This window comes from Vicugna pacos, unplaced genomic scaffold, assembly GCF_048564905.1.
Source record: "Vicugna pacos unplaced genomic scaffold, VicPac4 scaffold_21, whole genome shotgun sequence".
Lineage (NCBI taxonomy): Eukaryota > Metazoa > Chordata > Mammalia > Artiodactyla > Camelidae > Vicugna > Vicugna pacos.
Window position 1 is genome coordinate 14,147,457 of NW_027328742.1, and position 72,089 is coordinate 14,219,545.

Here is a 72,089-nt window from a genome sequence, read left to right on the forward strand (position 1 = left end):
CCTTAAAGTTTTGACCATGATGTATGTGCTTGTATGTGGAAATGAGTTCATATGCATCACTGGTTTCCCTTAAGGAAAATAAAATCTCAAAAATGGCCAAAGAAGAATGTTTGTTCTCACACTGCCCCGATCTCATTTATATTTACATCTTTGCAGATCAATTTGTGATTACTTAAATGCATCATTTAAATGTGTGATTGAACTTTCAGTAGCTATGTGTTATCTAAATCAAGAGAGCAGATTATTTATTATTCATTTATTTATTTATTTTTATTAGAGGACATAGAAACTTTATGGAAGTTCAAGTTGCAAGGTTATTGCCTCATGCTTATACTTACCTAAATGAGGTGCAAGAGTGAACCAGATTATATTAATATATTATATTAGTACATGTCATTGTTAATGACAGACGCCCTCAATATTTTATTTCTTTCAAATACAAAAGTTATTTTAAAGTATTTAATACCATATCTAAGTCACAAATGTGCCAAGTATTCTGCATGAATATCAATTTAATTTTTTAAGTGAAAACTGTGCTTTCAAAATGAAACATTTAAATCCATTTGCTCACAGATATTAAAATGCTTTAAAACCATATTTTAAACAAGGGCTTTCCAAAATATACAAGCAGCCAGTACAACTCAAAAACAAAAAATCAAACAACCCAATCTAAAAATGAGCAGAAGACCTAAATGAGCATTTCTCCAATGAAAACATATAAATGGCTAAATGGCACATGAAAAAAATGCTCAGTATCGCTAACTATCAAAGAAATGCAAATCAAAACTATAATGAGGTATCACCTCACACCTGTCAGGATGTCTATCATTAAAGAGTCCACAAATGATAAATGCTGGAGTGGTTGTGGAGAGAAGGAAACCTTCCTACACTATTGGTGGAAATGTAGCCTGGTGCACCCATTATGGAAAACAGTATGATAATTCCTTGAAAAACTAAAATTAGACTTACCATATGATCCAGCAATCCCACTTCTCGGTACATATCCAAATGAAACTCTAATTAAAATAGGTGTCTGCTCACCAGTGTGCATAGCAGCACTATATACAATAAATAGCCAAGTGTTGGAAACAATCTGAATGTCCATCAACAGATGACTGAATATAGAAGATATTCACTCTCTGTCTCTCTCTGTCTCCCTCTATATATACACACACACACACACACACACACATATATATATATATATATATCACACATGTACAATAGAATACTACTCAGCTATATAAAAGGATAAAATAATGTCATTTACACCAACATAGATGGACCTGGAGAACATCATAATACATGAAGTAACCTAGAAAGAGAAAGAATACCATATGATATCACTTATATGTGAAATTTTTAAAAATGACACAAATAGATTTATTTAAAAACCAGAAACAGACTCACAGACATAAAAAAACAAACTATGGTTTCCAGGGGGGTGGGAAGGTGAAGAGATGTCGGGAGACCAAAATTTACAGATACTAATTACTATATATAAAATAGATAAACAATAATGTCCTACTGAATAGCACAGGGAACTATATTCAATATTATGTAATAGTCCATAATAAAAAAAATGAAAAGGAATACATATATATATATAAATAGCTGAATCACTATGTCATGCATCAGAAATTAACACATTGTAAACCAGCTCTTCTTCAATAAAAATTTTAAAAAGACATAAAATAGAAAAGAAAAAAATAATACCAGTGACTTATTATGAAATAATAGTCAATTTAAGCATTTAAAAGTAATAACATATATCCTGCATCAATGCCTATTTTAGGTGCAAGAAGGGACCATAATAGTTCCTCTAAAATCAGAATTGAGAGAGTGGGCTTTTAAAATACTGAAAGACCATAAAAAATATTTATAGTTACAAAATAATCTACTATTGTGTGGAAGGAAAAATAATAAATGACATTGTCAGCATGGTTTCATGCGTTATAGAACCAGGGTGTCTTGTTTACAAAGTGCTTCTTTTGTCCTTACACTGTTCTTCCCTATTGAATTGTATAGTAGCTTTGTCTGTTCATTGAAAACAAAAATAACAAATTTCCTCAAAATTATCCAAGAGAAACAGTTAATTTCTTCCTCTTTTACTGAGCCATGGGTCTCATCAGACATTTAAACTTTCTATTTTATTTAGTTAAAAATGTTCTGAAGATCACTTTGCTCATGGCCTCCCTCACATCTTTGTTCCTGAGGCTGTAGATCACGGGATTCAACATGGGAATCACCGTGGTTTAAAACACAGCTATCATTTTCCCCTGCTCTGCGGACTCCTCGGTGGGACGTCTGAAATAGATGAAAATAAGAGTTCCATAAAATATGATGACCACTGTTAAATGGGAGCCACAGGTGGAAAAGGCCTTCCGCCTCCCATCTGCAGAGTGCATTCACAGAATGGCAATGGGAATAAACAGGTAAGATATGATCACTACAGTTAGAGAAAAAGTGAAGTTAACGCCTGCAAGTATGATCATCGAATATTCCTTAACAAAGGTCCCAGCACAGGCCATCTTGGTGAAAGCTGGGTCTGCACAGAAGTGGTTGATCTCAACTTTTCCACAGAAGTACAAGCCATGCGTCAATAATGTGGCTGCCAGACTCATCAGAAAACCATATATGTAAGGGAAAAAAATCAGTCGCATACAGACAAGCCTTGACATTTTGCTGCCATAGAGCAGAGGGTTGCCAATTGCCATGTACTTGTCAAAGGCCATCACAGCGAGAATAAAAATCTCTATGCAGACAAGGGCTATAATGAAGAAACACTGTACAAAGCAACCAGCGTAAGAAATAGTTTTTGTCTCTGATAACAGGTTTTCCAAAATTTTAGGGGTGACATTGGAAGAAAACCACACATCCACAAATGACAGATGACTTAGAAAAAAGTACATGGGGCTGCTGAGCTGTGGACTGACCTTAATTAACACGATCATGCCAATATCACCCACCACAGTGATGATGTAGAGCACCAGGAAAATGATGAGGAAGACGATTTGCCATTCCTGACGACTGGTGAGTCCCAAGAGAATAAATACTGTCACATCGGTGAAATTGAGCATTTTCTCAGTTCTGGGTCAATATTAGCTACAAATCCCTGTGATAACTACAAGGAAATAAATTTCAAAATCACATAGTGACCATGTATTAATTTACATTTTTATCCATGCCTTTTTTCATTTTTTTCTTTATTAAACATCTATGACTGCATTTTGCTACTGTTTTCAGCAAATCATTTCTGAGCACTTGCTAACATAACTTGCTCTCAGAATGCTACCTGGTTGGATAAATACAGAGCCCCACTTACATAACAGGTGTACAAAACTTGATTGAAACACGCTAGTACATGATAGTGAATTTGCCAAATTTCCAAGACCACTTCTTCAACATCCCTTGTTTCCAACACTGGCTTGTTTGCTATTTTCATATTTTGAATCTATTTTGGAGGGCTATAGTTCTCTTTTTATCATCACTCAAAATTACTATTTTATCTCTGTTTCATTATAGGCATATTCTCCATGATTAGAGAAGGAAGTCACTTAATCAAATAATTCACCAGCCCTAAATGTCAGATAAAAATTATTTTTAATCTAACCTCATCCTTGGATTCATTTAAAGAGGGATGAACTGATCACAGCAGTCATCAAAATATAGATGTAAGCCATTTATACACATTTCTACATTGTGCACAGTACCTGGACACAGACTCTTGGCATCTCTAATGTGTAATTGTAATCTACTAGACATCATCCGCTCTTACGTTCTGGAGAGTCAAACAGAAGTAAGACAAGGAGATCAATGTCTATTCAGAGTGGTGTTGGTGTCAATGGTCTTTCTAAAACCATGGTGTACTCTTATAGAGTTATGCTGGAGGCAGAAAATGGGGAATGTTTGCCTTTTCTTTGGTGATCAATGGAGTTCTTCCTGGATATAGGTTGTATCATAGGAACATTTTTCTAGAACAATATTTCCAAAATTATTTTCCTATAGAAACACTATAGGTATTGTGGAGAAAAATCCACAAGGGTTCACTCATCAGATAATGAGAAATTTTTGTATCTTCTGCAAACTCTTAGAGACACATGACTTATCTAGTAAAGGTAAACTTTGAGAAGCTGTGTGGGAAAGAATTCTATTATACTTAGTCTAGCTGGCATTTACCTAGCTTAAAAATGAAGGAAAGGAGAGAGAATAATAAAGCAAAAAGAGAGACACAGAGAGAGAGAGTTCCTCAAATTCAGCAAACATTAAAGTTCTTTGGAACACAGAGAATAATTCTACCAAAAAAGATTCCTGAGAGAACTTTGTAACAGGGCGATGAGTTTGTTGGAGTTAGGACTGTGCCATGCTCTCCAAGGTCTAAATGTCATTTGATTATTCCCAGAACCCTTGTTTTTACCTCCAGGATTATACTTTGTGCAACTACCCTCTGATGCGTATCCAAAGTTATCTTAGAGTTACGACCAAGAAAGATCACAGCAGGTAAGAAGATGACCTCATTGTCAGAGTGAAAATAAATAGACTCTTATTCATAAAAGTAATCCACTGCCTTCTACTCACCCCTTTTGTAAAGAAAAGGTTTTCATGAGGAAGGAGAATGCTATGAACGCAAGTAAATTAGACTGACAAATGACTCCTGGGTCTTAGGCTAATTAGTAAAAAATTGAAGCATTAACTCATGGCTTAAAAATATTAGGAATAATAAGAGTTAAAATTGGAAAAGATAAAACCCTTTGTTTTGTGATGTAAAGAATACCATTCTTTCTGTATAATTTTGGTTTCTTCTCCCCATCCACCCACCTCCCCATCCCAAGGCCTTGTGTCACCTTTATGGAACTCATTCTCCCCTTGAAGAGTTTTTGATGGTCAATTTGACGTGACCATTTGGATTTAAGAATACGTAGTTAGACACAGACACATTAAATCTTAGAGAACACATGTGATCACTTTGGATTATAGTTTGGCATCAATCTATGCCTAAAGCAGAGTTTCATTAAAATTATATTAAAGATTAAATCAAGTGCTTGGTTTGCTATTGCTCAGCTTATGATTCATAGTATGTGTATTAATAAATTTACTAAAATTATTTATCTACCAATTTATCATTCATGTTATAAAACTTATGTTATCTCCTTAAAGGAATATATTTGTGAGTCTTTAGGAAATAAAAGGTGACTTCAAATCACGAGGTGGAAAGTAGTAATATGGAAGTATTTTTTTGTTTTGGGGCATTTTTTTATTCCAAAGTTTCTCAGATATGTTCAGTAACCACGTGTGGACTTATAAAGCTAAAAAACTAATGCAAACAAAATTATAAACCAGTTGCATTACGACAGGCAATTGAGTGAATATGGTGATGGTGTGGTTTGTTCTTGACAGTGTGGAGCAAGTGTGTCACAATCTGCTTCTATATTCATATATATCACCTGTGACAACCCAAATCTTCACATCTTTTTATTTTTTGAACTTCCGTGGAATCATTCTGACATAAAGATAAATTGTTTTTTAACTATTTTGTTAAATATTGATGCCTACTCAAATTAAAACCTTGCTGTTCAACTTTGTTTTTAACCCTCAAAAAACCGTTTTCATAGATTTGAGAAAAAAGAAAAAACAGGTAATACCAAGTAGGAAGACAAGTTGATTAAATATTCTCCCTCTCTGCTGGTTGTACACTTTTCTAGTGTGTTGCTATGTGCTCAGCTTTAGAGCGGAGCCTAGAAAGTCTGGAAAGGAGAGCAAACATATTATGAGTACAGTCAGCCCTCTTGCAGGTTCCACATCCATGGATACAATGAACCTTGAATGGAAAATATACATTTTTTTAATCCAGAAAGTTCCAAAAGCCAAAACTTGAACTTGCCAGGCTATGGCAACTATTTACAAAACATTTGCATCGCATTGGGTGTTAGACATAATCTAGACATGATTTAAAGTATATGAGAGGGTGTGCATCAGTTATATGCAAAAACTACACCTTTCCATAGTAGGGACTTGATCATCTGCAGATTTCGGTAACCTGGGAGGCAGCGGGGGTCCTGGAACGCACCCGTCAGATACTGATGGAGGACTGTATCTGTCCTGAATGTGCTGTAGGATCATATCGAGCTGCCTGTGTACATGTTCAGTCCATGGGAACAGGAACAGGAAAAAAGATCACAGATCTATCTGTAACCTGCCCAAACTATGCTAATTCATTTGTAAAAATGTAAAAAAGAATATATTAACTTTTGAAATAGATGAATTCCCTAAACAAGAAAAAATGGATTTTTTAAGATTCACAGGTTCATAGACAAAGAGAAATTAATGGAAGATCTGCTTAAGACAGCATCACAAAAGACAGGAGAAATACAAAGATGAAGGAGAGAGTCTGTGCCTGGAACAGGGTGACTAGCCTTTCCACAGATCGTGCTGATGCCGAGTCAGCAGTGTGCCTGGGCTGCCCGTGGTTTTCACACTCTTGCATTTATCAAAGATTAGCAATAGAGGAATTCTTGTTTGAAAACCAGATCTAATTACAGGCAACCAAGGGTGCCTGAGAAAAAAAAAGATATAAAAAAGTGGTGTTGTTAGTACTTTGCAAAAATTAAATCCATGTAAACTTGCATGGTGATTAGCCAGGTGATACAGAGTGATGATGAGCTCACAGCAAAGTGGAATGATCAGCTCTGATCTTAGTGGGTGTGAGGTCTGGGGAAGAATGGAGGGTCTGGGGAACTGAGAAGCACTTACAGGATTTTCCTCGCCATCTCCAGGCAAAGGAGATGTACCCAAACAGCCATGTTGCTGCATTTTGTATTTCAAATTAAGTTACACATGAATGTGGATTCTTTCTCCTTCAGGTTCAGGCATGAGAAATTATAAAATATTTCATTCTGTTGCTTTGTCAGACATTGGCTCCATGACTTATTTAAGAACTTGGACAGGATTACTCATGTTTTGTTTATAATTTCACTATACTAATATGATGTAACAATAATAACAGTATTAATTTCTTTGTGTGTTTGTGAATATGAAAAGATTTATTACACACTAACACATAATAAATATTCAAGGCACAATTATTATTAAATATTAAATGCACTCCTGGAAACTGTAGCTTCCATTAATAGTTTGCAATAATCAAATAATGAAATCTGCATAGAAAATTTCTTTCTGTTTCTCTCTCTGAACACACACAAATACAAATCTACACATAGATAACATTTATGAAATAATTAATGTTAATTCATGTTAATGTTAGTGATAAAGAATAAATGTAAATAAAATTCAAGATGCAACCTTCATTTTCCAGTTCCAGATCAATGCATTTGTGTGCCAACCTCAGAATGAAGAGAAGTGTTCCCAGAAAGGATGCAGAATTGAACATTGGAGGCTGTAGAAGAGATGGCAAACAACATGAACCAGGCAAAAGAGAAACTGGAAGGACACAGAAGTTTTCCTTAAATGTTTACATTAGAAAAAAGAAGCAATTAAGAGGCTTTCACCAGAAATGACCCTGGGGAAAGTGCATCTCCAGAGGAACACACACTGATGAGATTTGTGGTTTTTATTTTATTTTATTTTTTTTACAATTTGCACAATTTTATTTTTCCCCAAACTCAAACTCAAGTTATTTTGAAGGTGTCCTGGGATCAAATGACATGATTTGCTTTGAGTTTGTATCACACTAAACCTGGTGATGGTGTCACTTAACTTGCATAAGCCAGTCCTGTGTTCTGTACTTCACGATCTGTGTGACTCCACTTTTCCAGTGAAAGATGAAACAAGTATGAGTCCCTGAAACTAAAATCATGACCTAGCACACAACTGTGTGGCTCCGCTCTAAACCACCTGCAGAGGTTTTTTGCTCAGTTATCATCTCAAAGAAATCTACCTTTATTCCCATGACTAAATTAGAAGCACTCTTTTGCTCCTTTATATCATGATATTTTTTCCAGATTTCACCATAACATATCTAACATACTATATGATTTATTTATATATTATGCTAATTGTTTACATATGTCTCACACCCCTAGACTCATGAGATCAAGAATTTCTTTTTCTGTTTTGCTCATTGATAACAAATAACTAAAACAGTGCCTGGTACATAATAGGCACTCAGCTAATATTTGTTAGATGAATGAGTCATTAATTAATTAAAGAACAGATTAGAATGATGGGGAATGAACTAACAGAAATAGAAACAAGTTGATGTATAATATTACTGGCATTTAAAATTATCAGGGATAAGAAGATTATTAAAAAAACAAGTGGCAATTAATATTTTATGAAAATTAGTATTAGTTTCTTGCTTCAGACCAAATGCAAAAAATAAATTCTAAATCATTTAAATTAAGCATAAGTATGCTAATATATGTATCCATTGCATGAGCTGTTATGTGAATGGTTATACAGTTTATTTATTTATTTAAAACATTTTATTTTTATATTTTATTTATTTGTTATTATATTTTAAATTGTTTTATTCTGGCAGTGAGGGGGTGGTAATTAAGTTTACTTACTTTTTTTTGAGGAGATACTGGGGATTGAACCCAGAACCTCATGCATGCTAAGCACGTGCTCTACCACTTGAGCTATACCCTCCCCCCATATGGTTTGTTTATAATTGTTAAAATAACACAGCTGGCCATAACAACCTTTAAAATCTCTTGGTTTTCAAGTGGACTAAGTTTTACAATCTGTGGTCAGGAGAGAGCTAAGTAGAGAAAGTAGTTCTGTTGTGGGCGAAGTAGGCTGTTTGGTGTTATACACTAAATGTAGTGGGCAGGGAAATAATGTAGTATGACACTGTATATGATACAACATAAAGTGTAATAAATGACATCATTATGTTGGTTAATTCATGTTACTACTAGTCTGATCCTTTGGAAAATCCTAAGTAGCAACTCCTGCAAAGTCCTGATCAGGTTGACTATTCTGAAACACATGCACCCACACAAACACACACACACACGTACAAACAGAAATATCCATACATGTACATGTGGATGGGTGTGTAACAGGTGTATATATATGTATATACACATATACAATGCATGCATGATTTTGCTTTATTTGTGAAAATCCTGCTTTATTTTTTAAATTTCTTGAGAAAATATTGTTAAATAAAAGAAAATAAACAGGACTTCAATCTTGACAAGAAATGTTATAGATTTTGTGCATTTACAATCAAAATCAGCAATTTGTGCCTCAAATTGTTCTCATCTTTTAAGTAAAAGTATTTTGAAACAGAGGCAACAATATTGTTAAAAAAAACCCCACAATTCAGGGCATCTGTTATATTGATGATTTGTTAATTTTAAAAATAGATATAAAATGGATGATGTTACAAATGCATGTGCTAGAACCAATGAGGGTTCAGCTGGTTTCTACTACCACCAAACCCCAAAACACTTCAATAATAAAGGAAAGAAAGAAAAAGTAAATATATATCTACACTTTCCCCAATAGGTTTATGGAAATACAATCCAAAACTAACCAATGAGATTGTGTTACTACCTTCTGATAGTCATTATAAGGTAAGATACAAATAGGATTTAAATACATATGTTTACATATAAATGAGGTTTATTTAATTAATTAGCATATATTTGAAATGGTAATCTCATATAGCATACAGTTAAATTCGTTAGCATTTCTTACATGGAGCTTATAACATATTCTGCAGAAGTTATTCCACTGTCAGTGTTGTTGTCTACAATGACTACTAGTGAAATAATAGTCAATTTCAGTATTTAAAAATAACAACATACATCCTGAACCACCACCTCGTTTAGATGCAAGAAGGGACCATTACAGTTCTTCTAAGAACAGAATTGAAAGAGTGGACTTGTAAAATACTGAAAAGCCATAACAAACACTTCCAGCTACAAAATGACCTGCTGACTCTGACACTGTGTGGGAAAGGATGCTGTTGTCAGCATGCTTTCATATCGTCATGTGTTATAGACCCAGGGAGTCCTGTTTACAATGTGCTGCTTTTATCCTTACACCTTATTCCTTATTCAAATGTACAGTATCTTTGTCTGTTCATTGAAAACAAAAATAACAACTTATCCTCAACGTTATCCAAGAGAAATAGTTAATTCTAACCCTTCTACTGAACCATGGGTTTCATCATATATTTTGTTTCTATTTTATTTCATTAAGTATGTCTTACTGATCGCTTTGCTCATGGCCTCCTTCATATCTTTGTTCCTGAGGCTGTAGATCATGGGATTCAACATGGGAATCACCATGGTATAAAACACAGCCACCATTTTCCCCTGCTCCACGGACTCTTCAGTTGAACTTCTGAGGTACATGAAGAAGAGAGTTCCATAAAATATGGTGACAGCTGTCAAATGAGATCCGCACGTGGAGAAGGCTTTCTTTTTTCCTTCTGTTGAGTGCATTCTTAGGACGGCAATAAGGATAAATATGTAGGAGATGATAATGACTAGCAAAGAGTAAGAGAAGTTGATACCCGCCATTGTGCACATGGTGTATTCTTTAATGAAGGTTCCTGCGCAGGCCATCTTGATGAGGGCTAGGTCTGCACAGTAGAAGTGGTTGATCTCAATGTTCCCACAGAAGTACAAGCCATGGGTCCACAATGTGGAGATGAAACTAATAAAGAAGCCATATACATAAGGGAAAGAGATCAGTCAAATACAGACAATCCTTGACATTCTGCTGCCATAGAGCAGAGGGTTGCCAATTGCCATGTACCTGTCAAAGGCCATCACAGCTAGGATGACTTCTACATGGATGAAGGCAATGAAGAAGAAACACTGCACTGTACAACCAGGGTAGGAAATAGTTTTGGTCTCAGACACCAAATTTTCCAACCTTTTGGGAGTGACATTAGAGGAGAACCACACATCTGCAAAAGACAAGTGACTGAGGAAAAAATACATGGGGCTGTTGAGCTGGGGACTGACCCTGATGGGTACGATCACACCAACGTTCCCAACCAGGGTGACAATGTAGACCAGTAAGAAGACCACAAAGAACAGGAGCTGTAATTCAGGATGACTAGTTAGTCCCAAGAGAATAAATTCTGTCACATCAGTAAAATTGAGCACTTTCTTGAATCTGATCCAGGCAGAGATGCACTTTGTCTAATAAAATAAACAGAAATAAAAAATACATATCTCAAATATAGTCATTCTTCATTTGTATTTTATCTTACCAATCCATTCTCTTTCAATTCCTCTGCAAGTTTTCTTTTTCTCTCTCCTCTCCTTTCCCCCATGTCTTTACTTAGCAGTATTTCTTTCCCTTATGCACATATATATACATAAGTTTTCTTTTACAGAGAAACTGGCAGAATAATATAAAATTATAGAATATAATGACATGACTTATTGCATCTAGTTTTACTTGTTTATAAAGAAAAAGTTTAGAGGAAGAATTTTTGTTCTTGCTCTCTCCTGGAAAGGGAAAGAATTTTTACTAATGGTCCCAACTTTTAGGAAGTGCATACTTTTTTATTCACTAGATTTATAGAGTTAGAAGGTCTATAAAATATGTAAGAAATTTATTCAAAGTCATAAGCAAAGAAATGCTGATCCATAATCAGATAGTTAAATGATACCTCCATTTCTTAACCTTGAAAGCTTGAGATGTTTTTTATTTTAAAAAACGACCTAATAACACTGTATAAAATGGTTTAAAATAAAACAACTATCTTTATTGGAAAAAAAGAAAAGAAAAAAACCTCTTAAAGCATTACATTGATTCGGTGATTTTTTTTCTAATTTGGAAAATCAACATAAGAAAATGAATCCTTGCCAGCCATTGTCCATGTTGCAAAGAAGCCTAAAAGAGATAAATTGAAGCATCACCTCCATTTTTTTAAACTCTTCTCCTCCCTTGTGTCTTGAAGCATTAACACATTCTATTCCAGTCTCTTCCTTTTTTCTTAGAACTTTGAATAAATTAGGAAAAACAGAATACTAAATGAAGGACTGTGTTATTATTCTATAATTATTTACACTTTCATGAAAATTTTTAAATGTACCAGAAAGTGAAGGAAAATTTTTCAGGGTTTAGAGAAGAAGTTTCTTTTTTTTACTTTTTGACTGTATCAGATTAAGATGGCTGATCTGTCTGGATTCTGGTTCCTTCTAGCACATTCTTATATGCTAGTTTAAATATCTTGAGCTCATTTACCAGCAGTAAGATTTTACTTATGGTCCATTTATTTATGAGCCATGGGAGTGCACAGCTGATGGTTCTTCATGAAAATATCCTGTATTTGCCATCAAAGTACAAGTTAGAAAAACATCATCATCACTTTTATATTTACTTATTCATCCATTCATTCATGTAGTTAATTTCCAGAAAAATCACTGGTTCTTCTCTTATCTGTAATAAGCTGTTATGACCAACCTGTTTCTTGCCTATTTCTCTTCCTACCCATTATTAGTTGAGATCTGTCCTTCCTTTTTCATCCCCTAGAATTTGTCCCTATCTTAGCTTCCTTGTTATATCTGTGCCTCCCACTACTCATCTCTTGGTTGAAATTTACATAATAGATATCAGATGGTGATTGAAAAATGAGATAATATTCATCCTCCCCTGGAATGTTGGTAGTGACTAAAGTAAAGTACAAAGACCTGCACTCTAGGCTGCCTCTGCCGAAATGTCAAATATAAAGAGGTGTTACCTCATCTAACCATGAATTGGTAAAGGAGGGGAATAGAGAGTGCTGTCAGATCTATTCAAATATACTTTTTGTGCTGCAGGGAGGTCTGCATGATTCTTTTTGCCTCTTCTTCCAGATAATTAGCCATTTCCCACATATTTAGGTAAGAAATCTGTTTATACTCCCCGCCTCCTCTATACACTCTATACAGGCATTCTAAAGAAACATTTTCTACAACGTCATTGATTTATTTGATGATTAATAAACCTTATATATGTAATGAGAATTTTTTAAACTGTTTTTTCGCTTTCATAGCAAATGTCATCAAGAAACATAAGCAGAAGGAAAACGGTATCAGGCTTTAAGAACTTAGTGAGAAGTGTATCAATGCGTAAGTCAAGCTACATGAGCCAAGTCTTCAGCTCCAAGGAGGCCTTCAATTTTAGCAGCCACTGAATGACAAATCTGCACAGGGGAGCAGAGTGAGATTCAAACACTTTGCCCTGTAATGTAATCTATCTATGTCTGCTACCAGTTCAGTCTGTGGTGGGAGAAATGTGACATAAACAGCTGCCACCCAATTTAGCCAGAAATTTCCTGGTCTAGGAATATTAAGTTTTGACTGAGAGAAACACCTCAGTCCTGGGAAAACCAAGATAATTGGCCACCCTAAGAAATGCTGGGCCCATGAGTTACAACTACCCGAGTCTTACAGGCTTCCTCAGGGAGCTAGTTGTAACAGGGCAGAGAATGCTAGAAGATACAATGCAAGGAGAAGATGTTTCCTCAGGCTACCCCAATGTGAAACCCCAACCACTAGTCTGTAGAAGGTAGAATGAGGAAAAGATGGTCTGGATTTTAAGGAGCACAAGGTCATTTATGAATGTTTTGAGGTCCAGTCTGCTTCTTTATCAAGAACTGTGTTTGAACATATGTTACTCGTATCTTATACATTCTAGTACTATATAAAAGTTTAATTTCATGACTTTATGTTTGTATATGAGGAAGAGAGAGAAGCAGACACAGAAAGACAGAGAGGGAGAGACTGAGACCAACACTTGCGCTGAAGAGAAAATGTCTTTAGCAGAGAAAACAGAAACACAAAGGTTTGATTGTCATGTAGTGACCATTTATGGGGAGAACTCTCATTGTTTGTTAGGTAGTATGGTGTATACTTTTGCCACTGAATGACTGCAATTCTTGGACAAGGGCATCAAACCAGAGCCCCCAACCACATCTGACCACCACTGCCACAGTGAGGCCTTTCTAATTACACCTCCTAACAACCCTTCCAGAACATGCTCTTCCTATGGAGAATTACAAGGGCAACCTAGAAGGCTCACACTCTGGACTGACTTTATGAAAATACACAGACTCTACCTGTGCATGAACCTACCTGTACATGAAGAAAAAATGTTCTTGGGAACATCTCATCTGGTGTCACCACTGCATGATTCAGAAGGTTTGTAAGAGCTGGATTTCCCACTGTGGGGCTTTCTCACTGGAGAATATGGACAGAAAGCTGCAGAGATAATTAAAATGCTACAGATGGCAATACCTGTAATGGAAAACGAAACTCAAGAGCAAAATAACTCTCGGCAGAATTAGAGTTTTTTAAATTAGTTAATTAATTAAAGGGCTAAAAGGACTTGAGGTTTTGCTTTTCATCCTCTTTTTTTACAGTGTTTTCTCTGTATACTGATGACTGTGCTGCATTTGTGGGTGGGAGTGGTTCTTAGTTTCCCATGTGATAATAAACATGTCGATATTGCGTCAGCCACAACATATATTTCAAATAAACTGTACTTAGCACAATTCTTTGTATTAATGAAGAACATTCCTGCCATTTTTCAGTAAGAAAGAATTGTAAGCAATGACAGAATAAAAAAGGATGTCATATACACATGTAATGAGCCTCAGACGAGCTTCCCCTTGTCTGAAAGAATTAATGTACTTCTCTAAAACCCAACTTGATTCTTGCATTAGGGGTGACCGTTTTTTATTGCTGTTGTTTATATTTTGTTCTATTTCCTAACACTGTAAAAAATTCCGCATGCCACCCTGAATGCATCCGATCTTGTCTTAATAAATTATTTTATTTGATAGAAGATGATCTACAATAGCTATCCTCATATCTATAGTTTCTACCCATTTTGGAGAGAAAATAAATTAATGTACTTGAGGAATACAATTTTAATTTTTACTGACTTATAATTGCAAATGCCATGGGTATAATTTTTAGCCCACAGTCTCTATATTGTAAGCTGTGCAGCTTTATTCCTCTAATTGAGCTTAATTCATATTTTAAGGCTCCATTTTCCAAAGTGGAAGAAAGTTAACTTGACTAATTCCTACTCTGCTTTCCACAGGGTTGTTGTATTCTAGAGGGTAAGTCTACCCACAAAGCATTAGAAAACACAGCATTCTTAACCTTGGTGTCATTGTCTTTAGACAGTGACATGCATTTATTTGTTTATTTGTTTATTTGTTTATTTATCTATTTACTATGTGCCTTAAATCCAGGGAAAAAAATAATAAACTACCTGCTCTCATGGACCTCATATTCTAGTTTTATACCGATATTCTTACTGGATGCTTTCTCCATATTAGGAACTCTGCAACCTCTTAATTTTTTAATTTTATGTGCTTTTTATTCCTTTGAGAAACAGTAAACACTTTGGAGTTACCACATTCTGCTGGAGCACAGAAGCCTTTGGGAGACTGAGACCCTCCTCTCCAGCCAGACACATGTGACAATCATTGTTTGGGAGATTTGTTGCTTGTGGTTCAGTGAGAAAAAAAGAACACAGGCAATCCTTGTACTTGAATTCTAAAAATCTAATGGAATAAGTGTGATGCCTACCCTCTATTCCCAAATCTAACACAAAGAAATTGGAGTAAGGTCATAGATGTCTCTGTTTCTCTGGCAGACATAGCCTGAAAACTTCAAGCTCACTTTTTGTCTCTCCCCTTTCTCCAAAGATAAGATACTATTACAGATGTTAAAAACTCAGGTTTCACATTTATTTATTTATTTCTGAGTCCCCTTTACCCTGCCTCCTATGTATATAATATATAATTACATAATATTAGCTAACATTAACTGAATAAGCTTTTAAACAATAATAACTGAGAAGCAAGACTGTTTGGACCACCTATCAGTCAACACATTTTTAATAAATGTTCACAAACCCTGAAGACCACATTCCATTTCCTCATGATCATAACAATCACAGTATTGATAAATTGAGTTTCTATTGGCAAAATTGTTTTTAAGCAAAAGACTCACTTATTGAACTAATGCTTAGATTTTACTAACATTAACTTAAGAAGACAGTGATAATCATTATACATGAAATGCTGCTTAATGCATTCTTGCATATTTTATGAAACAGGTCTAGATGTGAGAGGAAACACCACAGGGCTGCCCAGTACTTAGACTACTGGGCACATCCCTCCACTGGGTTCTCCTTCTCTCACCCCATAGTAATTCAGCCTGTGACCCCAAAAACATATGTTTCTGGATCTAATATTTGAGGTTTTTCAGGCCAGCCAAGTAACCTGATTCTAACTCTTTCTTGTTTCTTGGGTTTCTGTAGGGCAGAGGACTGCAGATGGCCACATAGCAGTTGTACGCCATGATGGCCAGCATGTAGTGCTCTGTAAGGACCACAACCATGACAATACAGCACTGCACCAGACAGCCTGCCTATGAGATAGTCTTCCTCTCTGATGAGAAATTCCCTGACATTTTGGGAGTGACATTTGTGAAGAAACACAGATCTAGAACAGACAAACTTGAGAGGAAGAATTACATGGGCATGTGAAGTTGAGCATTAGTTCTGATTAAGACAATCATGTGCAGGTTTCCTATCACAATGACTATGTAAACCACAAGGAACAAGACAAAGAAAGCAACTCGCAATGGCTTGTCAGACCCAAGAGAATAAATTCTGTCACTTCAGTGTGATTTCTTCTGAACATGTCTTTGTCATATGTGAGGCATTGGTTGATTATCTGAGGAGAGATATAAAAGATTTTTTAAATCACTGAAACTGTGGTTAAAAATTGTGCCATGCTGGAAGTGAGGGGTATAGCTCAGTGGTAGACCTTATCCTGGGTTCAACCCCCAGTACCTCCTTTAAAGGGGAAAAAAATTGTATCAGGAAAATATTGTAAAAATATGCAAAAGATTTTAGTTATGGTATCTCAGTAGTGTTTCCATAATTAGACATCAATACATATGCCATACAGCAAGTCTAAAAGCTTTTCAACAAATGATCTGCATTCAGGTTGTGTTTGCAATTACACTGTGCCAGTAAGCTGGGGACTAAGGACAAAATTAAAAATTTAAGTATCTCAATACTTAGGGAAATAAAAAAAATCTAGATAAGTTATATGTCAAAGAAATATCATAATCTAAATTTGGAAATGCTTGGAATTCTGTCTACATGCTGTCATATATACATATAGATACATAGGTTAGGAAAGACATTGATGATAACACAGGTAAAGTTCATTCTGAACACTGACAAATGGAATCCCACAAAGACAAAGTGAGTTTTTCATCAAACGTTCATCTCATATTTCCCAGTTCAGTCACCTACTGATGCATTATGTCTTCCAACATGTCCAGCTCATTTTCTGGAACCCAACAAGAGATTGTGTTTGTTATTGTGGTTGATGGTGATGACAGTGGTAGTGGCGATGGGTTCGTGGTCATGGTGAAGAAGAGTTCAAAACAGAGAGGATAGAGGTATCTATGTATATATTGGATAACCAACTATTTTTGTTTTTTTTTGTTTTTAAAAATTTTAATTTATTTATATATATTTTGGGGATGGGGAGGTAATTTTGTTTGTTTTAATGGAAGTACTGGGAACTGAACCCAGGACCCCGTGCATGCTAAGCACCTGCTCTACCACTGAGCTATTACCTTCCCCCAGATAACCAACTATTAAGACAACAATAATGAACATATTAAAAGTGGGAACACACTGAAAGTGTTGCTGTAAGGTCAGAGAAATTACTCATCTGAGAATTAAAAGTTGTCAGCAAAAATATGCCTAACACAAAGTTCAATGCTTTTTAATCTTTAGAATACAAGTATGAAAATTTCATCCTCCCTGTAGAGGAGTCTGTGGTATGTAAATAAATAGTAACAGCTGTAGATGATTAATTTCCAGAAGAAAAACACATGGAATGTGACAGGAGAGACTGGTAACTCCCCACGACAATAACAGTGCCTGATAGAAAATAATCAACAAGTATACGTAAATACATGAACGACTAGCTAGCATACTCTAATAACTAAATAACTAATCCCATTCCTGAGGGCTATGCCTTTGATGTAATCACCAGCCAAGTCCCCAGCATCTAGCACTGCCACATTGGAGGTTAGGTTGTAGCATGTGAATGTTGGCGGGACACAAATATTCAGTCTACAGCGTGACTTCCACTCAAGCTGCTGAAGGTAGTGAGCACAGCAGTAGCTCTTTTATTACCACTGCTGCATAGTATCCATTGTATGACTGTACTTCATTTATATATTCTTCTTATTTTTGAGAACTATTTAGAATGCACCCAGATGCAGCTATTACCAAATATATTTTTGCAAATATCTCTGTATGTCCACATTCATGCATTTCTACCTGGTAGAACTCTGGGTAGAGTTGCTGGTTTGCAGGATATGCATATATTGTGCTTAGCTGATACTGAGTTTTACAAACTGAGAAAAGTTTTACTAACTGGTTCTATCAATTATTTTCCGACCAGCACTATGTAAGTAGTCCTGTTGCTCCACAATCTCTCCAGTACTTAATATTGGAGGGGTTTTTTTTAATCTTTTTTTTTCCCTTTGCTGGGTGGTATGTGTAGGTACAGATATCTTGTAGTTTTAATTTGCATTTTCCTGATCACGAGTGAAGTTGAGCACATTGTGACATGTGACTTGGTTCTTTAAATGTGTTTTGTTGACAACTGTTCATAATTTGCTGTGCTTTTTGTCCTGCACTCTTATGGACTGATTCAGTAGTATTATAACATACTACCATAAATTAGAGCTAGATCACATCATAATTTCCAGCTCCACCTGTTACTTCCTGTATAATCTGTGGCAAGTCATTTAATGACTCTGTTTCAGGTTTTCTGAGTTTAATATTGAGACAATAACATCACATGTCTCAGTTGTTCTGATGACTATTGACAAAACATCTGTAAATATCTGGGAAAAAGTCTGTAAAGAGCTTTGAATATCATTCTGCACATAGTCGACACTATAAATGTGTTATCTATTGACCATCTTTCTCCCAAATTATGGCTAGATAGATTCCATGTTTAATCTTTCATTAATAAAATTTGGTAGGTTAACACCCACACTAACCTTAATAAACCTAAAGATACCCAATGTTTTTACTATCTTAAAAATACAAAGATCAAAGGAAAAAAAAAACTTAGCTACCATCACTTCCTCCTTCTTGATAATCTACTGTTTTCCAGGAAGTCAGTTATATCTTTTTGAACCCACAAATTATGTTATTATTGCTCTATGTAGTATGTATTTTTATGTGTGTGTGTGTGTGTGTGTGTGCACGTGCTCGTGTGTGTATGTATAGTCACCTATTTTTTCTCCTTGGAAGCTGGTTTTCCTGACAAACTCAGTTTTTCCTCAATTCTAAGCTGTCAGTTTTCTCTGAAGTTCTGGTTGTACATTGCAATCTATAGTCTCATAGTTTTAAAGTTAACCTTTATTGCTTTCAACTAGTAAGTGTATTTTTGCCATAATTTGCATCAAGTAATGCAAATATTTGAAGTTGAGTGTATCCACCTATGTTTTTTCTTATTTTCCCAAAACTTTGCAAGAACAGGAGCTTTCTCTGTGGAAATTCTTGGAGATCTGAGTGGCTGAGAGGTCACTCCTTTGACGTGTATTTGTGTATGTCTGTGCCAGTCCCATGCAGTGTTTCCTAAACTAGAAGCCCTTCAATTTTTTTTTCGAGCTTAGGACCTGACAGATCATGAAAGCAGTGTAAATCTAAACCTCAACTTGACAAAATAATTCAATTATTGTTTTAAATTTTCAGATGGGATTATTTTTAATGTCTCTATCAGTCAAAGCCTAAACAGACTGATTTGGTTTTGTTGTTCTCACGGACTCTGCTGGTGCAGAGATGGGAGCCCTTCAACAGCCCCAGGACCATGAGGGGTCTCTGTTCTCACTGCTCGCCTTGTGTGCACCTCATCACTGGCTTCTCATCTTCCCTGCAGGTGATTATCCTTAAAGCTCCAAGTCACCTTCAAGGGACCTGTTTGTGTCAGCACCCAGAAAACCCACACCTACAAGACTGGAAGAGCTGGTACTGGATTTGACTCTCTGTGGTCAGCTTGACATTTGAGCTGCAAGGCTTTTGTCTTTACAGGAAAAATAATTTCTGTTCACGTGGTTCCCATCGAAAATAAATATCATCTACTCTTCATATTCTGTGCAATCAAGTGGGGGTAAGGAAAAGGACCATAGAATTTACAAAGTGCTCTGCAAATGTGAGGTGACATTTTATTATAACTATGTTGCACACCTCATGGGTTGATTTACTAGTATTAGACGCATGTTCAGTGCATTATCAAGTAACTGTATCTCTTCATTCAGACTTTTAAGAAATACAATTTGACCAATTAATATTTTTTCTTTGTTTTTCTTCATGAGTTCAAAGAGAATAGGCAGGAATATATCATGGGAAGATAAGCGTGCTTCCTGGGGGACCAAGGCTATGGTGTATTTCAGGCCAGAGTTGGGTTTAATGGAAGGAGAGCCAAGAATTGAGCTGCAGATGGGTTAAATGAGATGAGATTTGTGTTGTAGACTGGATGAGTTTTCTGGGGCTCAGAGAAGGGCACCCCAAGATGAACCACAGGTGCATACTGGTTACTTTGAAATAAAGTTACTTGAGAAATAGTTAGTGAAAAAAATTTTATTTAAAAAAACTCTGACCCTCCTCTTTTCCTCAAATGTTGGAAATAAATCTCCCACATAAAGGTATCCTCCATAGCAGGAGGATAGAGAGCATCTTTATCACCACAGTAAGGAATCCAGGTCTCAGAAAGCTGTCTAACAAACCTCGTGACTTCTTCATTACTTCAGTACCCTAGCACAAGTGCCTTGGTCTAGTTAAATCTTCACAAATAATGGTGTCTTATCTAAAAATGATATGTAAACAGCTTGCTTTGGTCACTTTGAGTGTCTCTTTTTTTATGACAACTCTTTGCATATGAATTAAATTGTTTCATTATGTTTATCTTTCTTGTGTCCATTTAATTATTAGACCAGTCAAAAGAACTCAAATGAGGTAGGGGTAAATTTTCCCCACTCTGAAATTTCAAGTGCAATGCTGGTTTTCAGCTGTAAGGAAGGCACGTTTATTTAGTAAAGTTGTACAGAAGTGTTTTTTTTTAAAGTTATTGGCTACATGTTAAAGTGAATAATCCCCATTAAGAGACAGCTAAAACTGTATGATTAAACCTTCTAAAGATAAAATACAATTCTAGCTTTAATTTTTTTTTCCCAAAGGGTGAATTGAATTTCTTACTGGCAATGATCCATCAATGTACAGGGCTTTACTTTTGGGTCTCAACAAGCAAAGTTTTCCCAGAGAATTCAAAATTCTTAACAGTTGATATTGATACTCAGATTCCTTTTAGTTAAATTTTCTCTATGGAAATTTCCCCCAGCCCTTCAAGAAAAGGATATGGATTTGGACAAATTACTTTTGTATTAAGACTTAAGAGAAGGTCATAAGACATATAAAATAAAAGTGTTTAACTAAAATTAGCACCCAAATTTATTTAGAAAGCAGTTTCCTGCTGAACAGTTCTCTTATCAGAGCTTCTTTCACATCCTTGTTTCTCAGACTGTAGATCATGGGATTCAACATGGGGATCACAGTGGTATAAAACACGGCCAACATTTTCCCCTGTGCCACGGATTATTTTGAGGGCGATCTGAGGTACATGAAGAAAAGAGTTGCATAGAATATGGTGACAGCTGTCAGATGAGAGTCACAGGTAGAGAAAGCTGTGTGCCTTCCTTCTGAGGAACGAATCCTCAGGATAGCAGGAAAAATATAAAGGTAGGAAATCAGGATTATGAGGAGAGAAAAGGAAAGGTTACATCCAGCCACAGCAAACATTGATGTTTCTTTGTTGTAGGTGTCAGAACAAGCCAGCTTAATCAGTGGAGGGTCAGCACAGTAGAAGTGATTAATTTCACTGGGGCCACAGAAGATGAGGCTGTAGATCCACACGGTCTCCATCAGGCCAGTGAGTGCCCCATACACATAAGGCACTGTGATGAGGGAGGCGCACATGCTCCTGGACATTTTGCTGCCATAAAGCAGAGGGTTGCAGATGGCCATGTACCGATCCAAGGCCATCACAGCTAGGATATAGATCTCCACATGGACCAGGGCAATAAAGAAGTAACACTGCAACAGACAAGCAGAATAGGAGATGGTTTTCCTCTCTGGTAAGAAAATCTCCAGCATCTTTGGAGTCATGTTGGAAGAGAAGCACAGATCCACGAAGGACAAGTGGCTCAGGAAAAAGTACATGGGCATGTGAAGCCGTGCATGGACCCGGATGAGGACGATCATGCCAAGATTCCCTGCCACCGTGGTCATGTAAATGGCCAGAAACAGCACAAAGAAGAGAATCTGCAATTCCTGGCAACTGGTCAGTCCCAGGAGAAGGAACTCAGTAACTGAAGTGAAGTTTCTTCTCATAATTTTCTTCAATGGGAAATGAGAACTTTGGATCAACACAGGATTTTCTTAAGTGGCAAAAAAATCACAGAATCTTAGAACATTATTTTTTTCTCTGAATTTTTTGCTTTCATTTTCTATGACTTGTCTGTCCTAAGAGACCCCAGACATAGTGTTTTGATTAAAACTAGATCTAATTAACCACTAGCAAGTAAGCTCAAACTGACGCTGGGTGTCTGTCATTCGACTACTTCAATTGTTTTTCTTTGTTAATTTTTCTGTTATTTCTCTCTGTCTATTTATCTTTTTGGCTTTCACACTACATTTCTTACTCATTTCCACTTCTACTCTGTCTGTTCTTCACATTTTACTTAAGCTTACGTCAAATTTCTCATCCCAGATATAGCACTCAGTGCCAATAAACAAATGGACACTCACCACTTATCTAATTGAATTTACCAGATAACTTAATTAGAAGTCAAGAATATTATACCAAAATTTCTTTCTCTGATAACAATTATTTCTTCCAGGTCATGGCAGTTGAAATCATTTATTTTGTTTGTAATAAGGCACTAAGTGATAAATTAAAATATATACCTTAATTCACCTCTGTAAGATGTAAAATCTCAGTATTCCTATTTTACAATGACTAGGTGCTACTTGGGGGAGAAAATAAAAGAAAAGATAAATCTTTGAAAAGCTGAACAGTTGCAAACCTTTTGTCATGAATGGGAACCAATATAATGTACAGAAAAACTTTCAAAAGTCTTCTAACATTTTTCTAGTTAATTCAATAAACCAAAAAAGTTACTTTTTCAGTTGCAGGACCTGAATTAGACCATAGAAATTCCTTAGTCCAGCATGTTGCTTCCATTATGAGAACAGATTGAAGGGTCATGTGACAGGACAGACCCACAGGCTGGGATCTGAGCAGAGTCTAAACTAGAAGCAGTACCTCCCCCGTACCTGTATGAGTTTCAATCCTTGGATCGGTTTTTATGGGGCAGCAGTTAAGAAACAAAGCAAAATCCAAGTAAACAAAGCAGACAACCACAACAACTTCCCTTTTCTTTGGTTATTCTCAAGCTAGATTTGCTACCACCCAAGTAGGTCCCAGACAAGGAAAGGTAGCTAAAGAGAAATGTGCAATTTGCATCTGTCCCTTTATAATGCAGGCTTGCCCTCCTCTTCCACTTGTCTGCCTACCACTGGTTGAGATAGGGATGGAGTGCTAAGCCATCCTGGATCATCCGAATGGGATGGTGGAAAAAGCAGACTGAAGCTCCTAAAATCATGGCAGGCCTGAACTTCAGAATTTCATGTAAATGAGAATTGAACTTCTAACTTGTTTAAGTTATTTTCTTTCACTCTAGTGGGAATTGAAACTATTACACAACTAATGCAATCAGTGCTCAAGACTCCCACAAGGCTGACTGCTATACAAGCTAAATCTACATCAAGTGATAATTGCTAGTTAAAATTTAATTAATCCCTCAGAGTTTACACTCAAGGACCATGTTACGACTCACTTAAAATCTGTGATGACAATGCTTAGGTAGCCCAGAATTTAGCCTCTTGAGATCTTTCAAAATTGCCTTCAACCTCTTTTCTATCCATTCCATGCCATTTAGACATCCAAAATGTACACACACACACACACACACACACAATGCAATTCTATGGAATGCAGGTGAAAGATAATACTTGTTACAAAAAGAATAAAAAAATAAAATTTAAACATTAGACATTTATTCTCTAAATTCCCCTCTGCACCCTAACATGGGATTTTTCCCCTGGATGCTTTATAGTATTTGATTCCATATCTAATCCCAGCTTCATAACACATTTCCAGTTTCTCTTATTTTTCCTCCCTCCTATTTCTTATCTCTCTCTCTTATTCCCTGGAACCACCTCAAGAACTGCCTATTTCCTCTTCATATTATTCTAAGCAGTTCACATTTTGCCCCAGTGTATGTGTGTTGTTTTCCCTGCAGAATATCTCACTGTTTCTCATCTCCCAGCAGAGGACACTGAGACATCACATCGTACCCTCTTGTGTGTTTATACCCTATTCTTCAATCTTGCCTTCTTTACAAATGGTCTCCCAAAGTATCTTGGTGCTTTCCAAAATTTAAAAAATATATATTTTGTAGTGAAATATTTCTGATCACCTTAACACTGATATTCACCTCATAAAATCAACACGTAAGTCTTGGAACTGGCAAGATTTCATCTGAAAAATCACAACTGTGCTGCACATAAGCTCTATAATTGTGCAGACAACTTACCTCTGTAAGTCTCAGTGCTCTCACCTTGGAAATGTTGTCCCAGGGGTCTTCTTTGAGGATTTGAAAAGTTAGAATGTGTGTAAATATCTGACCATGTGTGAGGCAGAAAAAGCCACATGGAATTTTTAGTTTCTACCTTCCCTTTGTTTAGTATTTAGAAGAAATAAAAATTCTCAAATTATGAGCATTAGCACTTCCCATATAATTAACTCTAACCTTTCGATGTAGTTTTTAAACTATCTCTAACCATGGATTTATTCCTAGCAAATAAAAAATTGTATAAATACACTAGTTAAGCTAGTTCCTAACACACACAAAATGGACAGCCCTCCTTATAAAGATGTAAGGAAACCAATGGGCTTTCAAAAATTACAAATGAAGGAAATGGTTGCTTGTATTTATAAGGTTGACTCCTTTTCCCTATGCATTTTGAAAAAAAAGTCAGGATGAAACAATCAATTCTGCCAATTAACAGTTCCTTGAAGATAGCCTTTTTTTTTTTTTTTAACCCTGAGAAGTTAGTGGAACTCAGCTCCTGCTCAGCAGTTTGGGAGACAAGGGTGATTCATGACCATACACTTTAGGACCTTGATAATCAGAAACTGCACAACACTAAATCTGTAAAGAAATGGGGTGCTAAAATGGCAATAAAAGTAAGAACAAATAGATAAGTGAATAATTTATTATTTTTTTCTAATACCAATCCCTCAATGGAAGGAAAAAGCTAGACATCTTGGAGAGAATTAAAAATGGTCTGCGAAGGAGACTGTTATTTGCTAGATTAACAATGGTGGCCATTTATGCAGTCACTGTCTACCTCGGTTAAAAGAAAGCATTGCTCTTCACAGAATTCTTGTCTCTCACGTTGAACATGTTAAAACATGTTGAATAATGAAAAGTTATATGACCCTCATGGCACTACTCAGGTTAGAGATTATTGATGGTTCCTATCTACACCAAATTAAGTCTAACTATGTTGACAAAGCTTCCCTTCACTCCTCATGTGATCCAGCTTACTATTTAGCCTCACCTCTTCTGGATTTTTTTCATTAATTGGTGTCCCAGGCACAATCAAGCTATACTCCTTCCATCAGTTGCCTCTTTCTTTAGAAAATACTTTTGCACCCAACCTCTACCTTTTACAATTCTACACAACTTCCAAAGCCCAGCTCCATCGTCATCTCCTCTGGAAGAACTACCTTACAAGCCTTAACCAGAATTAATTTTTTCTTCCTCTGTATTCACAAAACAATTTTTTAAAATACATTAACTCTTTCTCTTACCTTAGCAAGTCTCATGGTAAAATAGTTGTGAGTTTTTTCAATGAATAAACATCACTCTTCATAGGCAGTATGCATATATTTAATCATTCTTAAAAACTACAGTGTCTTGCTTTTGATAAACATTAATGACTTTGTTTTAAGCTGAGTTAAATTAATATGTGACCACAAGCACATTAGGATATTTCTATTGATTGAGGTGTGAAATAAGAGGAAACTTGTCCCCAATATATTCTTGCCCAGGTGATACCGGCTGCCATTAAGTTCATTAAACAGAGTAAGTCTTCCAGGAAAAAATCCATTTTATTCTAATAGATCTCTCAATCCAAGGCCATCAAAATAAATACAAATTTTAAATATATTGCAATTCCAAAATCAATGGCTACCTTCACATGCATTCTGATTTGCTAAAATCACGAAAATTCATTCAACAATTGAATTACCATTGGACATCTATTTGTAGAATGCAAGACAGATAAGATTTATAAACTGAGGAATTAAGGCTTCAGAACCAAAGATTTGCAGTTAGTCAATAATGTAGCTATAATTCTTGACTCTCATTTGAACATTCTTTGAAAATTCATATGATTTTATTCTGTTATTTAAATAAGGAATCACGTCCTATCAAGAAAGACAAATAAAAACATCATGTTTATAATATTTCATACATAAAAACATGATCAAATATGAACCTTTCAAATTTTTCATATAGTGATTCTTTATGCTTCTGGAAAAAAAAGATCTATGTAGTAATTCAACTTTGGATTTCTTCATATTTTCAAATGTTGCAGTTCTCTTTGTACTTATTTGTCAGTTTTAAATAAGAGTCACAAACATATAAGAAAGATAGTGTTTTAATTTTCCTGTTGATTCTTTCCAGGAGGCATCATTACCTAGCCATGTTTATAAGATTCAAAAGCAGACAGTTTTCTCTGGCCTACAGAGATTTAAAGTATTGAAAATGTGTTTGTAAAAATGCTGATTTGAGGCTCCTGTATACTTCTAGGCATACACTGTAGTTCCAATATGGTCTCTGGTAAATAACAGTTTTATTTGGTCTGAGTAGCTACAAAGTGGCAAGCCACCATAACGATGCCCCACATTGCCAGCTCTGGAGAGAACAACTCTGATGGTAAACAAGTCTATACAGAACCACTTACACAGGCAACGGTGGCCACATCAGTGTGCCACGTTTTGGATTCAAAGCTATAACTACATGAAAAGCAGATGATTATGTGGATTTCATTATCACAGAGAGCAACGGGAACAAAATATTGAGTTAACAGGAATGTGATCATGTCATACAATTCAGGTAAGTTGGAGAAGGAAATGACCTTCTTAAATAAAAAGTTAACCAAGAAGTGTGAGGCTGGCAGCTTGGCAAAGAGACAACATGAGGGTGTGATCTCCAGATTTAGGCTTAACATTTTCATGATAAAGATATTACAAATAAATAGAAACAAGACAAAGATGACAAGCTGCAAAACTGGACAACTGGTCAACCATAGGAAACTAAACTCCTTCACTCTTGTCTGATTTATTCTGAACATTTCCAGATGAATTCTTCTGTTTAAAGAAATAAAAATAGATTTATTATGCATGAATAAAATATACACTTTTAAGATTCCATCAATGTGTTTCAAGTTTTCTAGTTCCCATCACTCTGCAAGACATATCACAATCTCCACTTTGTAAAAGTTGTCTATACTTCTATCTAGCTATCTATCATCTCTCTATTTTTTAGGGAGCACAGACTATTGTACCAGACTAAGCAATAGAGAAATAATTGCTTTCAAACATTACATCTGACCTTACGGCATTTACTACTGCACGGGGAACACAGATTTTTAGTTAAATAACCAAACTTTTAAGAGTATTATATCTTGAAAATGTTAAATGTAACAGTGGAGAAATACAGAAATCTGTGAGAGGAAAATGAGCCTCAAATAGGTGAAGTGATTTTTTAGTTAATAATAACAATGAGTTAGCTTTTACTGAAGGACAACTAAGTAACAGTCACTGTCCTAAGTATTTTAGGTATTAAACCATTTCTTCCACACAGCTTCCCTATACAAATGTATTACAGAGGAGAAAACTGAGGCAGAGAGAGGTTGACTAACCTCCTCAGGAAATCTGATTCCAGAGTTCACGCTTTTAACTATTAATTTAGCTGATAAATGATGGAGTCAGGATCTGATTACAAAGCTCACTTTATTCAACAAGCAGAATTTGCTTATAGATTATAAAATAGGTTTTCTTACAGTGGATTATATCATTCAGGGTGCATGCAGCTAGCAAATACCAGATCAACAGCATTTTTGGAAGACAAAAAAGGATAGTTTTATTCATGACATGGTTTTTCCCTTCAAAAAATACAGTGAAAAAGATGGTATTGTAAGAAAAATAATCAGTAACCTTTGAAACCAGATACATTTGGCTTTCCTTTGTAAGCTATATGATTTTGGGTTAATAATTAACCCGTAGTCTCTGTAGCCTCATTTTTAAAAGAGAAACTATAATATTGAGGTAATACTATTGGTGGCCATGTTAAGTGAGACAACATATATTAAAACAGTGCTTGATCTTTGGGAAGTATTAATTCTTTCTCTCTCCTTCATGTATGCATGTGTGAGTGTGAAATGTAAACATTCTTCAGATGTCCACTATTCAATATAAAATATATGATATATGAATAAAAATGTTAGACTTATAACATTACTATTCCCTGAAATATTCAATTATTTTTTAAATACACATAGATCAGTTTTCATTAGAAAAACTACCAATTAGAGTCATGATCTTTTAGATAGGTGGAAAGAAAAATATAAACTATAATATAACTATTGTTCCTTAGAAAAGTTTAGTAAATATTGTGTTTTTAAATTGTTCCATCATGACATTGCTTAGTTTGTTCAATAAATGCAGAATCCAACAGATTTACCTTTAAAAAGAGAAGAGCAAGGATGTAAGAGATAGTTTTAACATTCTTCATGAAAGACTTTATCATTAATAAGGGAATTTTCTAATTTTGGGGTATAAACCCAGGGTCTACTGAAATAATTCATTAATAGAAAAGGTACTTCATGAGCATATGTGTATTCTATGGCCAGCACAGCATAGTAGGAACTGAAAACCAGACTGTCTAATGCCAGCCACTCAATTCATGAAAGTACTTAGTGAAAAACCTCTTTTACCTGAAACTTGTGTGCGTGTGTGCAAAACCATGGGCTTCATGTTGTTAGTGTCGGTCATAAATACCAGTGACATGGGGCACTTGTATTTCTGAGCAGTACTGCTGGCTTGTAACTAATATGCTTCGAGTCGCTTATTGGTCCATTCAAAAAAAGTTTTCTTATATATGTAAAAATGGAGGCACTTTGTTTACTTTCAAAATGGACATTCATTTATGTTTTTTAACACTACAATAATTAGGGAACCTTTATTTGGTGTCAAGCCAAGCTAGGTGGTAAAGATAGAAACATGGACCTTGAGTTAACATTTCAAATAATTTTACACAACTTTATATGAGTGTGTGCTTAAAAGCAACATATCTCCAGATATTTCTTTAAGTAGAATCTGACAAACTATTAATTGAATGTTAAAAGTTACAAGAATAGCTACCTATTTGTGTTTTAACAGAATTTGAAGACAACCTGACTTTCAAAATAAATTTATTTAAATAATAAGCTCTAGCAGTAGAAAGGTGGAAATAATCATATGAGATAATATAGAATCAATAAATATGAGAATGTTATTCTGCAGGAAATGCTGAGCAAAAATAAGCTCTAAGAGAGAAAAGATGCTTTGAAATACACCTGAGAAAAATATGTCAGTTGGGAGGCATTACAGTTCTGTGTCCTTTCCTTTTCCTTTGAAAGTAACATCTGACACTTGTTTTGGTCAGACCCTGCCTGGTCTGGTATAACATTGTACTGGGAGATATGCGTATGTTGGAGCAGGTGCACAAAAGATGAGCAAATTCTTGCCTTGTACATTCATAAGATGATCTTTAATTTACTCAAAATGAATTGATTCCTCTACGGCATCAGCCCTTTCATTTTCTTATACTCTAACACTTAGCAAATTGTATTGATTTTTATCTTTGCAGTTTCACAAAACTATACAATCCTAGTGCTCCTTGAAGTGTCCTTGGTACTTGGAGCAGAACTTGACTCATTGAAGGTAATTGACAAACATTCATCAACTTTGCCTATACAATGTAGCTTCAAAGTCACCTGAAATGTTAATATCTTAAAAAAATCAACTTGTATGTGCATCCTTTAGCATTAAAATACTTCCAGGTAAGTAATCATAATTAATTCTAAATTTGGACTCATGATAACTAGTTGTGACAAAAAAAAAATTGTGGGTAAAATCTGAACTATGGGATAAATAGCAAATATCCATCACATCCTGGAAAATAGTTTAAAAGTCAGGGTGAAAGAAGGCACGAAAAGCTTAGTCTTTAGGAGACTGGAATGTTATTGATAAACTCTAAAGAAGCCAAAATTCCTTCTGAGGCAAGACCTAAATCTTTGTACCAGCCATTCTCTGCCTGCTTCAAGAGTTAATATCTGAAAAATAAATTATTTGAAGATTCTTGTTTCCTGTTAGGACTTAAGAGGAACACGTCTTATTGAAAATTACTGTCACAGGTAGAGGGAAATAAATGAATGTCAGTCATGGACACAAGGGTGTTACCCTAAGTTCTGTCTCCCAGAGGTGATGGCAGGTCAACAGCAGCTGTGGTCACATCCTCTAAACCATTAAATCAAAGCCCCTGCATAGTAAATGATACAGAATTAAAACCACTAAAAGTTAGCTCATGATAGTCAACATGTGTATTAACAATTTTGTGTATATAAGTATACGTATATGGTCATACCATACATTGATTTGTGGATATACAGAAACTTCCTGGAAATATAAGGAATTCTTAATAGTAATTTTGAGACGTGACAATGGAAGATCAGTGTAAGGCAGAGAAAAGGAAATATTTAACTCTTTCACCGTATATTCTTCTAGAGATTGAATGTTTTACTATGAGAATGTATAAATTTTATAATGTAAAATTAACCTATAAAGTTATAAATACCAAAGTATGTAAAGAAAGAGAAATGATCCCCCATATTGACATGTATAATGCCCAGTCTTTTACACACAATGCACTCACATGTTGCATGTAAAACTATAAGTCTTCTATACCTATGTCTTTACTGTTTTGTTGCTAGAATATAGATTTTCGTCATGGATTTAAAATTGACTTTTCTGTAAATGCAGTTAAAGTTGTAACCAGTTCTCATGAATATCTTTTATTTAATATTTAAAGAAAGATGCCCTGTAATTTTACTTCAAAAGTACATTTCTTCTGATCAATTTCCAGAAAGATTGTTTCACACCCTTGTTCCTCAGACTATAAATGATGGGGTTCAACATAGGGCTTACAAAAGTGCAGAAAACAGCAATGATCTTGGACTGCTCCACTGACTTGTCCGTGGGAGGTCTAACATACATGCAGACATAAAACACAGTCACTGCCACCAGATGGGACCCACAGGTGGAAAAAGCTTTGTGCCTACCTTCAGCAGAATGCATATTCAGGATGGCAATAAGAATGAAGATGTAGGAGATGAGGATTATGAGAAGGGAGTTGGAGAGCTTAAATCCTGCCACCACAAACATGGAGGTCTCGTTAATGAACGTGTCAGAACAGGAGAGCCAGATAAGGGGTGGGTCAGTACAATAAAAATGACTAATGATACTGCAGCCACAGAAGGTCAAGCAGTGTGCCCACATGGTCTCCATCAGGCCACTAAGGAACCCATAGACATATGGACCAGCAATCAGGTGAATACAGACCCCTTTGGACAGCTTGCTGCTATAAAGCGAAGGTTACAGATGGCCATGTACCTATCATAATCCATTACAGCTAACATGTAATACTCAGTAATCACCATGGCAATGAAAAAATAGCACTGGACTTGACAATGAGTATAGGAAATGTTTTTTTTTCTCTAATAAGAAGTTCATCAACATCTTGAGAGTCACATTAGTGAAATAGCACAAATTCAAGCAGGACAGACTAGCAAGAAAGAAGTACATAGGGGTGTGGAGGTGATAATCTATCCTGATCAGGACCAGCATCCCAAGGACCCCCCCAACAGTGATCAAGTAGATCACCAGCAACAGCACAAAAAGGATGGGCTGAAGATCTGGACGATCCATTAATCCCAAGAAAACAAATTCAGTCACTAAGCTGGAATTTCTTCTGACCATTTTCTTAGGTGCCAGCATTGTTCACTTAGATGAATTAAAATCAATTAAGAAGTGAATGAGAAGTCCATCATATGCTTCTTCTCTCTCTCATTCTCTCTCTTTTTCTTCTACTCTCAACTACTGTCACACATAGCAATTATTAGACAGAGTCAGGAGCTGTAGGAAGTAGGACTTTTAAGAAGATCATAGCCTGTAATATCTAGGTGTATAATGTGCGGATGTTTCCCAAAGAGGATGGCTCCTGTGACTCCAACTTGTTGGAGAAGGAGGGAATTATGATCTAAAGTTTATTTAAAGTCAATTGAACCACTAACTGCCACCTATGATTTACTACAAAATTATGGGCTTTATCATTGATCCCAGGAACATTTTGAGACAAAACAGTGACATGTGATAGAAAACCCTTTTGCAGATCTTAACAGTGTGTGCATATTTAGAAGTCTGACCTTTGAGAATCGCACTCGTTACTTGCTGTATTAGAGAGCTCCAAATTATAGAGATTTGAAGAAAATTCTGCAGGAGCTATTTTACTACTATATCCAAAAATACAGGAGATTGTGGTATTCTTATGTGAAAAGACCAAACATAAAGACTCCAGATTTGGAAATAACAAAGTCCTGTATGAATTACTCATGAAGGAATTTTCACTCAGAAGAGTTTGTGTGAATAAAGCAAGAGAAACTTGGATAGAGGAAAAGGGAAGTGGCCAAACTTAGACCACAGTTTTCTTCAGTTATTAATTAATTTATTTGTTTTTCATTTATCCCAGAAAAAGTTTAAGGAGTTTACAGCATACAAAAACAGCTGGCAAATTTGAGCTGTTGGTGGAACACAAATTTGACTCTAAATTTTCTGAGAGCACATACAAATAGTTCAACCATCTTCATTACAGAATTATAATGCCCAGAAGTTATAAAAAGAAACTAATCTGGGGGAGGGTATAGCTCAGGTAGTAGAGCACATGCTTAGTATGCATGAGGTTCTGGGTTCAAGCCCCAGTACTTTCTCTAAGAATAAACACATAAACCTAATTATCTCAACCCACCCCACCCCCAAAAAAAGGAAAAGAAAAGAAACTAATCAAGAGAGAGAATTATCCTTAGTATAAAGTTTAGGTGCCACTAATTATAATGAAAAGATTACACTTTCAGATAAAATTATCATTCCAGATAATATTGATTATAATGAAAGAATAGACTGAGAAATTCTTGTGCCAGGAGTCTGGAGAATAAATTTTCATTATGGATCCTCAGTGGGTTCATGTGTTATTTTATAAGTGATACAATAAATAAGATAAGTAATCACAACTGGAATGCCTAAGGGACCAATTAGAGAATAAGTGTGTGAAGTAGGTTGGGTATAAGAGTGACTGAAGGAAACTAGAGGGCTGTTCCAGACTAAAGAGTCAGCAGACACAAAGGCCAGTTGACTTTTACCTGAATGGTAATGTTGGCCCTGTGTTCCAAGATCTTACACATCCAATTTTAAATAGATATCAGAATTCATTATTATTATTTTTATGTGAAACTTATCAAATATAGTGCTGGCAAATAATTCAAGTTTTAAACCTATCTTTAACCAGAGCATAACAAAAGAAATCTCTAGGCTTGATCCACTGAGATTCAAATAACAATTCATCAATTATATTTGCAGTATCTAAACTGTTCCTAGAGATTGAACCAAGTACCCTCAGAAGTTACCTACTTTGATCTTGTAATATTTTTATGATCTTGTATGAGTTCATCATTACAATAAGATAATCTTTGTACATAAAGAACAGTCAACACTATATGTGTGCAAATCACTTTGCCAGGGAATTAAAAATAACTAGTAACAGTGCTTGACTTGAAACATCAGGTTGGTGCCTTCATGGTGAAGGAGATATATGAAAAGAAAACTAAAGTTAGAAGTAATTAGTTCAATAACAAGATTTGAACACAGTAATTAATTGTGCTCTGGAATCAGGATATGGATCACAGAATGATAACCTTTAACTAGGGCTTGAAGGATAACTAAGACTTTTCTAGAAGGACAAGTGTAAGGAGGACTTTTAGATAGGATGAAGAGTTCATGAGAGGCAGAAAGCTTTCAAGAGAAATTGACAATAACCTGTATCAATGTAGGGTTGGTCTGTTGTGTCAACTAAAACATTTTAAAATGGCAAGTAGCCAAACAAATTGACAGTACCCATAACAGGACAAGAAGTATGACTACTCCTGATAGCTACAAGGAAGCATATTTTTGAATTATTTTGGAATGTATGTGTTTATGTGTGTTACATCCATGTTATGGTGATGCATTTGAACAAAAATTCCCTGTTAATTTGTAAAAGAAGTAATTTGCAGCTTAAATCTACAGCTTTGGCCTTTGGGAGGAAAGTACAATTATTAGGGAGCTGGGATTTATAAATGACAGAAATGCTCTTTCCAGAGCCCTTTCACCAGAATGATGAGTCCATTTGGAAAACATACACTTCGTATATGCAAATCTTCCATTTTAATGGCATAAAGATACTTACCTAATCTTTAAATTTATACAACTATGCCATAAATATTAGCACTTGTTTGGTCATCATATTACATTTAACAACTAATACAGGCAAAAATAAAGATGATAAAATATAAAATAATTTAATCATCCTGTTTCCTATCCTTTCTTATATATAAATTCAGCAACCACACTCTACATTGTAAGAAGAAAAGGCTGTTTTATTATTAGTACTTCCTCTCATTTACATAGGCACTTCAGTTTTACAGCACAATTACGCTACTCTGCTTTATTTTACCTTTAGAAGAATCCTGTAGTTGATATAAAGTAAGTACAATTAGGAATGGGGAAAATGGGTACAAATAAATGTGAAGCTTGCTGTCACCTAAGTTTTTAGATGAGTATTTTCAAAACCATTTAGCAAAACAAATGGACATTAGGCAACAAAATAGGTCTATGTTAAAAAACAAGTTTGGAAAATACTTAGTTTTGGGGAAATAAAGAACAAGGGAGAGAGAAAATTTTTTTTATTGTTGTTGTTGCAGGAAATCTCAGAGCCTTTTATATGTCCATGTAAGTGGGAAATTACAGAGCAGGGTAAGAATATGCAGCCTTTCCCAAGTTTCCTCATTCAACGAGTCTGGAGAATCTTAAGTGTTCTCTTTAGGTTAATAATACCTAATTCTACACTGAGCACCAGACATCATTAGAATTCTTGCACCTCACCAGCTGAGCAAAATACGAGGAAGGTATATTATGTACTATTTGGAAAACCATCTTCATTAGTAATACCACTAGTAGGGAACTAAAGCACTATTGAATATATCGTGGAATTGCACTCTCAAAAAAAATCCTTGGGAAAAAATACAGAACATGGAAGAACCCCACAAATATAGAGGGAATAGAAAGAAACAGGAAAGATCTAAGAACTCTGAGGGAATTAGCACACAGTGTGACATCAGAGCTCTGCACATAAGTCACAGGTAGACACAAAATATTTCTACCCTCAAAAACATAACCTATACAGCTGAATCCCAAGTGCTAGTTCTTCTTTGCTCATCATATTGCATCAAACAAAAATGGTTGTTTCTTAAGTTTCTATTTGGGACAAGGCACATGGTAAATTAACCTAAATGTAGATATGCCCTAAGACAAGCTCTAAATATTTTAAACATTCTCATAAAATTTGCACACATTTTAATCTTTCTGCTTTTAAATTAGTACATATTAAGCTCTTTAAAAAAAAAATATCATGCCTCTCTAAGATTCTCCTCCTCCCCATTTTTTTAGCTCTATCTTGCCATCCATGACCCAGTTCCCAAGACCACTCTAATTGAGTTTCTTGCCTGGTTCACATTTAAAGGCCCAAAGTACCTGGAAAATGTGATTCTCAATATCTCAATAAAAATCTTTGAGATCTGAAATGTGAGTATGAAAAATATAGTTGGCAAATTTTAAATATTTTTGAGAAATTTAAATGATAAATTCAAGCTAGTTACGTTAGAACTAAAGTCTTTTTTTTCCCCCACTGAAAGTAAGTATCTGAATGATTTTAGAATACTTAAAAGAAACTCAACTGAAGATTATGCTGTTGAAGAGTGGGTGCTGCTGGGATGTGTCAGAGTCTCATGTTTAATGGCTGTGGGGATGTCTTTGATAGCTCCCTAATTAATTTTAACTGCACCCAATGTGCCCTTGTAGTTAGAAATATTGTTTATTTATTTGATACTTATGCAGTAAGTATCAAAATTTTATTTCCGTAACTCTTTCATCTTCTAAATCCTTTTCCAGCATACAATACTGAATAATTCATATTAAATTACTGGAGAGATTGCTGAATCCACTTTAAAATAGCCATGAATATTTTGATCTCTGTAAGAGAAATATCACACACAAAAAATTAATTAAACTTTAGGGAGGCAGGGAACCAGACACTCTTCTAAACAGTTTTTTCTTATGACATTAGTGTCCAATTTGAAAGCTCTGGGTCATTAGTAGTCAGTGTAGGTAGCAATGAGTATTTTAAAGTCTGTGTTCTTTATTTCAAGAAATATAACTGAAATAAAATCCACATTAGTTTAAATTCACTCACCAATATCAAGTTGCTTTCTTTTGGATTGGAATTAAAATAAATAACTAGGCAAAAAAGAAAACATAAACTTGTTTATGCTAATGAATTTGATTCCCAAAGATATTGATACTCACAGATGTTAATTTTTTTATTATGCAAAGATGCAAGGAAAAAAGCATTAATCATAATTTATTTGGAATCCCTGAGCAAAAATCCGGAGGTGCCATTTATGGTAAATTTGTCAACATGGTCAATATTTGGTGAAAATTTGGAGTTCCTGGCATTTCCTCTTCTCCTCCTCAAAAAAATCAATCGATGAAATTGCAAAGCTCATCTTTACAAGTGTCACTGGTAACAGAAATGCTACTCATTTAAATATTTATTGAGGAAAAGTTTTCCCTCTTCAGGGTTCAATTGACATGTATATGTCTGATGTAGCGGAATAACAATGAAATGCTGTCACATTCACTAGCTATCGCACATGCATAGGGCCACCATTTTGTAGCCCCATAAAATGGATTGAGTGGGAGAATAGGAGATACTGAACCCAAGAAAGGGATCACGGAAAATATATGTAAGGGTTATTGAAGTTTGGTTGCAGTCTAGAAACTGCCTCAATTTGTCATTAAGGCATAGATCAGTCTGCAAGAATAGCTGGGCAAATAGTGATATTTTAAGGTAGGCAATGAAGAAAATGGTAGCTAAGTCATGTGGTTGGTGGAGCCATGCATCTCAAGGGAATATTAACTTCCCGGGAAGGAGCACCTTCCTTGTCTACTCTACCATAATGAGCTCCAGCATCTTCCTCCTACCTCTCCATTCCAACATCTCATAAATTTAAGGGCGAGATACATTTACTGATTCCAAACCATGAACGTAATTTAGATCATGCTGCACATCGTGGCTTCGTACTAGTCAATGGAAGTAAAAACTAGTAAAAACTCTTGTGCTTTTCCAAGTCTTTTTATCTTGTTGTTAGGGATTTTCCTCTGTGGACTTCAGAGTCCTCATCTATTCAATATCAGACTTTGATTAAATAATTTTTAAATTCCCATTATTTATTGCATTCATTTATGTAGTTACAAATCCTAACCTCATTACTAGTCATGTATCTCTAAGTTAATATGTAAATTTGCCCCCGAAGTCTCTCTCCTCAATAGTTTAAAGAGAGATTTATAAAGTTCTATGAGGTTATTTTTTTTTTTTTTGGCTAGGATGAGTATAATTCCTGCTTCAGTTTGTCTTTTTCTTATTTGAATTATTCCACAAATATTTTCTGAGAAGAACTGTTCTTTCAACAGTATTATTCTAAAAATGTTTAAAAGATTGTCAAGTGCTTACTGTAATATGGTTATTTAACATGTGTTTAATTATTGAATGGATGGAAAGAATGCTACTTGTAAAGGAAAATGATTGGTGTAAAGACACGATTCCAATAAAATGTTATATTTTATAGTGACCAATCTAAATAAGCAGTACATAAAGACTAATTTTAACTGTCTAAGAAATTCAGCTCTCATTCAAAGCTGCTTTTGTTGTCACTAGGCTCCTACTGATGAAGACCCAGAAGTGAAACAAGAAGAGAAAATGCAAGAACAGAAGTCAGAATTTTCATCCCTACCTGACCCAAGGAAAGATTCTCTCAGAGACACTAGTGGTCCAAGTGATGAATTGCTGAGAATGATTTATACCCACCTTGTAATTGGGAGCTTTTACCCCTAAAGCATTTTCAGCACACTCTGAGGAAATAATTATAACATTGCTGTAAGAGAAAACTCCAGGGAAAATGGTGATTATGTGGAGTCATACTCATTGGAGTCTTGGAATTTGCACAGCAGGATTGCATCAGTTTGTAATCTTTTTGAGCTGACTGCTTTGGGTGATCAGGAGTTTATTCTCATGGAATTTCTGCATCATGGATCACCACTTGTTCTACTCAGATCAATAGAATAATTAATAAAGATATAAAATGATTACATAATTCATAGACATGGATGTTTCTATGATATCTTCCCAGTCTGAATCATGTTTTGTAAATGCCTTCTACAAAACTACTTTTGAGTGAATGTTTGCTAAAAAGACTTTATATCTGGAATAAAGTGGTTAAATGATAAAACCTGGTGAGTAAAATCATTTGGAAATGATGTCATAATGAATTGTAGTAGAGTGAGTTTAAGGTATTGGGCCCAAGTGTTGGAAAGTAATATTTTATGGAAAACCTGGTGAGCATATAATTTAGCAATATTTTATTTAGTTGAACTCACATGAAAATACACAGGCTAAAAGTAAAAACAGTGTGTCTATGTTTTCTTCCTATTTACAAAGTATTCAATTATCCTCTGATCCAAGAGGTACAAAGATAAAAATGACATAATCATATGCTTAAATATTTATTACTGTAATTGTGAAAGCAAAAGACATATGAATCTTTCCATGATGTATTGAATCAAAGCTTTTACCATGATCTACCTCTAGATATTTTTCTCACCCTCATCTGTTTGCTTAGCCATTTACTGGTCTTGTGAGAACCTCTTTCAGACTCAGGCCATTCCCACAGCTCTTGTCACTACCATGAATACTGTTTCTCCCGGACTTCCTCAACATCTTGCCTACCTATCATTTAAATGACTTAAAGGTCAATTTCTTTACCCAAATGAAACCTGCTCACCACCACAATTATTCCAGCTTATCTTACCTTGTTGTTTCTTTATGACATTCCTTACAATCTTAACTGTAAATATAGTGCTTTATTTTTTTTTCACTCAAGATTTGTTTTCTTTTCCAGACTATTAATTCCAAGAGGATAGCAGACTGCAATTTCATGTTCACTATATACACAGCATTCAGTATAGTAATGGCAAAATGCTAAGTTACCCATAAATATTTACTAAGGAAATGTATTGAAAAAATAGAGCAAGATTTCACTCACCAATTTGTTTTGTTCACATGATGTTTTCAAACTGACAAATTTTGTGTGAATTACAGTATTATGAATTTTTTTTAATTGAACTAATCTGACTCCCCATGGCTTGCATTCTGGCATGGAAATACATGACTATGACTAAAGCTGAGCAGCAGCTTCTTCCATTAAAAGGTAAATGCACCATGGTTTGTCAAGAACTGCTAAACTACTTATTATGATCTTCTAACACTCATGCCAACTTCACAACTTTATTTGATTTTTTGGCCACAATATTGAACATAGTGTGAGACTCACTAAACATTTTAGTTACAAAGTAGAATAGGAACACAATGGAGAAAATGATTACTTCTACTCACAAAAGTCTAGCAATATAACTCATAGGTGATGGCTTCATATCCACAGTGCTTTGATCAAGTGAGGAAGACAGAACAATGCTTCTTTCATTTATGAGGGTAGAAAGTCATGATTTTCAACTGTCATAATAATATCTGTTCTGTGTGAGTTTATGTCAGTTAGTTGGAAGAATTGTCTTTGGCCCTTGAAATCACACTGTCATTAGCCTGGTACGTTAGAAAGTCTGATACTTAATGAAACAACCCATATTATAATAACAGATGGATGGGTAAATGATCATGGTCTATCTTAAAAAATGTAATCTTATTCAAAAGATATAAACACTCCAATGTCCATAGCAGCATTATTTACAATAGCTGAGACATAGAAGCAACTGGAATGTCCATTGACAGATGACTGAATAAGGAAGATGTGGTATATGTATACAATGGAATACTACTCAGCCATAAAAGGATAAAATAATGCACTTTGAAGCAACATGGATTGACTTGCAGATATATCATTCTAAATGAAGCCAGAAAATGAAATAAAAATACCACATTATATCACTTATATGTGGAATCTAAAAATAAATGAGACAAATCACTTATTAACAAAACATAACAGACCTACACACATAGACAACAAACTTGTGGTTACCAAGGGCTAAAGAGGGGTGGATAGATAAATTGGGAGTTTGGGATTTGCAGATACAACTACTATATATAAAATAGATAAACAACAAGGTCCTACTGTAGAGCACAGGGAACTATAATCAATATCTTGTAATAGCCTATCATGAAAAAGAGTATGAAGAGGAATGTATATATATATAATGTGTTACATACATACATACATACATACATACAAACACACACACACACAGACACACACACATGCACACATATATATAAAACTGAATCACTGTGCTGTTACACCAGAAATTAACACAACAATGTACTTCAATTTTTTTTAAAAAATATAATTTTATTCAATAACAGAAAATAAGTCAAATTACTGGTCCAGCCAACAACTGGATAATTCCCAAAAAATTTTGTTAAGTTTAAGAACCTACATAAAAATGGCTAGGCATATTTTGATTTCATTTATATTAATTATAGTTAGTAAAGCAGATCTGTGGTTAACAAGGGCTGGATATGCAAAGAAAAAACTATCCACAAAGAAATAAAAAGGAAATTTGGGGAGTGGTGAAAAGTTTTATATCTCAATTGTGGTGGTAGTCATATGGGCACACACATTTGTCAAAACACATTGAACTGTGCTTATAGTGAATACACTTTATTGCATGAAAATTACATATTAATAAAATAAAGCTTCAAAAATCCTATGTTTTTATTATTACTGACCAAATGAAGTTAAATCAGTTGCATAAAGGACACATATCAAATCTTAGAAAAAAATATTCAAATTCATTTATGCCATATTACAATTATATACCTTCTCCACAGGGAGTAGGTTTTTGTGAAGAAACGGTTGTATAAATTAATAGAATGAAAAATAAAACCCATATGATCATCTCAACAGATGCAGGAAAAGCACTTGACAAAATTCAAAATTCTTTCAAGATAGAACTCTCCACAAATTGAGTATAGAAAGAATATATCTCAATATAATAAGGACCATTCATGGCAAGTCCACAGTTAACATCATTCTCAATAGTCAAATGTTGAAAACTTTTCCTCTAAGATCAGAAGTAAGACAAAGGTACCCACTATCACCACTCCTAGTCAGCATAGTACTAGAAGTCTGAACTAGAGCAATTAGGAAAGACAAAAGAGCATCCAATATCAGAAAGGAAAATATAAAATTGTCTCTGTTTGCGGATATGACCTTATATATAGAAAACCCTAAATAGTCCACCCCAAAACTATTAGGACTAATAAAAATTTTATTTTTTTATTGCAGGATACAAAATCAACATGTAAAAATCAGTTACATTTCTATATACTAACAATGAACTATTTAAGAAAGAAAGAAAGGAAACAACCTCACAATAGCAGCAAAAACAATAAAACACTTAGAAATAAATTTAAGATGTCGAAAGGTTGTATACTGAAAACAATAAGCCATTGAAGAAAATAATTGAAGATGACATAAACGGAAAGATACCTCATGTTAATTGACTGGAATAGTTAAAATGTTCATACTACTCAAAGCCATCTACAGATTTAATTCAATCCCTATAATACTCCAATGGCATTTTTTTCAGAAACAGAATAAACAACCCTAAGATTCATATGGAACTACAAGAGACCCTGAATAGTCAAAGGGATATGGAGAAAGAACAAAGCCAAAGGCATCAAACTTCCTGGTTCCCTGATTTCAAATTCTTTTACAAAGCTGTAGTAATGAGAACAGTATGGGACAGATATTTAAAAATGTACACATTTACCAATGAACTGGAAGCCCAGAATTAAACCCCTACATATGTGGCCAATAAATTTTTGAAAAGGGAGCCAAAAATATTCAATGAGGAAAGGTTAGTGTCTTCAATGAATGGTGTTGGGAACACTGGACAACCACATGCAAGAGAATTAAACTGAACTCCTATCATACATCATTCCCCAAAATTAATCTGAAATGGATTAAGGACTTAAACATAAGATGTGCAATGATAAAATACCTGGAAGGAAACAGAGTGGAAATACTCTTTGAATTTTTGGTCTTGGTGATGGTGTTTTGTGTATGACAACAAAAGACAGGTAACGACAACATAATTAGACACATGAGACTACATTCAATTTAAAGCTTTTGCACAAGAAGAGAAACAATCAGCAAAATGAAAATGAAACCTATGGTATGGGGAGAAAATATTTGCAATTTTTTTTAACCAAAGTATTGGTAAACCATGTATAATTAAGAAGCAATCACATATATTCACAAAACTAAAACTGAAACCCATGAAATTGAATTTAAAAAGTAAATAATTTAATTTTTAAAAAAATAAGCAAAGGACCTGAATAAATATTTTTCCAAAAGAAGACATACAAATGGCCAAAAAGTAGATGAAAAGGTGCTCAAAATCACGTCAAGAGATGAATGGAAGTTAAAGTCACAGTTAGATATACATTTGCATTGTCAGAATGGCTGGTATCAAACAGAAAAGTGATAACTAGTACTGGAAAGAATGTGGAGAAAAGGGAACTCATTACTGATGGAAATGCATATTGGTATATTCACTATGAAAAGCAATACAGAGATGTCTTTAAAATTCAAAAATAGAACTACCGTATGCTTCAGTAAGTGCATTTCTGGACTAGAAGTATATCCAGAGGAAATAAAATCATGACCTAAAAGAGGTTTTTGCTCCATGTTCATTGCAACATTATTCATTACAGCCAAGACATGGACACAACCTAAGGGCCAATCAATAAATTAATACATAAAGATAATATCATACACACACACACACACACATACACACAACACCGGAACATTATTCAGCCTAAAAATAAAAGTAAATTGCTATCTGCTACAACATGAAAGATCCTCGGGGTCATTATGTTAAGTGAAATAAGTCAGACAAATGGAAAGATAAACACTGTATGATCTCACATTTATGCTGGTCCACGGACAAAACATTGAGCAGAAAGCGCCTAGACTAATAAGTGCAGCTCATTTTCTCTCAGACCCGAGGACGTCTGAGACATATCCATAAAGAATATTAAAACTCATCATAAAATGCAAAGATATTTAGCCAAGAATTTAGAGTTTATGGTTTATTGGAAATTGGAGGTGTTGCTACCTTGGTGACCATATTTCATCTCATCTGAGGACTCTCTTCAATGCTCGTTTTATGTCTTTGTTTCACAGACTGTAGATCAGTGGGTTGAGAACTGGGCTTACAAAGGTGTAGAAAACAGCTATTATTTTGGATTCCTCAACAGTCTTCTCTGATGGTGGTCTTACATACATGCAGAAGAGAGTCCCATAAAATGGGTGAAGGCCAGCATGTGGGAACCACAGGTGGAGAATGCCTTGTGCCTTCCCTCTGCTGACTTGATCTTGAGAATGGCAGCAATGATGAAGGCATAAGACACCAGGATGATGGTGAAGGAATTGGAGAGGTTGAAGCCAGCTGATAAGAACATGGCAAGCTCTTTGACATAACTGTCAGAACAAGAAAGCTTGATGAGTGGCGGGTCAGCACAGTAGAAGTGGTTGATGATATTGGATCTACAGAAGTTCAAGTGGAAGTTCTGGATGGCCTGGAACAGCCTATCTGAGAAACCACAGACATAAGGGGATGTGGCAAAGCAAAGGCAGACATGCCTGGACATCTTCATACTGTAGTGCAGAGGGCTGCATATGGCCACTTAGCAGTCATAGGCCATTGCTGCCAGCAAGTAAAACTCAGTGAGGAGTAGTGCTATGAAAAGGTAACACTGTGCAAAGCAGCCAGCAAAGGTGATTGTCTTCCTATCTGACAACAGGTTAGTCAGCATCTGTGGGGTTGCAGTCGAGGTGTAGCACAAGTCCACAAAGGCCAGGTTAGTGAGGAAGAAGTACATGGGCGTGTGCAGGCGAGAGTCCAGTCTGATTACCAGCACCACGGTTGCCTAGGAGGGTGACAAAGTAAACAACCAGACACAGCACAAAGAACAGAGGCTGGAACTCTGGGTGATCTGTGAGCCCCAGAAGAATGAATTCTGTTATCACACTGTCATTGGTGATGGGCATTCTCTGAGTCTGTGCCTGCATCTGGAACAAATGCAATGAAAGCAGACATGAAGGTGCAAATCGCATTACTGACTATTGAAATGATTTTCCTCTTCCCCTCCAGATACTATCCCAAATAAATACTGCCATAACCCAATGTTGTACTTCTACTGAGTTATTATTTCCATTTTCTCTATACTGCACTACTATCATATTTACCCTAGGTTCACCTGTACTAATGGCTGTACCTACTGATAAGTATACTTATGCCTAAGCCATTATCTAAGCTGTCTATATAACAAATTACTATTGCATTTCTCTCTCTTACCTACAGGCTGTACCTATAGATAACCATAATTATACCTACAGTTCTACCTATCTGTACACCAAAGCTGCATATCCCCTACCTCCCTGCACTGTTTTTCCCCTATAAGGCTCAGTTTAAAAGCCAGTCATTTCTGAGAATGTCTCAGCCCATTCCTGTCATACATGGGTATGAATTAATCCCTCTCTACTATTTGCTTCATGCATGCCCTACATACTCTATTTTGAGCACATTATATCCCCATAAAGTATCCCCTTTCTACTCATATATTAGTTCCTCAGTGTCCAGGACAAAGTATAGTTCATTACTGTACTGTGACTTCTAAGCATACTGAATTGCAAAAAGGAAAAGAAAAAAAATAGTATGAGCACGAAAGAATGAATTATTTGCAAACTTGCACTCATCTCTGTATCCCTACAGAGCTTTTCGTGACATCAGATCCTTAGAAGAGCTAAGGACTTTTTTTAACTTTAGTGTACAAAGCATTTATTTGAGAAGCTTTTTAATCAAGCAAATTGACAGAAAGTTGGTTTCAGAAAGCGTCACATGGGATACTGGAATCTTCACATTTAACAATTATACAGGAGACTCTAATGAAGATGCTTCTAGAATCACACTTTAAAAAGGCACAGTCATATATGTCAAATAAATGAATAAAGAATTATCAAATCAAATGAATTCTCAGGCAGTATTTTGAGAACAGTCTACAGTAAAGACATAATATGTTGATAAAGAAAAGAAGTAACTTTGGTGTGGTTAGTATTTAAGTTATTAATCACAATTGTATTTATCCAGCGGAATTACAATCCTGATGGATTTTTAGCTCGTCTTCGCCACTTAACTATCCTGAGTCCTCTCCTCCTTTCTCCCCAGATGCTTTTATTTTTGTCTGTTCACTTTTGGTTAATATTTTTCAAAACCTACACAATTATTGTTTCATTTCTACATTACTTTATTATAAGTTTTAGAAAGATAGTGACAAGTTATTTTGCACCTATATCTCCTTTACCAAGAACATTATGTACTTAGTTAATATTTGCTGAATATGCTAATAATAGTTACTGATAACATACAGTGATCCTTAACCAAGATTCACATCATTTTTCTCATTTGCAAATGGACATAATAATATCTGTCCTGTCTCCTTCTCATGTCTTTGCAGATGTCAGACTAGATATTCATAAGACAAGTATTTCTTAGTACTCAGCATATTGTGTGATTAGGCACTTCAGTTACAAAATGAACAAAACCTTCAAAAACACCTGCCTTTGTGGCACCCACATTCTAGTGAACAGACTATGCTATGTCCAACAGACTATGTAAGTCCATAGTGTTTCAAATGGAATTTGGAAGACAGGAAGTTCACATTTTAATAATAATACCAACAAAATTCATAAAAGCAACAAATTGAAGGAGAAGGAAAGCAAGCAACAAGGCTCTTTTAAGAAGGGTGTTCTAGGAGGGAAAAAGAACAGAACTACCACTGAGCCATCACCTCCACTCCTGGGCATATATCCAGAAAAACACCCAAAACACTAATTTGAAAAGATACATGCACCCCAAAGCTCATAGCAGCACTGTTTACAGTTGACAAGGTATAGAAACAATCTGAGTGTCCATCTGCAGGTGAGTGAATAAAGAAGATGCAGTGTATATGCAAATGGAATATTACTCAGCCATAAAAAAGAACAAAAATTTCCCATTTGTGGCAACATGGATGGACTTGGAAAGCATTATGCTAAGTGAAATAAGTCAAAAAGAGAAAGACAAATACTGTATGATATCACTTATATGTGGAATCTAAAAAATACAACAAACTAGTGAATAAAATGAAAAAGCAGACACAGATATAGAGAACAAATTAGTGGTTACCATTGGGGAGAGGGAAAGGGGAGGGGCAAGATGGTGTAGAAGAAAAGGGTTATTATGGGATTCTACCAAATTATTTGTGAAACTTTTGAAAACTGTAAAGCACTACAGAATTGTAAGAATCTTTCATTCAATAAAAATTATAGTAAAATACATATAACATGAAATTTATATAAAAAAGAAAATATGAAGACACTATACGTGACCTTTCTTTGGAACTTGTATGCATGGGTACAGAGTTCACACAGAGCAGCACAGAAGGTCATAAGTGAGGTGTTTCCTAAAACACAGTTGTTTCACTTCATTGAGAATCTGATCCATCTCTACCTATCAGTTTCCTGCCAAAATGTCACAACCTCCACTGGAGAACAGGAGTTGGTGGTTAGTTGCAGCTTCTCTGCAAGAAGTGTTACAAAAAATACTCTGAGAAAAAAGGATATCTGTTTGTATGACAGCAGCAAGGTGGCTCAGGAGAGTCCTCATACTCTTCAGCACCCAGAAAGAGAGAGGTGGTGGTTACCAGGACAGAAAATAATGGAAAGACAAAGATCAGGATGTTGGAATTTCAAAGTTATAAAGACATAGCAGGAAATTGGATTTGAGATTTCACTTGCAGAAGGTCTCATTTATTACATGTCACTTCATGATTGCCTGTTGGATCTGAAATATCTTTAACTCACAAGCTCAGAAACTTATGTGGGATCCAGATGTAACCAACTGAGGTAAAGCAGTAGTGCTGATAAGTGGAAAGAGATTAAAAAAATAAGATTATAAAGAGTTCATGTTTACAGAGAAGGAAAATCACAGCTGATCTGGCTGCTGGGTCAGGTCAGAGGAAAGATTTGAATATCTTCCTTAGGTGGCTCTTAGATTCCTGTGCTCTGAGGATAAGAAGTCTTATATTTAGGATCAGCTCTGTCTTATGCATGAAGACATGTCCTTATGTTTGTGTGGGGTGAACAGAGTGTTTGCCTTTCTTGGTTCTTTTGCTCTAGCAACGGGTCTGTAAAATGTTGTCCAGAAAGAGCAATAGAATTTCAATAAGTTTTTTGTCCAGAAAATTAGTTGCCGTTCAAACTCTGATACTGAAAACAGAAAGGATTGCTTGTACATATTTTGAGCAAACAAGGTACAAATTTGTGGGCATCAGTTTGAGACTTTAATAAAATCTCCTCTTGACTGAAACTAAAGTAGAAACACAAAGACTTACTTCTGGTTCTAATAGGCACCTATTTTCTCAAACTCTGATTGAGGGAGTTCATTAATGCCTCTCCAAGCCCACAAAGGCAACCATATTTCTAGTAGGATATGGGAGGCAGGGAACTGCCCTTAAAGCAGATCTCAGAAGGACTGAAGAGCAGCAGGAATGAGTGTGGCATTGGGAATCACTTTTTTCAGAATTAATTGGAACACTTGGGGATCAGAAAGCAAATTGCAAGCCTCAGTCATATTTTCCATAATTTCAAATTACTGTTTACCCTAAGAGTTTTATGGGAACCACACAAAGAATTTCAACTTGAAATTCTGATGATCGTCTGAGTTTTATGTTTTTCTTTTATACTGAAACTGTCTCCTCTCTAAAATCCAGAGCTTTTATCAGAGTCCTCCTTGATGGGCATCGCTGTCTGGGACAGGATCAGGAATAGGCAGAAATAGACAAGGTAATTGGCAAACACCTTTTATGCAGGTAATTTAGTTGATTTCTCAAAAAAAAAAAACTAACAGATATGGACTTATTCTGAAGTCTTAGCTAAAGAAGTAGAAGTGCCACTCCAGGAACAGTGATGTCTAACTCACCCTGCCATGTGGCTGTTGAGTGGCAGGGTGGGATTTGAATGCCTGCCTTCACATACCAAGTTGAAAGATTTTTAAATACTGAATGCAAGTATCTGTCTGTCTACATTCATACCTAAATAAATTGTTCTTTGAGAATGAAAGTTAAGACAGGAAATTCTCAGACAAGTGAAAACAGAGAAACTTTCACTGAAAGAATTGATTAGGGGTATTCATTTCACAGAAGAAAACAAAATCATGAATGAAGGGTAGAAATCCTGAAAGAACAATGAGACTCTGGAAAAGGTCACTAAAGTTAAAGGAACATTGATATTGAAGAAATAGGATCAAACCCAATTATCATTGTTATCATATGTAACACATAATAATATTTAAGATTCATCATTAAATGATAATTTATTATTCTATGCCTGCAAATGAAAGCATATGTTAGAAGCAGGATGTAGCCAGGCTTAAATAGTCTAAGTTTCTTTTATTGTATCATAGCAAAGTAGACTTACTGATCAATGGAGACTTCATTAAGGCAAGTAGGTGTATTAAGACTTAAGGGAATTTATTAAAAATTGAGTATGGAATGTGTAATAATCAAAGAAGAATTAAAAAGAAAAAGAATTTTGAAAATACAACTGAATTCTTAGTCAGTAAAGGGAAAGGCAGAGGGAAAATTTTCTTAAAGCACAAAAAACCTGTTAGAAAGTATTCTGAAGTATCAATATTCACAATAAAATAAGAAATTCGATGATTAAAAAACTCAGGGCTTGAAGATAAGACTACTGTGATAAGTGAAAAAGTCAGACAACGACAAACACTGTATGTTGTCACTTATCTGTGGAATCCATAATATGAAACAAAACAAATGAGTGATTATAACAAAAAAGAAACAGACTCACAGATACAGAGAACAAACTAGTGGTTACCAGTGGGGAAGGGAAAGGGCAAAGGGCCAAGATGGGGTAGGAAATTAAGAGATGCAAATGACAATATATAAAGTAAATACGTTATGATGGTATATGTACAGCACAGGGAATGCAGCCAATATGTTATAATAACTATAAATGGAAAATAACCTTTAAAAATTGGAAGTCACTCTGCTATAAATCCAGAACTCTCTATAATATCTAAATCAACTATACTTCAATATGAAAAAGGGAGAAATACACACAATAGGTGTTAAGTAGCTAAAAATGATAAAAAAAATAAATACTGCTTATGATAAATGCACATCAGACAGAACCGGCCTTTAGAGAATAAGTATCATAGATGGGATGAAAACTATAAATAGTAAAAGGAATACTATGAGATTATTACTTGACATGGTCTAATTTTAACCTCAAGGTTTCCCAAAAAAAATTGCAAAAAGAAATAAAGTCCACAAACAACTCTCTCAGTTGTATGTACGAAACAAATACTCAGAGGGATAAGACCTGGAAAAAGCAGAAAATTCAACTAGATTGACTACTAGACCCCTGCTCTGCTCAGCTCCCATCTTTTCTGAGAGATTTTTGGCACCAGAGGCTTCCCTGCCTTGTGTGCCTGAGGAGGAGACGCCAAAGAGAGCAATGGGGCCCATGACTGGAGAGGTGTGCAGTATCTGGAACAAAAGCAGCTTTGAATGAAGACTTGACAGTGATCAGATATGCTTGAACGAGTGGTCTTTATGGCATTTTCTATTTTGGGGTCCATGCTGGTAATAGTTTATGATGAAAAAAATGAAACCACAAAACCAGTTTCACTACAGGGATATATATTGGTCAAAAAAATTAAAAGAAATAATAAAAAAATTGAAGGAAATCAGACATTTCCATCAAAAAGCTTTATGAATGAAGATTCTATTGGGCCAGTGCTAACATGGAAAGATAGTTCTTAGAGTAATGACCTGAGATCCCCAAAGATCTTCATTGATATATAATTTGAACAGAAGGGCAACCCAACCAAATAATCAAGCAAAAACCTCTCATGCTATGGTTAACAAGTTTCTGGAAAATAGTTTGGAAATCATTAACCCCCCCAAATTCTAGCAAACTGTCATTGCTGTAGCATCGTCTTTCACTTATGTCTTTTATAACTTTGTACCTGTATGACTACTGTGTATAAAATTATCTGTCCTTTATTGACTATTGACTTTTAGAGCAATAATAACAATGCTATCTAGTCTTGTCTTTGACTTTCTACATGTGTTTTTTTTTAAATAGAATGAGCCAATGCTGTGAACATGAGCTAATACTTTGACACTTTCTTCCAAGTCTCACAGGCAAATTACAGGAGACAAAAACAAACTCCATGACAGATACTGATTTGTTATTTTAAATGCTCACTAATTGGTAGAGAACATTGATATGTTCGATACCTGTGACCAAATGTCTATGCTACTGGGCAAACAATTTCTTTTGAATCACTTTCCTTACTGTGTTTTTAACTTCTTTGTTTCAAAAACTATAGATCAAAGGATTTAACATGGGGCTCACAAAAGTATAAAAGACAGCTACAATTTCCCCCTGTTCTACAGATGCCTCAGAAGGGGGCCTCAGGTTCATGCTGAACAGTGTCCCATAAAAGATAGTGACAGTGGTCAGAAGGGACCCGCAGGTCGAGAAGGCCTTGTGCCTCCCCTATGCTGAGCAGATGCGCAGGATGGCTGAGAAGATGAAGATGTAGGAGATGAGGATGATGGTGAAAGAACAGGTGAGGTTGGCGCCAGCCACCATGGACATGACAGTCTCTTTGACGTAAGTGTCTGAGCAGGCCAGGACCATGAGAGGTGGGTCTGCACAGTAAAAGTGGTTGATTGCATTGAGTCCACAGAAGGAGAGGTGGAGCAGCAGGATGTCTGTGCCAGACCCTTTGCAAACCCATAAATATAATTAGCAGCAACAAGAGAGAGGCAGACACGTCAGGACACTTTGCTTCCATATGACAAGGGTTTGCAGATGGCCACGTAGCGGCCATAAGCCATCACTGCGAACATGTAATAATCTGTGATCACCAGGGCAATGAAAAAGTGGAACTGTATAAAGCAACCTAGCAAGGAAATGGTTCTCTTGGACAAGAGATTAAGCAGCATCTGAGGAGTGACACTGGTGACATAACAGAGATCTACAAAGGAGAGGTGGCTGATGAAGAAGTACATTGGAGTGTGAAGTTTTGAGTCAGTTCTGATTAAGAAAATCATGCTCAAACAGCCTAAATGTCCATCAACAGGTGACTGGATAAAGAAGATGTGGTATATTTATACAATGGAATACTACTCAGCTATAAAAACCGACAACATAATACCATTTGCAGCAACATGGATGCTCCTGGAGAATGTCATTCTAAGTGAAGTAAGCCAGAAAGAGAAAGAAAAATACCATATGGGATCACTCATAAGTGGAATCTAAAAGCAAAAACACAAACAAACAAAAACAAAGCATAAATACAGGACAGAAATAGACTCACAGACAGAGAATACAGATTTGTGGTTACCAGGGGGGTGGAGGGTGGGAAGGGATAGACTGGGATTTCAAAATTGTAGAATAGATAAACAAGATTACACTGTATAGCACAGGGAAATATACACAAAATTTTATGATAACTCACAGAGAAAAAAATGTGACAATGAGTGTGTATATGTCCATGTATGACTGAAAAATTGTGCTGAACACTGGAATTTGACACAACATTGTAAAATGATTATAAATCAATAAAAAATGTTTAAAAAATTAAAAAAAAAGAAAATCATGCTCACATTGCTGATTACCATGATGAGGTAGATGACTAGGAACCCTGCAAAAAGGACAGGCTGCAGCTCCGCCCCGTCTGTCAGTCCCAGGATAATAAACTCAGTCCCCACTGTGTAGTTTGTCCTTACCATTATGCTTGCTCAACTTCAAATGAGGCCTAAAGTAAAGGAAATAAAAATGCATTTGTCTTTGGTCATTTTTCCATTACCCACATCATGTCGTCGGATACTTAATCCTCTCTCCAACTTGTAAATGTGTGTAACACAAAGAAATAGCATAGCAAGTATGAGACTGATGTTTCAGGTACCTAAACTAATAGAGTTCTCTTGTGTATAGGCAGTCACACTCCCAAACCCTGTTTTGAAAGTCTTTTCATACTTGAAAATCTTGTATTATTTCCTGATTTAGTTTTCATAAATTGTTTACTTATACTTCCCTTAAACATTACTTTTCTTTGAAATTAGGATCATTTGTTTCCTATTATATCTTTTTTATTGTATTATATTATATTATTATATTACAGTGTATTAATTTCTGGTGTACAGCATGGTGATCCCATTATACATATATATTTATTTACATTCTTTTTTGTATTGTTTTTCCCTACAGGCTATTACAAGGTATTGATTATAGTTCCCTGTACTATCAGTATGCCTTTTGATGTGATATCAAAGCATCAATCACATGTTTTCACAGCTACATGGACTCAAGGAGGTAGCACTGATAAATGACACGAATCCTTCTAGAACTGGACTCTGTCCACCAGCCCTTCTAAACTCACGATCATTTTCAGGATGATCCCTCACCCCAAAATGCATGTCCATTTCCCCTGCTCTTGTCTGTATCAATTGGCCCACATATCACCAAAGCTTTATACTCAGCTCAGGATATCTGAGCCTTTGTAAAATATGGCCAGTTATTGGGGGCATGAGTGTGTTCATGGGGCATGAAAGTAAATCCATGCTCTTTGTGTAGAAACAGATAAACACACTGCACATAAACCATATGCCTGTGGCACTTAACACCACACATAACAGTGATAGTAAATACTCAAGCTGGGAGAGGTTAGGGGAAAAATAAAATATAAAAAGACACTGGGGAGGAGACAATCATCAGAAGAATAGCAGAATTTAGATTAAGATGTTTGATAATTCATCAGAATATGTTTCAGGCCATAATTTTATTTTTGTTCATTAAAATATTTATTTCTGGAGTGTAAAGTGTATTTTAACAATGACTAATCCTACCTGTGAAAGAAGAGTGATTTCTAGTGACAGCGTGGCCGGGAAGGACCAGAGGAGTTTATAGCAGAATTGTCATAGAGGGACCAGCTCCCTGTGGTGCAATTACTTCCAGCAGACAGTCATTCAGACTACACACAACCACCACTGTTTTATTCTTTTTAAATTATAACCTGATTGAGAACATGATTTTTTTTTGCCACTCCTCAGTATCATCAAGACATCAAATCTCCTGAAACTGAAGCAATGGGATTCATTATTTATTTAAATTTATGCCTGAGTGCCTCAATATTTGGAGACTTGACTTGGGGGAACTATTAAGTTATCTTGTTTACAAAGGATAAAACAGAGCATGGTGTGTGGAGTAAGTTTGGAGTCTAGAAAACTGTTGGAGATCAATCAAGTATTGTTGAACTTAGACTGGTTATTTCCTGATTTTATTTTATTTTTTAATAGGTATTATATTGCACAGCAATGGAGACATTGTGGGTATTCAGATAATATAAATGTGCTGGTGATTCTTCCTTTGTCAGCCTGCCCCACCCAGACCCGTTGTCTTGTCTCCAGCTGATTTTTGCCAGTGGGAGAAACCAGCAGCACGTCAGAGGTGGGAGGAAGAGAACAGTAGCCCAACTGCCCTTTCCTTTTCTCCCAGTTTCACAGAGAAGGCACTGGAGTAGCTGCATCCTTCCAAGCAATCCCCTGCTGGGGTGTGTGTTGAGAAGGTGGCCAGGGCTCTTCCTGGTTCTGGTCCTCACTGGACTCCAGACAGTTGTCCCTGCCCGGACCACATCAGTGCTACGTTGGAAATTGCCTGCTGCAATCAGCCTCCAGATGCTTAAGTCTTTGACTAATTTCTTTAACATTTCTTTCACTGATTCTCTGTCTTTTCCTTAAATTCCCTTCAGTTAAACCATCTGAGTAGCATTTTGTTTTATTCCATGTCCCTTATTCAGGTGAGAGTGGTACATGGTACTTATTCAATAAATATTACATTGGAAGTTGGAGCAGTAATAGTCATTATTGTAATAATAATTACTCCTCTTGTTAACGTTTGAGATATCCCTGGCTTCATCATTGTCGGATGTTAAAGGGGTCATTGAATCACCCTCCTTCTGGCTTCTGATTTGGCGGAATACTACACAGGGGAGTCAGATATTAATATTACTGGCATCACCACAGGTAAAATCGGTTTCAGAATGTGGCTTAGACATGCTTTCTTGACTCTCTCCTCTGGATGGAAGTCACCTGGGCACAGCAGAGCTGTGAGACAACTCTTGCTCCCTCCTTCCCTTTCCAGAGCCATGACATATCAGCACATCTGATTGAGATGAGACACACATGTCAGTCACATAGAGAAGAGGATGTCTTGTACTGACAGCCAGGCAGCTGCAAATGATGCTTTTCATCATCTCACCAAGCTCCATTCACCCTACCACAGCAAGCCTGTGGGGGTCGATGGAGAGAAATCAGAAATGTCCTTCAGTCTCTTTTCCTCCAAAGTCATTTAAAAACCTCTGCCTCAATCCTTGTTATTGCAGTTGGCACCCCCATTCACCTGTGTGCATCCCAGAAGTCTCCGTCATCCTTGATTTCCTCCTCCCACTCCCTCCCACAGCCAGATATCACCTCCTTGACTTTTTAAATGCCTTAAGAGTCAAATTTTCCCACATGAGGAAGAAGAAGGAGAAGGATGGGGAGGAGGAGGAGAAGATGGAAGATTACGAGGTGGAGGAGGAGGAGAGAAGAAGGAAGGAATTCCTGCAATTAACCTTAGAGGAGTTTGCAACATTACTTTGACAGTTATTAGGAGATCTCCTTTCTTAAAAGCTAATCAACTTTTATTAATTCATTTCTTAAATAAATATTTCAACTTTAAGGAAGTGCCATGACCTGGAATTGAAAGATGCAAGAAAAGCAAGTAACAGCTCTGCCCACTTTTTATCTCATCCACTGCCAGCACACTGTCAGCCTAGTACCAGTCCTTTGTGCCTAGATGTATAGAAATAATAATATATTTTATACTATATATTATATAATGCATACATTTGTACATAAGTATATGTCTATGTAATGAATATATGTATATATATTCCTAAATTTTGAGAAATCTGAAACATAACTTACTATTAAACATCTAAACTCCTATGGTTTGGAGTGATTTCAGAGCCATCCCAGAAATACATAAGACAGCAGTATTTGATTTGAAACCTAGCTCTGTGTTCTAGGAAAAATTGATTTAATTTCTCTGATATTCAGGTCTTTAATCTGTAAGAAATACTTTACAATATCTGTATCACAAGGACATTGCAAATGTTCAATAAACTTTGTCTTTCCTTGGCAATGAATGTGTACAACCATTTCTCAGTACTTAGCACACTCGTGGCTGCTATCTGATAAGCACTCAGCAGAGGATACCAGCTGTCATGCTAAGAGGGTTGCAAATAATACAAGCTCCATTGCCAGATAGGGTAAAGAAAATGTGAAAATGTAGCTTGAAAATCTGGAAGTGCTCTTCTCTTCCACAGGAGTCCAATCCAGCTGAGCAGATAGACGGTAAAACAAGTTTTTAGTGTGTGTTTTTTTATTAGTGAATCAACTATAAAACCAATTAGTTCTATTTGTTCAACCTGAATTTAGGAAAATCCAGAGATAATGGAGACTACCAAAGGCATGTATCCAAGATTATAAGGCTGAAGGTGACTGTAAAAACATCTGCAAAACCATCTCTACATGTCAACAATCATAAGATTAGTGAGCAAATTTGAATTTCTGTAATGAACCAAATATGTCACTTTAATGAGGAAACATAATTTCTTAACTACCTGTTGAAACATAATTTCTTCTAACCAACATATTTAATGAAGAATTTGACAGTGGCCTGTATTTAGGCCCAAGTGTTATAAACTATGAATAAATTATAATATTATAGGAGAACTTTCATCCATTTCAAGTTCTTTATTTTGTTATTATGAAAATAGTTTTTGTCCAGTAGGTTTGTTGAAATGTGGCTTTTTTTTTTTTTCCAAACCTGAAAGATCTTTGCCCAAGAGCTTTGGTTTCTTCCTTGCAAGTTTATGGGAACTAGTGTATACAAATTATGTATATTTCACTCATCTTTTCAGAAAAAAATGTTAATGGCCCAATATCTTTAATTGTATTACCTGGGGCCTTACTTCAAGGTGTAATTACATACATGAACTCGTGAAGTGTGGTTTTATTTTAAAGAGCAGCTTTGGACTTAGTCAATAATTTAAATAAACTCTTTTGTTGGATCCTTCCCTTCAAGGCAATGGCCAGCGCTTCATAGTCTCATCTTTTTTCCCTCATATGACTGTGGAGGCCTCCCAGCACCGGAAAGGAAGGCTTTGATCTGCACTCATTACCTTCCTGCTTCTCTGTGGTCTGCCTTGGTCTCTGACATGGATGCTTAGTTTACTCTGCTGCCAGTCTCTAGGACCAGTGCAATTTGGGGTCACTGTTCCCTCTGGGCTGGACGGGGCCTGCTGACCCTCCCTGCTGACCCGGCTGCATCTTGGCTCTTAAGGGAATTACAGGCCCTGCTTAGGTCTGATCTGTTTATGTCATGAGTCCTGGCCCAGGACATCTGCTGTGGGTTCTCAGCTTCACTGGTGCACCTGTCCCAGTCATCCCATTTAGCTTTTTGCCTATTCCTCTATTAGGAAGACGTGGAATTTTGGAAACCTGGGTGCTGTTTATGTCCCATGGAAATGAGAAACTGTCGGAGCATTAACCCAAGTCCAAGTGTGGATGAACTGCTGTGTGAACCCAAGGTTTACTTCGCTGTGGCCGCCCACCAGACTGACTCAGGGCCATGCCTCCAGTGAGTAGTGTGGGACAGTCAGGCTCAGAGAGCTCTCCTAAGGCTTTAAATCACTTTTTTAAATGGATTATTAGTATGCCTGTGCCCAAAGGCAAGACTTACTTCTGTTTATTTTTTTCTGTAATAATCTATATTTTTTATGTGAGTAGTGAATGGTAGATGGAGTTAGAGAGAGGAAGATTGGCTTAATCATATGGAAGTTATAATATTGCTGCATTATTTTTCTTATTTATAGTAGCATTATTATACATCTGGTCAGAAATACTAGGACTTGACTCTAATTTCAAGCACTAATGTAGATAAGACCTAAAGAAAAATACTGTGTGTGTTAATATATATCAGGAGTCATGAATTAAAATATCTTTGTATAAGTGGCCTATGCTAATGTCTACTTGAACTAATTTCATTTAAACTGATCTTTCAGTTGGATCTGAGGTTCTAAAAACTGATTCCCTGTGTTTTAATTCACAAGATGAAATGCTCTTAGATTACTCACGAAAACAGGATAATGTACTATTTACACGAAAGTCCATGAATTCACAACTTTCTGCCTAGCATCACTATTTTTTTATTCAGTAACTCTTCTTTAAAGATTAAATGTGCACTCAAAGTGTTTACAGATTGCTACTGGGGATAGCAGATGAAATTGGCATTAATTTTGTCCCTAGACAATTACTGTCCTTAAAAGAATTAGAAAAGTTATGAAGGAGGCATGGACCACAAGAGAGGCAGAGACAACAGTGGGCACTTGGAAGAGGGAAACATTACCCCAGCTGAGGATAAGGTACACAGAAACATGCAGAGACCTTTCAGTATAAAGGGAGGAATAGCTTTTCATCTGCCCAAAAACTACTTTCAGTATCAAAATCAGTATGATGCATTTTTGCATTTTCTAAAAGACACCGTGTACATATAATGATTAACCCATAAATTAAGATCCACTTCATTAAGATGTGACTTTCGTCAGCACCTCTGGAGGGAGTTCTAACGATGTTCCATAGGTGATTTCTTGATGAATGCTTCAGGGCTGGATCCCATTCAGATATAAACCCTCCTATTTGGGGACCTTCATGGAGGCCAAGAAACTACTGTTCTCCACAGGTAAGTCTGACTGTTCTGAAAATCAAGAACTCATACGAAATACTGCTTGTTTTCTTACTGTTTCTTCTTTAGAACAACAAATGGAATTAGTAGTGACTATAAGGTTGCCAGATTGAGACCAAACAGGAGGCAGACAAAGTCCAGACTCCTTCTGCCAAAGACAGCAGGTGACTTGTGATGTATCAGGAGGTCGGGCAGACCTTGCCACCACTCCAGACCTTAGTTAAAGGTGCATTTCCCAATACGGCTAAGAAGAAGAGCAGGCTTAGATGTGGAGCTTTAGTGAATTCGAGGAATTTTAAAGATGACGTATTTCTCTTTTAACTTGTTTTCCTTCTCCAAGCCTATAACCTTAAAATTTGCTACAAGAAAATACACTCCCTCTCCATATGCCTTCAATGATTTCAGACACTTATTTTTAAGAGAAAAATTTAAAGGGATTCGGGTGAGTGTAAGGCTAAAGGTGAGAAGAAAAAAAATATGTGAACACATTTCCTTCCTCATCTGTAAAGGCTTCTGTTAGGTTTTTTCAATTCAGCATTACATTAAAAAGTGACAGCATTGCTCCCTCCGTAATAATCAAAGCAGATTTACATTGCCTTGTGTAGTAACTCAGTCTCCATCAGGGGAGTAAGAAATCTACATACCAGGAAAAGTCAGGTGATGTGAGTGGAAAAGTGTACATTACTCGTTCCATCCATTCATTCAACTAATGGATCCTGCTCATTGATGATTCAGACATTTGCCCAAATTCTGGGGATATGGCCCAAAGAAATTCCCTAACATTCTAAAAGTGGAAGGGGCTGACAAAACATGAAACTAAACTTATTTATGTAAGTAAATACTGACTTCAGAAGTGATCAATGGTAGAAAAAATAGATCATACTTCATGGTAAAAGAGCTATGTGAAATGGAGTCACTTAGACAAGCAGTCAAGCCAGCCTTTCAGAGGAGGAGTCATTAGAAGAGAAACCTAACTGAAGTGATGGAATGAGTCACTTACAGGTCTGAGGGGAGAACATTTTAGGCAGAGGGACCAGTGTGTGCACAGGCCTTGAGGCAGGAATGTGCTTAGCATGTTTAAGGAACGACCAGAAGGTCACTGTGGCAGGAACAAAAGGATTGAAGGGAAAGTGGTGGAAGTGTTTGGAGTTATGGAAGAGATCACGTAAGTCTTTGTGGATCCTGGTATGAAGTGAAGATTTTAGCCCAAGTGTGATGGAACATTAGCAAACCACTTTAGGTCATTAACAGGATGTAATTTATGTTTATAACAAGATCAGTGGCTTGTGTTGGAGGATAGAAAGTTTCCAACTGAAAGGAGAAAAATCATTAACAGTAGCTTTGGCAAGAGATAATTTAACCTTAGACCTGACTGGTAGTGGAGGAGATGCTGACAAGCTGTTCTAAGATTCAATAGGCAATGTGTGGAAGTAGAGCAGAGATTTCTTGCTAGTTTAGATAGAAGGTGGGAAGTTATGAGGTTAACTGAAATAGGAATATTAAATATAAAATACAATGAATATTAAACATATAATACAAAATAAATTGGGATTTTGTGGGACACAAAGAGATTAGTGAGATCATAGGGAATACTGGGGGAAGAAACAATGCAGACCATCAATTGTTGGTTTGAAACAAAGGTGACGGGATGAAGAGAAATTCAAAGGACCCAAGAGGTTGATTGCTGTTGGAGAATAAGTAAGAAATCAGGAAGAAACTGAATCTGAGTAAATATACAACGAAGCTCTCAAGGAGTATATGCCACTCCAGTTACAGCAGGTGTGCCTGCACTGGCAATGATAGAACCAATCTCCAGAAAGCCAGTCACCCCCTCCACTCCCTCCCTGATTGAGCACTGATGTCATGGTCAGACACAGGTAGCAGTTATGTTTGAGCATCCAAGGTTCTGCTTCCAAAAAGGGGCATGAAAGAGCCAACTCAGATTCAGATGTGTTGGTGGGTGTAGCAAAACAACCAGCACAGGTGGTACATGGACTTCAAGGTATGTTTATCAAATACATTTTCCCGTTTAAGCGGCACCACTGACCGTGGGAGGCACCTGCTTAATCTCCTCCATCTCTGAAGGAGGTAACAATTTATTGAAACCTCTTTTCAAAACCAGTTTTTTGGGGTACTGATTCATTTTTATCTATTCTTGAATTGCACACAATTCATTTCTCTTTTTTAAATCTGAAAAATCATTCTTCTTTTAATAGAGAATATGACAATGAAGCTATTTCCCTGGCACAATGGCCCCGAGGCCACCGAGATTGTTCTGCTGTGACTGACCACTCACCGAGACCTGCAGCCCGTCTTCTGTGTGGTCTTCCTCCTGAATTACCCCGTCACCCTGGCCGGGAGCCCTGGGATGATTTTATTTAATCAGATTCACTCCCAGCTGCAAACCCCCATGTGCTTTTTCCTCACCCACTTAGCGCGCATAGATATGTTTTATTCTATGAATGTCTCTCCTCAGATGCTTGCACACTTCTTACCTGAGAAGACCATTTCCTACACGGGATGTCTGGCCCAATGTTTTGTTTTTGTGACCCTGCTCCTTACTAGGTATTACATGCCTGGTGCCATGGCCTATGACAGGTATGTGGCCATCTGCAGTCCTCTGTATTACAACAGCAGAGTGTCCAGGCCACTCTGCATCCACCTGGTCACCCTCCCCTACCTCTGGGGGTCCATGGTGGCCACAATGCATGTGATACTGACCTCTCACTTGTCCTTTTGTGGATCCAACGTCGTCAACCATTTCTACTGTGCAGACCCAGCCCTCTTAATGTTGACGTGTTCTAACACTTACTTAAAGCAAACCACCCTGTTTGTGTCCACCAGGATTAACCTCACAGGTTCCCTTCTCATAATCCTCATCCCCTATGTTTTCATTTTCATTACCATCATGAGGATCTGTTCCAGTGAAGGGCAGTGCAAAGCCTTCTCCACCTGTGGGTCCCACATGAAAACTGTCTCTATGTTCTACGAGTCCCTGTTCTGCATGTATCTGAGACCAGCAAACAAGCAATCTTTTGAACAAGAGAAAATTGTCTCAGTGTTTTGTATTTTTGTGAGTCCCATGCTGAATCCATTTATCTACAGCCTGAGAAACAAGGATGTGAAACAGACTTTGAGAAGGGTATTTATGAGAAACCTTGGTACAATGGGGAAAAGCTCTATTTTACCAGTTTCCCAATAAAAGAAGAAAGAATCCCCCAAAACAATCGAAAAGTATCCCTTGTTGGTTCTGCCAACATTGGGATGCAACTCTCTGGAATAGCAATCATAGTTTATATGCACGCAGAGCTTGGGATCGAGTGAGAGTCTATGGAAACAGAATGGCAAAATGTGTGGAAATGACGGTGGGCAGGAATCAAGACAGCAGAAGTCAGTTGTCTACGATTCAGCTGGTTCACAGTTTTAGAGTCACTCAGGAACGCATTTCCACTTGGTTAGTTAGCTGAGAAGTTCTCCCTTTCACTTCCTAGGTCACCAACATGGAGCATCCCTGAGCTGCTGTCACCAGCAAAGTGATGTGCATTGTAGTAAATTTCCTCAAGAAACTGGTTTTCTTCCCTGGTACATCTTATGTATATTCCTTAAAGAAATCTGATTATCTTCTCAGAAAAATCTCATTTCTCTAATTTTCTGTGTTTGGTCTGAATAAATCTTTGATGAATTTTTATGTCTACTTTGCTTGAATGGAAACCCATATATGTTTATTCTTTCAACCAAAAACCTGATATTTACATTTTAATGACCCAATGATTCATTTCATTTCCTTTAAACAAAACAGGCACCCTTATTAATAGGAGATATCCATTCCTGATTTAGAATTTTCATTTCTTAAATAAGATATTTATATCATCTTGTCCCTACAATATTAACAATTGTTTGTGCCACAGTTTTACACATCTCTTTTCAGGTCACATCTCACCACAAACAATTTTAAAATAACATCTAGTTTAATATGCATGAAATTTGGTTTTAGTGTTTTGCAACTAAATTGTAGCATAAGCATATTTCAGACTGTTTGATACTCTTTGGAACTGACCTTTATTTAAAAGAATAATGTAACAACACTGACATGACATATATAGTTCACCACCTCCTTTTAATAATTAGGGAGTCTTTACTTTTCCCTCTTTAGGAAAATCTTTACACCTGTAATTTATTGCTTCTGATCAGTTATTATATTAAGATAGGTTTCCACCATTTTATTCATCGTTGCTTTATACTTCTCTCATTTTGAATGCAGTGATATAAGAAAGCAACACCAGCCAATGAACACTCTAGTTTCCCCACATCCTTAATGGCCTTGGGAGTCTCATTTGATTGTGTGCATGTGTGAATATTGTAGATATAAATGCAATGCAGAAAACGTTCATGCATCAAATACAATTTGTTGGAACTCAACTTTTACTTATTTCACTTTTTCTCAATTTCATAGTGTGCTAGCTACCATGATAGTGATATTTAATCTCAAGAAGAAAAGAGCCTTTATTCAGAGGAACTTTCTCTTAAGAAGTAAACTTCTGAATGAAAGAAAAATTGGGGTTCCAGATTAAAACATTTGTAGGTAGAGAAATTGACAGTCAGTGGCCCTCATCACTCACTCCTAACAGACACATAAGGATAGCTCTGATTACCTCTGAAGATCTCAGCCTACCCAGAAGTACAATATTTTTAAAGGTAAAAATAATAGAACCTTGATTTAGAAGGACCCTGAGTGATCATCCAGTTCCAACAATTTTACAGAACGTATTTGAGTCCCTGCTTTTTTTCCCTATATTCATATTCCAATTCTAACATTAGTAAATAAATATTCTTTAATTTCATATCTTGGGATATGGATAGTTTGTTGGTTGTTTTTTTTTTAATTTCTCTTTATCCCCTTTTATTAGTGGTGGATGTAAGTAGGTTATTTATTCATTTATTTTAATGGAGATATTGGAGATTGAACCCAGACCTAGTACATGCTAAGCATGCACTCTACCACTGAGCTGTACCCTCTCCCCCTTGATGAGTTTGAAAATATGTACATTTTGTTTTTGTACTTATAAAGCAATAATTGCTTATCATGGAAAATGGGTGCATAAGACATAAAGAACAAGTTTTAATTTTTGCTTAACCCTAGTATTTTATAAAATTATAATAATGTATATATTGGAGTACCCTTCTTTTTCATAAAAATACTATATAACATGATTTGTCCTTTTTTAAATTGGGAACCTCTTTGTTTTAATGTCTGTATACATTCTAGGGCAAAATATGTCACATAATATTTAAACTCTCCTCTAAGATCACAGCCAGCACAACCTTCCAGGGATTCTAGTTACACACAGCAGGACTCAGTTCTATTTGCATATGTCTGTGCTTAATTGTGTATTAAATGTAGGCAGGCCTCACTTTGAATATGCTGTGGTCACAGAGTTCCATGCAAAGCAAAGACACATTTCCAGGTTCCGCCAGTTTCATTTATAGGAGATCACAGGGAGTGAGGGCTGCCTGCATGAATGTATCAGTGGTTTCCTTTTTCTCAACTATAAAGCTGACATTATGATGAAAATCTTCACCCAAGTTTCTATTTTCAGCATATGCTGAAAAGTGGACTGAGTAGAAGTGTCCATTTCTAAGGCTCCTAAAAACATAATGCTAAGTTAATTTCTAGAAAAAAATGTATTATTATTTTTCCTGACATCATCAATGTACAAAAAAGTGCCAGTCTTTGAACTCTCTTAAATATAATACCCAAAACAGTATTTAATTCATATTTTTATTACCAAGAGTTTTACTCACTCATTTTAACATTTTAAAATTTTTATCAATTTTCTATTCATAGCCTTAACATGTTGTTATTTGAATGATTTCTATGAACTTATATTTTGGTACTGTCTCCACTTTGTCTTATTTGTAGCAAAACCTTTTGTCAACTTGTTGGGTGCTGCTTAATTTTAAATTATTTTATGATCAAATTCAAGTGAATTCTATTGTGAATTTCTTTCACTGCTATTAAGCTGAGAGACATCCTTTCGCATTGCTGAAGTATTTCAGTTATTTCAGTTCTGATCAACACGGAATTTTTTTCAGTGACTGACTCACAGTTGAGAGTATGCAGGGCATGTCAGTTCTTTAGAGGGGCAGTGGTTGGCAAAAGGAAATTCCAGTAGGAATAGGAGTCTGTATTTAGATATCTTTGTTGGAAAACTATGTTACATTATGGACACTGGGATGATGCAAAAATAAATGTTTTTAGAAGTGTTGATAATTAAACAGCATTAATGCCCCTAGGTTACATGATTTCCTCCTAATTTATAGGCCACCACCTTTCTGGCAAAAAAAATTAAGTCACCTGTACATTTCATCCCTAATCTGCCCTCCCTAAAGCCTCCATTCCATACATCTTCTCTTAGTATCTGGGGACTGAACTATAGTGATACTACTATTTTAATTTTTGAAAAATTTTTATTGACATGTAGTTAATTTACAATGTTAGTTTCAGGTCTACAGCAAAGTGATTCAGTTATGCATATGCATTTTCTTTTCAGATGTTCTTCCAGTATATGTTATTATAAGAAATTGAATACAGTTCCCTGTGCTATGCAGTAGGTCTATAGCAGTATTACAAATAATAAAATATGTTTGAATATTTTCCAGTAATTTACAGTAAATATTTATCATGTGTATGGCCATTCAATTGTTTGTTTTTATGTATATGTATGCATATAGCTCATAAATTGAACCAGTATATACATAATTTCTGGGTTGAAAATATTGGATAGCTAGAAATATCTGGTTTGTATTCTCCTGAGATAAATTTGAAAGGGAAAAATAATGAATATAGAATTTCTCTACTAGGAATTAAAGTGTGTTTTAAATCTACATAAATTACAAGAATTTAACTTAAAATACTTATAGATTGGTCAAAGAAGAAATTAAAAGATTCATTCGTTGTACAGAGAAGATAACATCACAAGTTAGTGGGAAAATAAAGCATTGCTTAATAAACAGCAGTGGAAAATGGGTTAAAATGTGAGAAAAAGGTTATATGTAATATTACAACATACAACAACATTGTATCTCAAATATTCAAGATACTTCTGTAAAATATGGCTGTGAAAATATTTAACTAATGTATGTCCCTCACTGGTTAAATATACATATATTTGAATTCTTCTGTTCCATTTTAAAAATTCCTTTCCTAAGAATTTCAGTTGAGACAACAAAGAAGCTAATAATCTTAAATACTATTTTCTAACATTAATAAAGTTACAATGAATGAATGTAACAAAGCAGAGAGATTCTGAAGGCAAATTAGTGGCTACAAATGGGGAAAGGACAGGGGAAGGAGTAAGACAGGGCTATGAGATCAGAGGTACAAACTACTATGCATAAAATAAATAAGTTGCAGGAAAATATTGTACAGCACAAGGAATATAGTGGAGATTTTACTATCACTTTCTTTTTTTCAAATTAAAGTATATTCAGATTACAATGTGTCAATCTCTGGTGTACAGCATAATGTCCCAGTCATACATATACATACATATATTCATTTTCATATTCTTTTTCACTAAAAGTTATTACAAGTTATTGACTATAGTTTCCTGTGCTGTAAAGAAGAAACTTGGTTTTTATCTATTTTTACATATAGTAGTTATTAGTTACAAATCTCAAACTCCCAAATTTATCCTCTCCCATCCTCATTTCCCCCAGGAAACATGATTGTTTACTATGTCTGTTTCCATTTTGTATACTACTCAGCCATAAAAAAAGAATAAAATAACGCCATTTGAAGCAACATGTGTGGAGCTGGGGATCATCATTCTAAGTAAAGTAAGCCAGAAAGAGGAAGAAATTATCGTATTATATCACTCGTATCTGTAATTAAGAAAAGAAAAAAGGAGACACTAATGAACTCATATACAATAACTTTAAATGGAGTATAATCCATAAAAACATTGAATCACTAAGTTGTACACCTGAAACTAATATAATACTGTAAATCAATTGTACTTCAATTAAAAAAAAAAAGGAAAAAGAAAGGTACAGTGAAATGTTTACTCTCAAACATTACTAGTCATAAGTGTACATGGTTGATGACTTCTGGAGAAAAATTTACCCACAGAAAAATTTAGCACTTTAGTCAGCATTTCCACATTTAGGAATCTATCCTAAAGGAAAAATCAGAAAGATATATACATAGATATATTAGACAATCATAAAAACAAACAGGATAAATATGATAGAATAATGGTTTCTGAGATAAACAAATAAAAAATATATCAAATGCAGAGAGAAGTTCTCTTTTAGAAAGAAATTACAAATAAATTGTACTTTTATTCAAAATTGAAATTACATTTTGTTCCAAAATTGAAATAGCTTTCAGTATTTTCAATTTTATTTTCTACAACTGATATGTAATATTTTTATAATTAAGTTTAAGTATGATTTGATATTGTGTATTACACTACATTAAAAATTATGTTCACTAAAAATTTAGTCTGTATGAAAAAACAAACATTATACTATCAATTAAAAAATCAATATTCAAACTTGTATATGGCATAATATTCCAACTGTGTCTTATTAACTATAAGAGTATATAAGCATATCAATTTATTGAAAAAATATAACAAATACATGCAGGAATTTTCCTTTGGTTTAGGACATATCATTGGTAAATGCTACTTTCTCACATCTGTCCCCAAATTTATTTATCTATAGTGAAAATATTCAATAGAATCAGCCTTATTCAATTAACTGAGACTTAAGAATGAAGTTCAATTTTCTAAAACTCAGGTCATCAGGATGATTTTTTGGAAATTAATTTGAACACATTACAGTAAATTTAGACATTGGTTCATATAAGCACTATGGTCTTAGTTAAAAACAGAGTGCACAATATTAGAATACAAACATTTAAAGCAGTTTAAAGAAAATTAAATCAGTTTTTCAATGTGCAATCATCTGGTTGACCACTAATGCACATACAATGTGAATGATTCACATATCTATTTATATACACTTCTATACTATTGATTTTCTCAATTGAAAATTTGAGAACGACTAGAATAGTGTTATCTAGAAAATAATGTTTCACAGATAGATTTATAAACCAAAATAAACATTGGGTTTTCTCTTCCAGAGAGATGGGTAGACATTTATTCATCTGTATATTGTTTCAAGGAAATTTTTCTATCTACAGGTCAATTGATAGACTCTATTAACTCTTGATAAAGTAGACCTGAGTCAGAGCTACTACATGAAAAGTACAACTAGAATACCATTGTACTTTTCGATGACTGAATTGGATCCATATCCCTGGAAACTCATGGAGACATTGACAATTTAATTTCAATGTTGAGGAGCATAATCCAGTATTTACAAACAGACAAACAGTTTCTCAGGATACCTATGATGTGAGTTGGGGAAAAAATTAAATTAAAGTTTAAAGCATTGGGTGATCCATATATTTAAAATTTCCCCAAGATGAATCCAGAGATTAAATGGGCACTGGAGTCATTGTTCTATATCAGAGATTGAATAAGAAATTAGATCATAACATTTCTAAAAAATGAAGTGTAAAACTTAATCACTCAGTTTAGAACATCATGGTAGTTCTGCAGACCATTAAATTCAAATGAAATGAATTTCTAATGTTACCAACAGAATGAGTTAATTATAATATTTACAATCAAATATGTAAAGATGTTAAATTGTTATATGGAATTACTGACTATTACTCAATTTATTTTCAGAGGTTCTCCATTAAAGAAACTATAATTTCATTTCAGCATTAAAGTTTGTATTAAAATAATTTGTCTTGAAGATATTAATTTTGAGGAGATTTTATGAAGACAAATTATGACTATAAAAGTCTAGGTTTTCTTTTGGAGGGAATCACTATGTTATTACAAATACTTAGTAATTACAAACAGATGGCTAAATTGCAATTCTATGAAAGGGATTTCCTTTAATCATTTGCTTCATGGCAGAGATCACATGCTTATTCTGTAAACTGTTGATCAATGGGTTTAGCATTGGACTCAAAAAACTATAAAAGACTGCAATTATTTTGGACTGCTTGACAGAATTCTCAGATGGGAGCCTTAAGTACATGCAAAAGAGGGTTCCATAAAATATAGTGACTGTTGTCAGGTGGGAACCACAAGTAGAAAAGGCTTTGTGCCTGCCTTCTGTAGAGCTGATCCTCAAGATGCCGGCCATGATGAAAACGTAGGACAGGAGAATGATGAGGAGAGAGCTGCAGAGGGTAAAACCAGCAACTGCAAACATTGCCATCTTCTTGACTCAGGTGTAGAGCAAGCCAGCATCATGAGAGGAGGGTCAGCACAGTAGAAATGGTTGATTTCATGGGAGCCACAGAAGGACAGGTGGAAAGTCAGCAGTGCCTGAGAGAGCCCATGAAGGAAGCTACAAGAGTAAGTGACAGTGACTAGAGAGAGGCAGATGCTCTTGGACATCTTGCTGCTGTAATGTAAAGGGCTGCAAATGGCAACATAGTGATCCAACGCCATTGAAGCAAGGATATAAAGCTCTGTGATCACCAGGGCAATGGAGAGCAGACACTGTATGAAGCATCCAGCATAGGAGATGGTCTTCTGGTGTGAGAGGAAATTGTACAGCATATTTGGAGTGATGTTGGATGAATAGTATATGTCTACAAAGGACAGGTGGCTGAGGAAGAAGTACATGGGGGTTTGGAGGTGGGCATTGGTCCTGATCAGCAACATCATGCCCAGGTTCCCTGCCAGCGTGACTAGGTAGATCATCAGAAACACCCCAACAGGGTCTTCTGTAACACTGAGTTGTCTGTGAGTCCCAGGAGAATGAATTCTGTCACCAGAGTGTGGTTTGGGGAAGACATTTTTTATGCCTTAAAAACTGGAAGTGACAAAGAAAGTGAGGAGTGTTGTCTGATCCAGCTTCTGCATTTATTCCATCCCTTTTATATTTACTCATTGGCCTATTAATCTATGACAAATCATGCTTTTCTTTCAACAAATACATCAAAATTTCTACACAAACATTTTTCCTGTATATCTGGCTTATCGCTGTCTTCTCTATAGCTCAGGCTCTCTTTCTCTCCCTTATGTGTATATATATATAGGATTAATTCATTATTAATATGCAATTATACTATATATGAATATACTCTAAGAATATTGCATATTTTAATACATACATTCATACATTTATACCTGTCTTCTTGGAGAACTTCACATTCGATATTTTTTCAAACTTTGTGGGAAAAAAAGCCAAAGGAATGAAAATCAGTTATGAAAAGCATCAGGTCATTAGCATCACTCAAATGGACAAATGAAGGAGTTTGGGTTTCTAGGATCCCAGCAGCTCTGATAGCCTATTGTTCAGATACATACAGAAGATTCATGTTCAGTACAGCATTTTCACCTGAACCGCATTGCTGTCTGTCTTGATCTCAATCAAAGGATGTTGAATTGGTGAAATTTATCTCAACATATGGCTAAAAAGTTTCAGAATGAAGAATTTTTCTCTCTGCTTTTTGTGAATTCACATACTCATTTATTCTTTTACACTGCAGAGATTGAATTGTTTTTTCCTGTTTTAGTGTCTGGTGTTACAGCAATGAACGAATCCCTCAACCTCATGGAGCATATATTGTAGGAGAAGGAATAGATGTTAAACTCACAGATACAGATATATCACACGACATCAGTTAGAAGTAAGTACAATGAAGAAAAATACAAGTGAGATGCTTTTAGATGCAAGTTTTCCACATGGTGAAATATTAAATTCCACACATAAGAACAAAACATATATTTAATGAACAAATGACTTACCTGTAAAAGTGGACCTACTATATTTTGGAAAAAACAATGTGGGAAGATTTATAATGTATTTCCTAAGTATATTCCCTAGGCTATTCTAAAAATCATCCTAGAAAACAATTAAAATTGTCTTTGATTCTCAAAAGCATAATGATAATTTGATTCTTTGGGAGCTAGACTCTCCTTTGAGGCCAAAATCACTGCATAACATATATTTACAGTGCTTCATACTAGGTGTGAAATATTTAGCACAGACAGAGTAGCCATTAATTTTAGTACCATGGGATGAAGAAAATATGAGTAGAGAAGTTTAGTTTTTAGATTATAGTAAGGAAGAGGGAATTCCAACCATAAGCTTTGTTTATTAACACTAAGATGAGGTCACCTGATGAAATTGAGAAGTAGAAACGTGAAGTATGAAAGAGATTTGAGGAGCAGAAAGTCTAGGAAAGCCACAGATTAGGGAAAAATACTCATATTCAGTAATTTTAACAAGGATTTCTATTCAGAATACATAAAGTCCCTCCACTGTTCACTGATCAAAATACAAACAGACTAATTTTTAACAAGTCTAAGATGTGAAGAGATACTTCATAAAAGAAAACATGAATATCCAATAACCATATGAAAAGAATATCAATATTTATAATTGTCAAGAAAATATAAATTATAACTACCTAGACATACCACTTCACAACCTCATCAATTAAAGAATTAAAAAATTGCCCAACTATTGACAATGACAATTTAAATAACTGTCATAATACATCACTTGATGAAGTGTAAAATAATTCAACTTCTTTGGAAAACAAGTTCCTTCTTCTAAAATTACTTAAAGTGTTTTAGTCCCTTATACAACTATGACCCAGAAAGTATTAGGTTTTTATCCAAGAACAAAGAATATATATATCCACAAAGAAACTCACATGTTGGAAGATATATAGATAAACAAATTCTGATACATCCATATAATGGAACGCTACACAGAAATAAAAAATGAACAAAGCAATAATATAACTTAAATGAATCTCAAAACCATTGTATTAGAAGGAGTTAACTTCTGAATGAAGTGTGATGGCCTCCCAAAATTTGCTCTTCCACGAACACACTGGCAAAACTTGTCAGAATTAACTTTTCAGAATTCTGAATAGTAACTGAAGGCTTGAAAAAATCCTAGGAGTATTTATTCAACTAAAAATATCAGAATCTCACTGAGTGAGTTCTGTGGGTTTTTTTTTTTTGCACCCTATTCCCACGCCCTCTCCCTACCCGTGTAGCAGCCTTGAAAACTTGATTTATGATTGCATGTCTGTGCACATCTGTCCAACTGCATTAAACGTTTCTACATTTTATTCTAAGTAAATTTACCTCACCAAAATTGACTTAAAGGTAAGTTTTACTTTCATCGAAGTCAAGCAGATCAAATTATTCACTAGATGTTTAATACTGAAGTACTCTTAATATACAATAGAGGCACAATGTTATCAGGAATCTTCTTAGCTATATTAAAACAAGTCAGAAGCTAAGCATTGAAATCTCAGGTTTTCTTCAAGCTGATTCTTCACCTGAACAGTTTTTTTTTTTTAAATTACATTAAGAATGGAATTCAAA

The 72,089-nt window shown here is 35.5% G+C and overlaps 3 protein-coding genes and 5 pseudogenes across 3 annotated transcripts; 1 reads left to right on the plus strand and 7 right to left on the minus strand.

Annotated features, from left to right (window-relative positions):
- Positions 1 to 2,150: 2,150 nt before the first annotated feature.
- On the minus strand, positions 2,151 to 3,080 carry LOC140694293 (olfactory receptor 5M3-like; annotated as a pseudogene).
- Positions 3,081 to 10,160: 7,080 nt separating this feature from the next.
- On the minus strand, positions 10,161 to 11,260 carry LOC140694362 (olfactory receptor 5M3-like). The gene is given in 2 exon segments (XM_072957629.1): positions 10,161 to 11,126; positions 11,198 to 11,260. Coding segments are annotated over 2 exon segments (1,029 nt in total).
- A 10,229-nt stretch (positions 11,261 to 21,489) lies between these two features.
- On the minus strand, positions 21,490 to 22,428 carry LOC140694541 (olfactory receptor 5M8-like; annotated as a pseudogene).
- Positions 22,429 to 31,321: 8,893 nt separating this feature from the next.
- On the minus strand, positions 31,322 to 32,269 carry LOC140694324 (olfactory receptor 5M5-like; annotated as a pseudogene).
- Positions 32,270 to 43,851: 11,582 nt separating this feature from the next.
- LOC102528302 (olfactory receptor 5M11) lies at positions 43,852 to 44,766 on the minus strand. Its single transcript, XM_031690557.2, is given in 3 exon segments — positions 43,852 to 44,024; positions 44,027 to 44,640; positions 44,642 to 44,766. Coding segments are annotated over 3 exon segments (912 nt in total).
- A 6,333-nt stretch (positions 44,767 to 51,099) lies between these two features.
- On the minus strand, positions 51,100 to 52,583 carry LOC140694399 (olfactory receptor 5M5-like; annotated as a pseudogene).
- An 8,504-nt stretch (positions 52,584 to 61,087) lies between these two features.
- On the plus strand, positions 61,088 to 61,843 carry LOC140694363 (olfactory receptor 5M5-like). Its single transcript, XM_072957631.1, has one exon. It carries the CDS (start codon positions 61,088 to 61,090, stop codon positions 61,841 to 61,843), a length of 756 nt encoding a protein of 251 aa, XP_072813732.1.
- Positions 61,844 to 68,589: 6,746 nt separating this feature from the next.
- On the minus strand, positions 68,590 to 69,535 carry LOC140694532 (olfactory receptor 5M1-like; annotated as a pseudogene).
- Between the last annotated feature and the right edge of the window lie 2,554 nt (positions 69,536 to 72,089).

Excerpts from the sequence above, each read along its gene's own strand:
- LOC140694363 (XM_072957631.1), top strand. The coding sequence starts at position 61,088 with ATGTTTTATTCTATGAATGTCTCTCCTCAGATGCTTGCACACTTCTTA.